Genomic DNA, 68300 nt, shown 5'->3' with positions numbered 1-68300 from the left:
TAAAAAGAAAAAAAAAAATGTCCTAAATGTCCATATTAAGTGAGAATGAGGAGGCAGGCTGTCAGCCGAGGGTCCCCTGAGGAGGTGGCATGGAGCAGAACCGCGCCCAGACCCGGAGGGGGAGACAGCAGGCAGGGGGGTCTCCCAGCTTTCTGGCCGTTTCGGAGGCTGCGGGGAGGTGGGGCGCGCAGGGCCCATCCTGGCCTGGGAGCCTCTGGAAGGGCCGAAATCACACGGCTGCTCAGATTTCCACAAGTTGTTTTATTTTTTTAAGCGTCCTGTTTTAAATTGCTTTGTTTTCCTTGGGTCATATGACCGCCCCCCACCCCCGCTGGCCCGGGGCGGGCGCGGCGCGGGTGTCGCAACCTCGGCCCAGTGTGCGGAGCAGCTGCCGGCCGCCGCCACGTGACCCGCCCCCGGGATAAATGGGCCGCGCGGCCCGGCAGCCGCGGCCACCGCCGCACGTCCCCGCGCCTCCGCAGACCCCGGGGCCCGCGCCGCGGCCGGCAGCACCCGCAGCACCCGCAGCACCCAGCGCCGGAGCCGGCAGCACCCAGCAGCGCCCAGCAGCCCCCGGCAGCCCCCGCAGCACCCAGCGCCGCAGCCGGCAGCACCCAGCAGCACCCAGCGCCGCAGCCGGCAGCACCCAGCAGCACCCAGCGCCGCAGCCAGCAGCACCCAGCGCCGGCCGGATGGAGCGCCCTCAGCCCGACAGGCAGGCACCGGGCGCGGGGCGCGGGGCGCGGGGCGCGGGGCGCGGGGTCCGGGCTCTCTCTCCCGGCTGGGCCGCCCCTGCCCGCCGCCGGGAAGCGCCATCGCCGAGTTCCTTCGGCTTCGGACTACGGGGGGGCCGGGTTTCGGTCTGGTCCGGTGGGGTCCTCAGAGGGATGAAGGTGATTTACCCGTCGGGCTCCCTGGCACAGGGTGGGTGCCCAGATGCAAGTGTCCCTATGGTAGCCAACTTTTTTTTTTGACTTTTGAACGTCGTTGGAGGTGCTCCCTGCTTCCCCCGGGATCCCTGGGGCCGCCGCGCTGGGGGGCAGCGGCGGGTGCTCCAGGAGAGCCCCCTGGCGGCCGCATCCTCCTCTCACTAGCGGCCCCGCACCTGAGCCGCGCGCCGCGGTGCGTCCTGCCCCCGCGCTACCGAGGAGGACTGCACAGTTCAGGGAGGCAGCGAGCCCAAGGCCCACCCCCACCCCCACCCCCCAGCAGGTGTCCAAGCTGGGATTTGAAACCACAGTCTGCCTGGCTCCTTCCCTTCCCCCGGGAGTGCAGCATGAACAGAACTGGGGGGGATGTCTCTGGAAGGGGTGCAGGAGAGAAGGGAGAAATGACAACTCTGTGGGAGGTGGATACGGACATATGGCAGAAATATTCCCAGAGACGGACTTTTTCCTGGAGTAAAACAGTTTTGCAGATTTTTTTTAACCCAGCCCCTTTTAGGATGGGCATAACGTTTTAAGGGATTCGTATCTGAAATGCCAACAGAATGGATGAATTAGATCTTGGGTCTAAAGCCAATCAACAGCAATTATGTCATAAAATATGAATGTTCACACTGCTACTTCTCCTTGGGCATTGCTAACAGCCGCCACCCCCCCCCCCCCATCACCACCAAACAATATCTGGTACCAGGATTTCCCATTTGGTTGTATGACTTGAAGCATCATAAGGCAGTTGGGAAGGTTGCCTGTGTATTAGATGGCAGGCTGGACTTGTTCCTGCAGAGAAGCCTGGTATCTCTCCGAGGCCTGCTGATAGGCAGGTGGCACCCTCAGAAGCTCAGTGTTGGGATGAACCCTGCTCAGAGCGACCCTTGCTCACCCTCCCTCTGTCCTCTCTGCAGCATGCCCCAGGATCTGTCAGAGGCCCTGAAGGAGGCCACCAAGGAGGTGCATACCCAGGCAGAGAATGCCGAGTTCATGAAGAACTTTCAGAAGGGCCAGGTGACCCGAAAAGGCTTTAAGGTATGTGGCCTGGCGGGATCAGCCCTGGTGGAGTGTATGAAAGGTGTGGGTGTGCCTGAGGCACTCAGGCCAGTGGTTTAAGTGGGGACTGGGACCAGGGATGCTGAGGGACCAGACAGGCATGTCCAGGGGAATCGTTTTTGCAGATGACTTTGAGGCTTAAAGAGGCGAGGTGACCTACTCAAGGTCACACAGCAAATTCACAGCTTGCTATGGAGGACTGAGGAGGGGCTGGGGCCCTAGAGCCATCCACTGAGCACCTACCTGTCCTGTGCTGGGCATTTTACACACTTCATTTCTAATCTGTGCCTCAGCTCTGGGTAAGGCCAATGAGGAAGGGCAGGCTCAGGGGGTGATGTAGCGACTGAGAGGTCACACAGCCAGTTACTAAGTGGGAGAGTCTGAAATCAAACCAAGGCTGCTCTTACAGAGCTTGTGCTCCTGACCTAATTCTGATGTGCTTCTGAAGGCAGAGGGTGGCACAGGTTCGAGCCCGAGTGCAGGTGTTTCCTCACAGTGAGATTGTGGGCATCTCACCTGTGAAGTGCCTTCAAGAGCAGAGTCTTAAGCACCTGCTCTGTGCGAGGCGTTGATCTTGCTATTTCCCAGCACGGCTGAGGAATTCATGCAAACAGAAGGCAGGCACTCGAACCAGGCAGGTGTCGGGTGTTCAGACAGCAGTGTGAGGAAAGGCTCGTTCGGGGTGAGCAGAGGGGGCTGGGTGGGGAGCACTATCCCCCTACTCCTGACACCCCTCCCTTCTGCACTCTGCACCCCCCCATTGACTTCCCACCAGAGAGATACTTCAGTGACACGTGTCCTGCCATCCTAGGGGGTTGGGCCTTTGGCTCCCTCGCTGGGTCTAGTCCTGGCTCCCCCTCCCTGTCCTCTTCCTCCCTCTCTCAAAAGGATGGCACATGCCACGCCCATTTTGTAGTACTGTGTCTGGGGGCAGTGGGAGCCAGGGAGGTGACTGCTGGAGTGTCCCATCCCCAGCCCCTGGAACTTTGGATCTTGCCTCTAAGCCACTGAGTTCAAAGTGGACACAGACGCATGAGAGAACCCAGTGCTCACATAGGTGATGCGATGGAAGTGGCATTTATCACCACAGCCTTGGAACCTAGGGCTAAATCCCAGGCTGAGCCTACTACTTTGCCCCTGTCACCCTGCTTGAGGGCAGCTCTCACATCAGCCCCCCTTAGGACATCATTATCCCCTCTGGCAGGGGAGGGGACCAAGGCTTGACTTGACAGTCACTCAGACCTCCAGTCACCCACAGAGGGCGAGCGGCTTACCTGAGGTCACATAGCCCAGGATGGCCCGAGCCGAGGTTAGAAGTGGGTCGGCACCCTCAATAGCCCAGGCTGTCTTGTATCAGGCTGCCTGGCTTTGTGCCCCTTTGAGAAGGGGGGCTGCTGGGAGCGTTTGCGGCTCAGAAATAACTGGAAAACCTCAACCAGGACATCTACACTTTGTCCTCCTTCAAACTCAAACTAGAGTTCCCAAGCCAAGGTGTGCTGGGCCGTCCTCCCCTGCCCAGCCCCCAGGGTGGTGGAGATCGCAGTGGGTCTCTGGAAAGGAGCCTCGGCCCACGGATAGTTATCCGGGGGTCAAAGTGCAGAGGCACTGTGAGGCTCCAGTGAACGCTTTCGTTCAGGCCCCCTTGCCCCAGAGCTGTGCTGGCTCCTAGCAACGCCTGGGCCCATATCCAGTTTCACTGCTTGCTGGCTGTGAGGTCTCCCAGTATCATACCCTCTCCAAGCTTTAGTTTTTCCCTCTCTGTAAAGTGGGGAGAGCAGCTCCTCTGGATCTTTATGAGGCCTGAGTTAGGGTTTTAGGTTCAGCAGGTGGAATAAAAGGGTTTTAGGTTCAGCAGGTGCACGATGGACTTTGACACTCCGGCTGTCTACAGTGCAGTGGGGATGGGGGGCGGTGAGCAGGGGGAGGATTGGGGGGATGAGCAGGAGGTGGGATCGGAGGGGGCGAGCAGGAGGTGGGGGGATCGGAGGGGGCGAGCTGGAGGTGGGAGCCCAGCTCCGGGAGGGCATGAGGGTTCCACCGGGGCGGCAGTGAAGGGGCGGGACCGGGTCCTGACACAAGGCTGCAGCCTGACCTGCTCACCCTGGTTTCAGCTGGTTATGGCTTCCCTGTACCACGTCTACGAGGCCCTGGAGGAGGAGATCGAGCACAACAGGGAGAACCCGGTCTACGCCCCCCTCTACTTCCCAGAAGAGCTGCACCGCAAGGCCGCCCTGGAGAGGGACATGGCCTTCTGGTACGGCCCCCGCTGGCACGAGGCCATCCCCTACACGCAGGCCACCCGCCGCTACGTGCAGCGCCTCCAGGAGGTGGGGCGCAGGGAGCCAGAGCTGCTGGTGGCCCACGCCTACACCCGCTACCTCGGTGACCTGTCGGGGGGCCAGGTCCTCAAGAAGATTGCTCAGAAGGCCCTGGACCTGCCCAGCTCCGGGGAGGGCGTCGACTTCTTCACCTTCCCCAACATCGCCAGTGCCACGAAGTTCAAGCAGCTGTATCGCTCCCGCATGAACTCTCTGGAGATGACGCCCGAGGTCAGGCAGAGGGTCATCGAAGAGGCCAAGACTGCCTTCCTGCTGAACATTCAGGTGAGGGGCTGCCAGCTGTGTCCCCCTGCCCCAGCCTCAGGCTGCTCTGTGGGTGGGTAGTTCTCTTCCACGGCGGGGAAGGCGCTGGGGTCGTGGGGGAGTGTGGGCCCACTTACAGCTGGGTGCTCTTACCTCAGGTTCCCCGTCTGTAAAACGGGGATATGATAGTACCTGCCTCTTAGCACTGTTGGGAGGGTCGGGTGACTTTATACCAGTCGAGTCCTGATGGCAGGAGCTGGCACAGGGCCGGCCCTGTCGTGTTAGCTGCGTTCTCTTGGGATGTGATGGGCACAGCTGTGGCCTTCTATGACAACACAGATGTTGTGTGTGTGTTTGTGTGTGGTCAGGTTGGCACTGCAGGGTCACTGTTTGACCAGGAAAGTGGGATGCAACTTTTCTTTTCTTTTCTTTTCTTTTCTTTTCTTTTCTTTTCTTTTCTTTTCTTTTCTTTCTCTTCTCTTCTCTTCTCTTCTTTTCTCTTCTTTTCTCTTCTTTCTCTTCCTTTCTCTTCCTTCCTTTCTTTCTTTCTTTCTTTCTTTCTTTCTTTCTTTCTTTCTTTCTTTCTTTCTTTCTTCTTTCTTTTTCTTTCCTTTCTTTTTTTTTTTTTTAATTTATTTATTCCTGAGACACACACAGAGAGAGAGGCAGAGACACAGGCAGAGGGAGAAGCAGGCTCCATGCGGGGAGCCCGATGTGGGACTCGATCCCGGGACTCCAGGATCACGCCCTGGGCTGAAGGCAGACACTCAACCACTGAGCCACCCAGGGGCCCCAGGAAGCAACTTTCTAGAAGCATTTCCTTAAAACCAGGGGGATAGTGGTTTTAAAGGATGAATGGGTGGAGCTCGGGGTGGGGTGAGGCTCCTTCTAACCGATGTTGTAGAATCCCATAGCTCCCCGATCCTCCCTGAGGTGCTGCAGGGACTGGGGTCCTGTCTCCTGCCCTCCTGGCTTCTTGTTCTCAGCCTGGGAGCCAGCACTTGTTTTGGAGCACCTTCCTGACCCTGCAGTCAGTGGCAGACAAAACCTGGTCAAGCCTCTGAGAAAATCTGTGCCTTTCAGAGAGGTTCTGAAAGAACGGGGGCTTTGGAGGCCAGCACCCCGCTGGAAGGCTGGCTCTTGCTGCCTGAGCTCTGGTTAGCCTGCAGGAGCTGCAGGTGCAAAGCCTGGCCAGGGAACCCCATGAAGCACCCTTCCTGGGGCTGCCTGGCACAGGGGACAGCTGGGGGAAGGCAGCAGGCTGCGGGACACAAGCCCTGGGACACGGGAGAAGGGCACGAAGAGCCCCGGTGGACCCTCAAGGCAGGAAGCGGGTTACCGGGCAAGGATGTGGTGGGGAGCAGGCAGGAGAGGCCAACGCACCTGTCACATTCTCCCTCCAAAGCTGAGGGAAGGCAATGGGACTGCTCATGAGTTTTCTTACAATTTCGTGAGGTCCTAAATATTTCCTAGCACAACCTAGAAGCCCACCTGTGCCTGGGGCCTAGCACCGTCTCTTTCTAGCTCAAGCTTGTGTGTCTTCTGTCTCTTAGCTGTTTGAGGAGCTGCAGGAGCTGCTGAGCAAGGACACTGAGGACCAGAGCCCCTCGCAGGCCTCAGGGCTACGACAACGGGTTGGCAGCAGAGCACAAGGTGAGCCCCCCGCCCTCTGATGGGCTCCGTGGGAGGGGCTTGCGGCCCAGCTGTCTGCCCCCAGTACCTCCTGGCTATCCTGTCTTCTGGGTGTTTTAAATGAGCAGTCGGGCACTGGCCCAGGGGCCTGAGGCCCTCCTTCCGAGGGTGGCTCTCCCCACCTGTCTTCCCCGTCTCTAAAATTAAGGGTGGTCAGCAAGTTCTGGTTCACTGGTGAGAAGCACAGACATGCACATAAAGAACCCTCAGAAGGCATGGGCAGGGCCTCTTGTGGGTGTGTGGAGTCCAACGTGGGACTTGAACTCATGACCCTGAGATCCTGATCTAAGCTGAGATCAAGAGTTGGACGCTCAACTGATTGAGCTCCCCAGGCACCCAGGGGCAAAGCCTCTTAATGTAGGCTCCTTTGAGGGCCCTTTCATGGTTCCGAAGCAGAGCACCCTCTGCCCCGATGTGGGACAGGGTGTCTGGGATCAGTTCTAGCTGCCACTGTGCCATGGGACATGGGGAAGACGGAACCCCAGGCCTTACTGCATGCTAGACCTTCCCTCAGGTGCCCCAGAGAGGGACATGGGTAGAGAGAACATCTGGAATACTTCTAGAAAGACCAAAGTGCTCCATGAAATGTACCCTCACCAAGCCTGACACATGTGTGGGTAGGATTGTGGCTTTTGGGGGTGGAGGGGAGTGAGTGAACAGAGAGGTGAAGCCCTGCCACCTGCCAGGCAGGTTACCAGAGGCCTTTGCTCCTAGAACCACCTTGCCCCACCTGCCTGTGGCCTTCCCACCTGTGCAGGACCATGCGGAGCCCTCCGTCAGGAGCATGGGAATGAGGCCAGTCCCGATGGGACGGGTTGGCTCCCTGGTAGGGGAGGGGTCCTTATCCTCATGCCGCAGTTCTCAGAGCGGGGTCCCAAGTACCCCTGGAGGATGTGTTCCCACAGTGTGGGCTGGCTGAAATGGAAAAGCAGACAGCCTGCAGGAGGAGGAAGCTCCCCGTCTTTGAGGGGATCAGAGCAGTGGCCAGAGGGCTCCCTGTCCGCTGTCGCAGAATCTTGGCATGGAGCAGGAACTGTACAGGAGCCTGCTGAGGCCCTTTTGCTGTGACATCCCATACCGCCACCTCTGTCCAGCTGTGGGTGACAATGCTCCTCCTTTCTCTTTCAGACTCGACTCCCGCGGAGACTCCCAGAGGGAAGCCCCAGCTCAACCTTCCGTCCCAGGCACCGCTCCTCCGATGGGTCCTTACACTCAGCTTTTTGGTGGCAACGGTGGCTGTGGGACTTTATGTCATGTGAATGCACGGGCACTGGCTCCTTAGGCTGTGAACTCTGTTCAATGGAGGACCTTGTTTCTGGAGAGGGACTATCTCTTGGCTTCCTTACTTTAGGCACAGGGGGCTGTCTGTGCCCCCCACCCCCGCCCTGACCCTGCATCCCTCTCTTTGGAAAGGGAGAGTCTGTGGCATCTTCCCCAACCAAAAGCACATCCAGTTCAATGACATGAACTTCTGAAGTGGGATGAGGGGTCCTGCCTGGCCCCTCAGCACCCCCAGTTCCTGCAGTAGAGCCCAGAAGACATGGCCAGAAGTGGTGGCTGTCTTGAACCTCCAAATGCCCTGGGTGTGTGGTCTCCTTGACATACTATGACCACTTTCTCCGTGGGCCATGGCGATTTTTATATCAAAAAAGATGTTGTGTCTTGTGTTTGTCTTGTTTTTGTCGGAGCTGTGTTTTGTTCCTGGCTCCACCTGAACTGTGGTATTTTGTTTGTTCTGTTTTTATAGCACAGTTAGGGTGAGTTTTGGGGGTGGGTGGGATGGGAGGTGTTTAACAACACTGTGGCCTTCGTCTCTAACTTTTGTGTGAAATAATAAACTACAGTGCCTGATAGAAACTTGAAGTGTTTTTCCTGGGCTCTGTTAGCCTTGGGGAGCTAACTCTTGCCCGTTCGTTTCTTGAGTGCCTGGTGGGGAGAAGGGGTGATGGTGCGGGTAGAAGGGGCCAGTTTCAGATGTTGGTCTCTGCTCTGAGAATGTGGGTGGTGAGCTTTAGGCAGCTGGTATGTGAATCTTTGTGTTGACCTTTGATGTAAGACTCAGCTTTACTGAGGATGCCGTGGCCCCGTTAGGCCGAGATGAGCAGATTCGGGGACCAAATGTTATCTAGTGGATACAGTGAATGTTTGGGACAGGGAGATCCCTGGGTTCCCATCCCTGCCACTCGCTTCGTAGCTCTGCCTTTGAGATTCGTTATTAACCCGTCTGGGTTCCATTCTGTCACCTGTAACATGAATACAGTGAGATCTATGTCACCTGTCTGTCTTGAGCAGCACAGGAGATGCAGGTAGAAGGCCAACATCCTATCACATGAGCGCCTGTTACAAAATGAGAGTGATCAGGGGTTTGCGATTTTTGCTAAGTGATCTTTGTGCTGTGAGCACGCGGGTCACTTCCTGTGTCCCTTCATGTGATCCTCGCGGCAAACCCGTGGGGGTGCTATCACTCCGGGGGGGCTGGAAGGATTTAAACCAGGTCTGTCCAGTTCTAAAACCCACGTTTTTTTCCAAGTCATGAAAGCCATTGAAATATTAATAGTGCAGCTTCCCAATATGGGGAAGTGAAAACCCCTCCCTGAAGGTGCAGTTGGGAAAGCAGGGGACAAGGTGTTCCCTTGACACCTCTGGTATGTGAGGACTGGGAGTCAGGAGAGCTGTGTACCCACGCCTGGCTTTGTCACAAAGTCTGGAACCCTTGGAAAAGTCACTTGTCTTTTGTTCCCTGGCAAAATGAAAATAACACCCCTCCCTCCCACAGCTGGTAGAGGGCCCGGCAGCTCGACGTCAGCGTGTGGACAGTGGCGTCAGGATCATGGGGGTGGGGTGGGGATCTTGGGCCCCACCCAAGGAGGTTCTGCCCCTGGAATCCTGTTTGTGAAAAGCTCCCTGAGATTCCAAAGTGCAACCAACCAGGCCCAGGAGCCACACTTTAATGAGATTATATTTGCCAAGAGCAGGCATTCAAATAGCAGCTGTAGCCCTTCCCACCCAAGGCCTGCTTTCCGGTTTTTGGGGAACATGACATCCATATTCATTATTTGTAGTGATAAAGGAAAGGAGGCAGGGGAGAAACAGAAACAAACCATCTTGGTTCTATTGACAAGAAAATGGCGGAATAATCTGTATTCTATCTACGGAGGAGTTGGGCACCTAGATGGCCAGTAAGAAGCAACTCTTGATCTCCAGGTCTTGAGTTCAAGTCCCACTTTGGGAGTAGAGATTACCTAACAAAAAATAAACTTAAAAAAAATAAGAATGAATTAAATCTGTTCTGTTCTCCAAGGGGCTTTCATGTAGTATTAATGAGAAAAGCAAATTTGAGGGTCACCTGGGTGGCTCAGTGGTTCAGCATCTGCCTTTGGTTTAGGTCATGATCCTGGGGTCTTGGGACTGAGTCCCTTATCAGGCTCCCCATGGGGAGCTTGCCTCTCTCTCTCTCCCATGAATAAATAAGATCCTTAAAAATAAATAACAAAAAATGAACCTGAAACTTTTTTAAAGGTTTATTTATTCATGAGACACAGAGAGAGGCAGAGACACAGGCAGCAGGAGAAGCAGGGTCCCTGTGGGGAGCCCGATGCGGACTTGATCCCGGGACCCCGGGAACATGACCTGAGACGAGGCAGACGCTCAACCGCTGAGCCACCCAGGTGCCCCCAATCTTGCCATTTTTCAAGCTAGGTTGGGCACCTGGTTGTGAATTTCTGCAAATATTAAGCATTGCCAAAGAATGAAAAGTCGTTTACAATGAAAACAAACAAAAAAATCATCCTCTGGGTCTAAAAAAACATCCTTGGGTCCCTTCATCAGCCAACTTTGGGCCCAGAGATTTACTCTGGATTTCTCTCCAACCTCAGTTCAGGAGGGAGCATGCCAGGGAGGGCTCGGCGCAGGGGGCAGGGGGTGCCGGGGAGGGCTCGGGGCGGCTCGGGGAGGGGGTGCCGGGGAGGGGGCTGCCGGGGAGGGGGGTATGGGGGGGGCTCGGGGAGGGGGTGCCGGGGCGGCTCGGGGAGGGGGTGCCGGGGAGGGGGCTGCCGGGGAGGGGGGTATGGGGGGGGCTCGGGGAGGGGGTGCCGGGGCGGCTCGGGGAGGGGGTGCCGGGGAGGGCTCGGGGAGGGGCGGCGGGCTCCCCCCGGGACCCACGGCTTCTGAACCCCCAAGTGGTCCTGCTCCGGGCTCGGCCTTGTGGGAAGGCTCGAGGGGGTACAGGCGAGGCCCCCGCGCACCGCCCGGGCCCGGAGGCCGCCCCTCCGCCATCTTTGCGTCCCGCTCCGCCGCCGCCGCTTCCCCCCGGCTCAGAAGTTTCGCGCCAAATTGTCAGCCCGGCAAGATGGAGCCCGGAGGAGGCCGGGGACATGACGTCACGAGCCGCCAGCCAATCGGATTCGGAGGCCGGTCCGGGAGGCGGAGCTCGCGGGCGCAGAGCGGCCCAATCGCAGGCTGCGGGCCCCCGGGGAGCCAATCAGGGTGCAGCGGCCGCGGCGCCCGGCCGCGGCGCCTGGTTTTTCCCGCGAAAGGCGGCGGCGGGCGCGGAGGTGCTGGTGTGCTGGGTCCGGGGCGTGCGGGGTCGAGGTGAGACTCGGGGCCGGGGCGTGCGGGGGAGGCGAGGTGAGACCCGGGGCCGGGGTGCGGGGGGCCGGGGTGCGGGGGGGCGAGGTGAGACCCGGGGCCGGGGTGCGGGGGGGGCCGGGGCGTGCGGGGGGGCGAGGTGAGCCGGCGGCCCGGGTGCGGGGGGTCGAGGTGAGACCCGGGGCCGGGGTGCGTGGGGCCGGGGTGCGGGGGGTCGAGGTGAGACCCGGGGCCGGGGTGTGGGGGGCCGGGGTGCGGGGGGGCGAGGTGAGCCGGCGGCCCGGGTGCGGGGGTCGAGGTGAGACCCGGGGCCGGGGTGCGTGGGGCCGGGGTGCGGGGGGTCGAGGTGAGACCCGGGGCCGGGGTGTGGGGGGCCGGGGTGCGGGGGGGCGAGGTGAGCCGGCGGCCCGGGTGCGGGGGTCGAGGTGAGACCCGGGGCCGGGGTGCGTGGGGCCGGGGTGCGGGGGGTCGAGGTGAGACCCGGGGCCGGGGTGTGGGGGGCCGGGGTGCGGGGGGGCGAGGTGAGCCGGCGGCCCGGGTGCGGGGGTCGAGGTGAGACCCGGGGCCGGGGTGCGTGGGGCCGGGGTGCGGGGGGCCGAGGTGAGACCCGGGGCCGGGGTGCGTGGGGCCGGGGTGCGGGGGGTCGAGGTGAGACCCGGGGCCGGGGTGCGTGGGGCCGGGGTGCGGGGGGCCGAGGTGAGACCCGGGGCCGGGGTGTGGGGGGCCGGGGTGCGGGGGGGCGAGGTGAGCCGGCGGCCCGGGTGCGGGGGTCGAGGTGAGACCCGGGGCCGGGGTGCGTGGGGCCGGGGTGCGGGGGGCCGAGGTGAGACCCGGGCCGGGGTGCGTGGGGCCGGGGTGCGGGGGGTCGAGGTGAGACCCGGGGCCGGGGTGTGGGGGGCCGGGGTGCGGGGGGGCGAGGTGAGCCGGCGGCCCGGGTGCGGGGGTCGAGGTGAGACCCGGGGCCGGGGTGCGTGGGGCCGGGGTGCGGGGGGGCGAGGTGAGACCCGGGGCCGGGGTGCGGGGGGCCGGGGTGCGGTGGGGCGAGGTGAGACCCGGGGCCGGGGTGCGGGGGGCCGGGGTGCGGTGGGGCGAGGTGAGACCCGGGGCCGGGGTGCCTGGGGCCGGGGTGCGGGGGGGTCGAGGTGAGACCCGGGGCCGGGGTGCGGGGGGCCGGGGTGCGGGGGTCGAGGTGAGACCCGGGGCCGGGGTGCGGGGGGCCGGGGTGCGGGGGGGCGAGGTGAGACCCGGGGCCGGGGTGTGGGGGGCCGGGGTGCGGGGGGGCGAGGTGAGACCCGGGGCCGGGGTGTGTGGGGCCGGGGTGCGGGGGGGCGAGGTGAGACCCGGGGCCGGGGTACGGGGTGGGGGGTGGGGCCGGGCGTGCGCAGGCGTCCGCGCAGGAGGGCGCGGCGGGGTGGGCAGGGTGTCCTGGGCGGGCGGCGGTCCCCCGCCCCTTCCCTCCCCTTCCCTCCGAGCCGAGGCCGCCGCCGCTTACGGCCTGCTCCAGCTGGTCGTCCCCGTGCCAGGCGCAGTCATGTCCGGCTTCGACGACCCCGGCATCTTCTACAGCGACAGCTTCGGGGGAGACCCCGCGGCCGACGAGGGGCAGGCGCGCAAATCGCAGCTGCAGAGGCGCTTCAAGGAGTTCCTGCGGCAGTACCGAGTGGGCACCGACCGCACCGGCTTCACCTTCAAATACAGGTGCGGCCCGGGGAGGCGGGGAGCTGGAGACCCCCCCGCGGCGGAGCAGGCGCCGCTGTGGCCACGCGTGTGCACTCTGAGCCCGTTAGCGCCCCAGTGCACGGATGGGGACAGGGCCCCGGAGAGGTGAAGGAGCCTGTGGATTTGGGTCCCAGCAGAGCTTCATCCCGGCCACTCCCGGGCCGCATTTGGTTATGTACTTTTGATGAATAGCCCCCGGGGCCCCTAACCATCAGCTAGAACTTCCTTGGGCCCTTTGGTTCTTTATCTAGGACTGGTTGCTGTTCACTTCTTGTTTTTCTGTGTCATGTCTCTGATGCCTGGTAAACTCAAGCCCTCTATGGGTGCAAAAGGTGAAGGTGGTGGTCAGGATTTAATTTCACTTAGGCATTCCTTCCAGTCTGGCCGCCTCTGTTGATCAGCACTTGCTGTCTGCCAGGCACTAAGGTACTGTTCCAGGTGCTGGGCTACCCACTGAATCTGCTCTTCGTCATTATATAACCGTTGGCAAGCCCAGCCTCTCACCTTAGCACCTTGAAATGCAGAGGAGTTGAATCTGTGGGTCCAGACATGGGCGTGAAATTATTAGTTGAGTGACTTCCAGGTAACAGTCTCCGTGTCATCAGTAAATGAGTGTCAGCAGTTCTGCCTCCATTTATTCATGTATCAGCTGACATTGACCATGTGTGTGCCAGGCATTGTGCTAGGCACTAAGATACGAAGAGGTCCTGTTGCTTGTTCTTTAGAAGGTTGTACATCAGTGGTCAGTGAAGCTCCTAAGTCAGTGAGGTCAAGGTGTGGAGGCCAAGAGATAAATTACAAAGTGACAGTTGCCTCCAAGGCAGAATAGCAAAGGGGAGTTATGGAGGGCCTCCAGAGGAGCCCACCTTTGGCCCCCAGCTGAGAAGAGTTTCAGATATGGAGGGCCTTCTCTACAGAAGGAGTTGCCTGCCTGGGCGGAGAGTTATGGGTGGTCTGTTATAGTAAAGTGCTTTCTAGGTCAGAGTTGGCTGTTGCATGTGGCTCTGGGACATAAGGTCGAAGGGGTTAAGGTCTGAGATGAGGCTGAAGAGAGGGCTCTGCATAGCGTAGGTCAGTGTCCCTAAGTGCATTTTGGGACGGTAGTCCCATGGGATGGATGCTCTGTAGAAGTCCATCTGGTGGTTGACAAGGTAGTCTCTACCATCTCGTCTCCAGGTTTGAGCTTTGTGGTTTGGTAGCCTCTGACAGAAAGTAAAAGGCTCCAGGGGGTCCTGCAGGGAGAAAAAAACAAAACATCCCAAAGTGACCTGTGCACACAGCCCTGTCTGAGTGTTGAAATATCCTTTAGCCGTCTTGGGGAGTGTTTAACCAGAACTGTTTTTTGAGGATGCCTCTGTGAGAAACAGGGATCCTCCGCAGGGTTATATCACAGAACCACCTAGAAGTTGATGTGTGTTCTGGAAGAGGAGTAGGAGCAACGATGGTGATGATGTGGGCACAGTGAGGGTGCAGGTGCACCTCAGCCAGTGTTGATGTCCTCTTCTCTGCACCCCGCCCTGCCTCCACCTTGCCACCTGCCCACTCCAGGGATGAGCTCAAGCGCCATTACAACCTGGGGGAGTACTGGGTCGAAGTGGAGATGGAGGACCTGGCTAGCTTCGACGAGGACCTGGCTGACTACTTGTACAAGCAGCCGGCCGAGCACTTGCAGCTGGTGAGTGGGACCCTGTCCCTCCCTGAATCCCCCAGGGCTGGCCCTGCTCTGGTCACTAACAGGTGTCGCCTTCCTCTTCTCCAGCTAGAGGAAGCTGCGAAGGAGGTGGCTGATGAGGTGACCCGGCCCCGGCCCACAGGGGAGGAGGTGCTCCAGGACATTCAGGTCATGCTCAAGTCGGACGCCAGTCCGTCCAGCATTCGTAGCCTCAAGGTGGGTCCACTTAGAGGCTGGGGGGAGGGTGACAGTGGCTGCTGCACGGAGCATAGGAGCTTCAGACACAGACAGACCTGAGTGCTAGCTGTGTGACCCTGAGCAGCTCACCAGACCTCTCTGAGCCTCTTTCTTCCTCTGTAAAATTAACTCATTGGACAAATGTTTACCGAGCTCTTCTGTGGGCAGGGGATTGAGTTGGGTTCTGGAGAAACAATGTTAAACAACAAACTCCTGTTCCTGTGGACTTTATACCCCCCACCCTGAGGGGTGTGCGGGGGGACCCTGAGTAAACCAGAGTATCACCCATGATGGTTGTAGATGATCGTAAGCGCAGTGGAGGAAGTCAGCGGGTGCAGAGAAGGCTTCCTTGGTGGAGAACCACCTGAGCAAAGGCCAAGCAGGGGGGCAGACAGCTGGGAGAGCACTCCAGGGAGGTGGCGGCACAGCTCCTGCAGAGCCTGAGTGCAAGGAGGGCATGCTATGTTCAAGGCCATGTTGAAGGACAAGCCAGCGTGGCTAGAGAACGATTGGGAGGCAAGCAGGGTGGGCAGAGCCGGTCTGTCATCCAGGTGTTTGTTCTAACCGACAAATACTGAAGGCTGCTTCGCTTAGGTGCTGGGCTAGACCCTCACTATAGACAGATGGGACTGGCTTCTCATGGGGCTTATGGTGGGAGAGACAGGTAAGGGACATGGCGATGGCTTCAGGAGCCGGGTACAGTCATGAAAGAACGAAAAGAACGAGGTAAACATGACAGTGGCTGAGGGAGGTGGATGGTGGTCAGAAGGAGGCCTCTGAGGAAGTGATGTTGGAGGGAGTCTGAGTGATGCATCGTCAGAGGTGTGACAGCCTCAGGAAGAGCCTTCCAGGCTTAAGGAGAAGCAGGTGCAAAGGCATTGAGGTAGGATGGTGTCATGCTTCAAGGAACAAGAAGCAGCCGGGGTGGCCGGACCCCAGTATGGGTGAGGGTTGGAGGAAGGGCAGGGGGAAGGGGAGGGAAGAGGCCAGAGGGCCAGGGCTTTTCTAGCCAAGGGAAGGAGCTTGGATCCTCTATGAAGCACAGTAGAAAGACAGTGTATGTTTAAGTCGAATGGACCAGTTCCGTTTGCAAATGATTTCTCGGACTGTCGTGTGGAAAATTTATAAAATAGGCAGGAGAGCAGCGAGCAGGAAGTGATGATGGTCAGGATGGTGGTAGTTGTCATAGGGCTGTTGCTAGAATCTAGGGCAGCACGTGCCTGTGCTCAGCTTTCTCTGCAGTAGGCCCCAGGGTCACCCGGTTAGCTAATGGCACCTCCTCATCATGCGCTGCACCCCCAGGGCCATGCTCTGGTCTTTGCTTGTGTCCCCACATCATGCAGCTCTCTCGGGGCCCATGTCAAGCTGTCTTTGGCTCACACGGTGGCAGGTCTGTTCCAGAAGCAGGGTGGTGGATCCTGGAGCTTGTCAGCTTTACCTCTGCCTTCCCAGCACTGAGGAGGGGTTCCGTGACTCTGGAATCAAGCTCCATGTCACGTTCGCCTCTCTGTGGAAGTGGCATCCGTTGGACCTGTTTTATGGGGGGAGCTGTATGGTTAGAGAGGCAAGGTTCAGCTCCCCTGGGGACACACTTCTTATTTTGGAGGACACAGCGTGCTTCAAGGAACAAGGCTATACCTGGCCTGCTTCAGGTGGTGGATTTTCTGTGATGGGGAGGAGCCCTCCCTAGAAGGATCATTTGTCAGGGTGGCTTGGAGGGGTTGAAACCCATCCTTTCCAGCTCAGGATTCTGGGGTGCCAGGACACCCGCAGCTTTGTAGCTTGTTTCTGAAAAACATGTGCCCCCCCCCCTTTTTTTTTAAAGATTTTATTTATTCCTGAGAGAGAGAGAGAGGCAGAGACACAGGCAGAGGGAGAAGCAGGCCCCATGCATGGAGCCTGACTTGGGACTCAATCCCGGGTCTCCAGGATCATGCCCTGGGCTAACGGCAGTGCCAAAACACTGAGCCACCCGGGCTGCCCCAACACATGCTCTTCTGATTGAACCAGCTGGATGCCCTAGGAAGAGATTTTTATCACATCATATCCGCTATCTGTGTCTCCCTTTAACCAACCACCTCGGTGGCTCTGTGCAGTCGGACATGATGTCACACCTGGTGAAGATCCCTGGCATCATCATCTCAGCGTCTGGGGTCCGTGCCAAGGCCACCCGCATCTCTATCCAGTGCCGGAGCTGTCGCAACACGCTTAGTAACATTGCCATGCGCCCGGGCCTGGAGGGCTATGCCCTGCCCAGGAAGTGCAACACGTGAGTGGGCCTTGCCGGGCCCAGTGACTGTTGGGAGTGACGTCTAGAGGGAGATTGGGGGGGAGGACTGGCCTGCAGCACGGGGCGTGCCCTGCGGGGGTGGCACAGGCCTGGGCACCAGGGCTGCTAACCAGGTGTAGTATCCTTCGTTGGTGAGTTCTGTTCGCATCAGGATGCCCACACAACCTTGTGGGGACCCCAGGGTTGGGAGGGAGAAGCAGTCCAGGGGACAGTTCATCTGGGGTCTTCTAAAGCAAACTGGTTTGCCAGGGCAGCCTCCAGGCTGTTCTCCACCCCGCAGCTGGTGCCTACCCTGCGGGTGACCCAGTCATTTCTATGTCACCCAAAGTTAGGTGTGGTCCTGGCCCACACGACCCTCCAGGACCCACTCCCAGGTCCTTCTGGCCTCTGGTTGTCCTTCCTCTCTCTAGGTCCAGCCTCATTTCATCCCTCCTCTGGGATTGCTGAGCATACTTCTGGCACAGGGCCTTTGAACGTGCTATTTCCTCTGCCCCAAACATTTCCCTCTGCCCTCCACAGTCCTCATTTTTCACTTCTGTCTGCTTTCTCTTATGTCATCTCCCAGAGGTTCCTCCCCAGGCCTCCCATCTTACACGTGGTGCACGCATACCTGGTCACTCTAACCCACCTGCCCGACAGCATGGGGCACCACTGTCATTCTGTCCTGCAGCCATTTGGCGGCTGGCTTTTTCAGTCTCCCCAACTGAAATTTTCACTGCCATGTCCCCTGGCCCATTGAACAGTGTCTGGTGCGTAGTGGGTGCTTTGCTGTAACAGTGCTAGAGTGATTGAACCGTGACTTCATTACATGGGGGTAAGAAGAGGCCTAGACCCTGAGAATGGTCTCCACGTGCCCAGACCTTCACCAGGAGTTCCTGGGATTGGAGTGGGGGTTTCATGAGGTCATTGGTGAGCTACCTGTGGGGACACCGAGCCTCACGGGGATTGAGAGTGGTTTGTCTGCGTCCTTTAAGTTATTGGAGGAGCCAGGCCTGGTCTGTGGTCCCCCCCCCTCCTTTGAAGGGCCTTGTCCAGCAACTCCTGGAATCCTAAACTTGCCATTGGCTGGATCTTGTCCCCCAACTCCAGTGATCCTCTCTCCTTCACCCTACAGGGATCAGGCTGGGCGCCCCAAGTGCCCCCTGGACCCCTATTTCATCATGCCTGACAAGTGCAAGTGTGTGGACTTCCAGACGCTCAAGCTCCAGGAGCTGCCTGACGCGGTGCCTCATGGCGAGATGCCTAGACACATGCAGCTCTACTGTGACAGGTGAGGTGGGGTGGGGTGGGCATCCCTGGGGGCAGGTGGCCCTGGCTGTGGCTGGTGAGTGGTGGGAGGAGAGGATGGCTTGTTCTGGACACTTGTTCACAGGGACACTGGTGCTTCCCATCTGTTTCCATCTCTTCCCATTCTCCTGGAATCTGCGGGGGCCCGGAGCCCCACCATGCACACAAGGGCCTGGAACTCTAAAGGACTGGCTGGCTTCTAGAGCTTTGAGCCTGGGCTCTTCTGGGAGGGTCCCTGCAGCTCAGAGAGCCCCTGCCCCGCCTGTGTCCCAGGCTCTCTGATAGTATTCTTCCTCGGGTTCGGCCGAAGGAGGATGGTGCTAGGGTGCTTGGCTAGCATTTGGTCCCCTCAGGGCCACCTGGGAGGGAGGCTTGTAGCTGTGGGGGTTGTTCCTCACCTGGGCTTGCACACCTGGACATATGTGCTGGTGTTGCGGTGCCGTGTGTTTCCCTGGGGAGTGGATCCATAGGCTTCCTTAGCTTCATCAGTGACAGCTGTGTGTGTAGAAGTCAGACGGGTGAGTTACGTGAGCTGGATGGAGAAGGCTCGGTTTCCTCATCAGTAAAGTGGGCTCAACGACAGTCCTTAATCTCTAGTGAGGCTGCTGGGAGATGTTAATTGGAAAATGAGCCTATTTTGTATAGGCCCTTGATACAAGTTAAGTATTTGGTGCTTGTTAGGTTATTCTCCACACAGTTTGTAGTCCAGACTTAAGAAGTGGTACGTGGGAAGGGTGCCCCAGAGTCCTCTCAGAATTATGACAAGATGCCCACGGACAGTCCTCTGTGGGATGGGACTATTTCTGGCACGTGGAAAGAACACTTTTGGGTCTGTGTCCTCTCTTGAGCAGGTCCGATCTCTTTATCACTGTTCCCCACTCCCCCCAAGCTCAGAGAGGTGCGGTGACTTTGTTGAGGCCACACAGCTTCTAAGTGGCAAGAGTGCAGCTACGTGCCCCAGGGTCCCCTCCGTGCTGCACTGCGGTTCTGACTGGAGGGACTTGGAGACTTCTGTTTCAGCATCTTAGTTTTGAAAAGACGACCTGGAAGTCCAGAGGCAGGATGAGTTGACTGAGCTCATGGAGCCCCGAAGAGGCAGAAATGGGGGGTGGTGGTGACCCTTGCAGAGAAGCTGGAGGGCCTGCGGAGGAAGGCTTCCCAAGGTGGCTGAGGGGAGCCCTGCGACGAGTCCGCAGCAGCTAAGATGGGGAAGGGGCTTCTGAAGACTGGGTGGGCTAGTGCTGAGCCTGCCCTGTGGCCCCAACTGGCGGAACGAATGAGCCCTTGAGGGCAGGGAAGGGTCAAGGCCACCACAGCGACCAAGGGCGGTGCGCAGCCTTGGTCTTCAGTGTCCTACCTGGGCCATGCGTGCTTGGCGTGGGGGCCCCGAGGGATGGAGAGGCCTGGGGCCAGCCCGGGAGGTGAGGGTGACAGGGTGGGTGATGGTCAGGGACTCGCTGTGCCCACCAGGCTCTCATCTTTGTTTCCCCTCCCCCTGTCTCCTCAGGTACCTGTGTGACAAGGTTGTCCCTGGGAACAGGGTCACCATCATGGGCATCTACTCCATCAAGAAATTTGGCCTGACCACCAGCAAGGGCCGCGATAGGGTGGGTGTGGGCATCCGGAGCTCCTACATCCGTGTCCTGGGCATCCAGGTGGACACAGATGGCTCCGGTGAGTGGGGCCTGGGCCCTGCCTGTGCCAGCCCCCGTGCCCAGCCCCCCTGCTGTCTCTCCCCTGGGTTATTGTTGGGCCTCCCTGTCTCCCTCTGCCCACCCTTCCCAGTGGTACCTGGGGGCCTCCAGGGTCCGGCCCTCCAGGTCCTCAGACCAGCCTTCCTCTCCCTTCCTGGACCCCGAGAACCAGCTCAGGCTTGTGCTGGCCAGGCTCTGGGGCCTGACCTGCAGGGGGCCCTGACCATGCTGGCCGGGTGTCCTCACACAGCACCCACATGCCCTCCCTCTCCGGCCCACCCACTCAGGCCGCAGCTTTGCCGGGGCCGTGACCCCCCAGGAAGAGGAGGAGTTCCGGCGCCTGGCCGCCCTCCCCAATGTCTACGAGGTCATCTCCAAGAGCATCGCTCCGTCCATCTTTGGGGGCACAGACATGAAGAAGGCCATCGCCTGCTTGCTGTTTGGGGGTTCCCGAAAGAGGTGGGGGTTCAGTACTGCCAGGTCTGGGGAGCTTGGCCCATGGAGGGAGCTGCTGAAGCTCAAGACTTGAATGTTCTCACTTTCCCAGGACCCTCAGCCTTGCCTGCTATTCCCAGCCCCTTCTCCAGCATCCAGCCTTGCTGTCAGCCCGCTAATGGCCAGTCCATACTCTCCTACCCAGAGGGATCCCGTGACCTGGGCTAGGGGTGGCCTGGGGGAAGGGGCCAGCAGATGCAGTGGGGAGAGCTCTGGGCTTGGAGTCTGGAGACAAGAGGTTAAATCTCTGCTTTGCTGCTTATTTCCTGTGTGACCTTGGGTGAGAGATACCACCTCTCTGGGCCCAAGTTTCCTTGGCAACAGGGAAGGAAAGGACATAGCACTTGTAGGACAGTGTGTGTCCTTTTGAAACTAGAAAGCAGTGGAGCTAGGACGATAACGATACTAGCAGCCTCCACATACGGGGTCCTCACTGTGCACTGGCCTTCTTGCAAGTGCTTTCGTGTGTGCGACACCCAGCCAGTCCTCATGGTGACCCTCAGAGGAAGGGATGTTTGATCAGACACTGTGTGCCCTGGCCCTGAGTGTCCTGTCTTTGGCCGACCCTGCCCTGGAGACCAACTGTTTCCTCCAACGTTACTACGGGTGAGGCAGGGGACATGGTGGCCGGCCGCTGTGCAGGAGGGTCTTAGCCCAGAGCCTCTGCCTGCCCGATGCTCTGAGGCTTGTGGCACAGGCTGTGGGGCCGACTGCCAGCTCGCCCTATGACTGGCCTGAGTCTCATCCTTGCCCACCTGCCTGTCTTCCCCCAGGCTCCCCGACGGACTCACCCGCCGAGGAGACATCAATCTGCTGATGCTGGGGGACCCTGGGACGGCCAAGTCCCAGCTGCTGAAGTTTGTGGAGAAGTGCTCTCCCATCGGGGTGAGTGCCTGGGCCTTGCTGTTTTGCTTGGCTGCCCCTGTGGGAAGGCAGGCTGCGGGCAGGGCCGCGGGGTCCCTGGCCCTTCTGGGGGCTGGCCCCCCACAGTCTCTTCCTTATTCTTGTTGGTCATGGTCGGGACAGAACAGAGTGAAGGAAGGGGGCCATCGGGCATGGGTGGGTCTGGGGTGGCGGGTGGAGTGTGGCCTAAGAGGCTTTGGGTCTCAGCCTGGCCAGGAGCTAGCTGGCTGTGGACCCTGAGCAAGTTTATCGTGTAGATGTGCTGGCCTCATGCTCCGCTCACTGCATGGTGGGCACTGTGGTGCCTTTTAAGGAGGAAACGGTACAGAATAGGTCACTCTTGCCCGGGATCCCACAGCTAGTAAGTGCGAGCACAGGGATGTGACCCCAGTTGTATGGTAGGCGGGGTCCTCTGTGTTGTGGTCAGTGGGTCTGGGGGCTCAGAGTGGGGCGAAGCTGACCCAGGGGAACAGGGCTGCGCCGGTGGGAGGTATGGCCCGCGGGTCGGTCAGAGAGGAGAGATGCCCGGTGTGGACTCTGGTGGTTGTCTGATGAAAACACACGAGCTCTACTGTGCACCATGGGGTGGTTTTCAGTGTCTGGTGGCCACGTTGAAAGACTAAAAGGAGTAGAGGAAATAAATCTTCATATTCTAATTCAGTGTATCTGAAGTGTTAACTCTTTTAGTGTGCAGTGTAATATAAATACCATTGCATGCTTTACGTTCTTTTTTTAAGCACTAAGTTCAAAACCATGTGTCTTTTACACCATAAGCTCACCTCACTTTGGACAGTGGCAGTGTGGGGCATGTGGGTCTGCACAAAGAGGAAGGGCCTGGGGAGGGAGAGCCTTTTCCTTAGGGGTTGGGAGTCCCCATCCCAGCCCTAAGGCCACCTGGAAGTAGGTTGTTCCTCTCCTGTGGGCCTCCATGGGCTCACCTATGAGCCGGGCCCCTGAGCGCTACATCGTAGGGCTGTGGTGGGGCTCAGATGACCATGGATGTGGATTCCCCCTTGGTCAGAACCTAGTGGCCAGACTGGTGCCAGGGCTGCCTTCCACCCGAGGGAGCAGCACAGGTTCTGTTCAGGGCTCTGCAGCCAGCTTTGGTGCGTGACACTGGGCGAGTCACTTCAGTTTGGGCCCTTAACTCTCTGGGGTGAGGGCCTGGAGCTGGAGCTGGGTTGAGTCCTGATACCTCCCTCCCCTCGCCCAGGTGTACACATCTGGGAAAGGCAGCAGTGCAGCCGGCCTGACAGCCTCAGTGATGAGGGACCCCTCGTCCCGGAACTTCATCATGGAAGGTGGTGCCATGGTCCTGGCTGATGGTGGAGTTGTCTGTATTGACGAGTTTGACAAGGTGGGTCTGATGGTGAGGTGGCGGCTGAAAGGTGGGTAGCACCTCATAGTTGTGGGGCTGGGCTTGTGGCCTCCTGTGCTCAGACAGCAGCAACCACCTCTGACTTGGAGACCAGCACTGGGTCTCTGGGCCTGTTACTAGAGGGAAGTAGTTGAACCTCTCTGAGCCTCAGTTTTTTTTTTTTTTTTATTATTCATAGAGACACAGCTAGAGAGAGAGGCAGAGACACAGGCAGAGGGAGAAGCAGGCTCCATGCAGGGAGCCCGATGTGGGACTCGATCCTGGGACTCGAGGATCACGCCCTGGGCTGCAGGTGGTGCTAAACCGCTGCGCCACCGGGGCTGCCCTGAGCCTCAGTTCCACATCTCGAGAGTAGGGATAGGAGAGCCAGGCCCACACAGCTTATTGTCAGCAGGATGAGAGGACACCTAGCTCCTGCCATGGGCCTGGTGTAGAGTCGGGTCTTGGGACTGGTAGCTGCATGGTGTTTTGCTGCCCTGGTCACCTGCCCCCTCGCCTGGGTGCCACAGACATTTCTGCCCCACACAGATGCGGGAAGACGACCGAGTGGCAATCCACGAGGCCATGGAGCAGCAGACCATCTCTATAGCCAAGGTGCGTGGCTGCCATGCAGCCTGGCCCAGCCACGGGGAGGGTGCTGGCCGGGGCCAGGGGTGGGGGTAGGTGCTCGGGCCCCAGCCTTGGGCTGCTCTATGCACCCAGGGCTGGGGCTTGTTGGCCTGTGTCCGCTGGCGGCAGCAGTTGGCCTAACATCCGTTGGCCTGGTGTCTGTCCACCTGGCGTGCTGTAGTGAGCGCATGTTTGCACGGAGGGCTATGTCCCTGGCTCCTCATGTCTGTCCTCTGCTTCCCTCCCTCCCCCTCTCAGGCCGGGATCACCACCACCCTCAACTCCCGCTGCTCTGTCCTGGCTGCCGCCAACTCGGTGTTCGGTCGTTGGGATGAGACGAAGGGGGAGGACAACATTGACTTTATGCCCACCATCTTGTCCCGCTTTGACATGATCTTCATCGTCAAGGATGAACACAATGAGGAGAGGGATGTGGTGAGTCCTGAGCGGGCTGGGACCATGGTTCTGAGGGCAGGTAAACAAGGGCCTTGGCGCTAAGTCCTGCACATCAGACCTGCCTGTTAACAGGCAGCTGGGGGCAATGGCTGCAGAGAATGCTGGGCCAGGGGTCCAGAGTCCTGCTCCTGGGGGTGCTGTGCTTGCACTTGGGTAAATGATTCCCTCCCTGGGGCCCAGCCCCTTGCATCCAAAACAAGGGAACTGGACTCTGCAAGTAACAGAACCCCAGCTCTGGCCAGAACGTTTCTGGAAGGGACAGAGTGGCTTATGTAGGGAGCGAGGCTAGGGGTGTGAGGCCCACCCGGCTCTGGGCTCAGTATCTGAGCTCTGTCTCTGCCTCCCTTGCCAGAGTCTTAGTCTCAGCCAGCTGCTCTCCTCGTCGTGGCAGATAAGGCCCTGGCAGCTCTGGGATTTTGTCTAATCAGCTCACAGCTCGCAAGGAAAGAGGGGCCTCCTCCTTTCTGTGGGTTCTGGCCCATCCAGCTCCTCCCTCCCTGCCTGCTCAACTTGTGTGGGGATGCTGGTGTGGGGATGCTGGCTCAGGAGGGCCCATGGGCTGACCCAGTGTCCCCTCGGCTCCCCCTAGATGCTGGCCAAACACGTCATCACTCTGCACGTGAGTGCGCTGACCCAGACCCAGGCTGTGGAGGGTGAGGTGGACCTGACCAAGCTGAAGAAGTTCATTGCCTACTGCCGAGCGTGAGTCCTGGACGCAGGCCCTGCGGGAGTCTCCCGGGGTGGGAGGGGACCTTGAAGCCTGGGCCTGCTTCTCACATAGGATGCCTGACATGAGGCCCTTTTTGGGGTTTGGGCTTTGCTCCTATCTGACCTTGTACAGGTCATGCGGTGGCTCCTGGCCTCAGTTTCCCCGTTGCTAAAATGAGAAGGTAGGAATTAGAAGGTCTTGAAACCCCACCAGGACTCTTACATGCAGGGAGGCAGCGCAGTGGGGACCCTGTGGACGTGGGCTCTGGGTGACGTCTGCCCCACTGTGTGACCTTGGGCAAGTTGGTTGGCCCCTGAGCCTCTCTTTCCCTGGATTGGTGTGACCTAGGGTTCTTGTGAGGATTGCACAGATGATTGAGTGCTCGGTGCAGCCTTGCACTGAGGAAACATTCAGGAAATGGCAGCTGCAACTTCTATTCTCGTTCTTCTCACAAATTGCCAGTAATAGTGATCCCGCATATAGTCAGTGTTCAGTGCCAGGTGGTCCTCTGAGTGAGTGACGTGTGAATGAGCTTAACCCTGTCCCAAAGCCTTTGTGAGTGCTGTAGTAAGCCGTCGTACAGGTGGGACTGAGGCGGAGAAGCAGAGGGAAAGAGGTTAAGTGACTCATCCAAGGTCGTTAGTGGAAGGTAGCAGAGCCAGGATTTGAACCCAGGCACTGTGCTGGGAAGCTGCACCTCTGCCTCTCTTGTCTCTTGTTGGAGATAAAACCTGAGGGTGGGGGTCTTAGAGGGCCCCTCTTGCAGGAGATGAGGCGCTATAGTCAGGTGGGTCCCTAAGTACCCGCCCCCCCCAGCTGCAGTGATGAGCCCAGCAGCTCCTGCTCCAGCAGTCCTTGTCACAATTCCTTTTTTTTTAATTTATTATTTTTTTAAGATTTTATTTATTCATGAGACACACACACACACAGAGGCAGAGACACAGGCAGAGGGAGAAGCAGGCTCCATGCAGGGAGCCCGATGTGGGACTTGATCCCGAGACTCCAGGATCACACCTTGGGCTGAAGGCAGGCGCTAAACCCCTGAGCCACCTGGGGATCTCCTTTCGTCACAATTCCTTTTGGCCACATCCTCGGGGGCTTGGCCCTGGGTGTGAGTCACCCCACCTTGATGCCAGGTCCTGGGTGGCTGTGGGGAATGGACTCCCTTCTCCTGGCCTGGTTTCTTATCCTCAGGAGGAGGGTGGGATTAGGTGATCTGAGCATTGTCCTGAATCTGTGATGTCATTTGGCTGGGGATACAGTGGGTGTCCCAAGGTTCCTTCCTGGACCAATGGCAGCTGCTCCCCCATCCTGCAGGAAGTGTGGCCCCCGGCTATCGGCAGAGGCTGCAGAGAAACTGAAGAACCGGTATATCATCATGCGGAGCGGGGCCCGGCAGCATGAGAGGGACAGCGACCGCCGCTCCAACATTCCCATCACTGTGCGGTGAGTAGGGGCCAGGGGACTGGACCCAGGTGGGCAGGACGGGCCTCAGTTTACACAGCAGGATGTGCCCAGCAAGCCTGAGGCCAAGGGCCCCTATTACCACTGCAGGCCCATAATAAGGGCTGCTGGTCAGGTCAGCTTGGGGGAGCATCAGCAGTGGCCTCCCTGATGATATGTATTTCTTGGCTTGTTTTAAGTTTGAGGAAACGTGGAATCTGTTTTTTCTGAATTTTGTCTGGCTTCCCTCATTGCAGGAAAGCCTGGGGGTGAGGGAAGGGCCTGGTCATGGGAGTTCAAGACCTGGGTCTTAGACTTTGGCCCTCTCTGACTGAAGGGAAATTCCTTTCCTTCTCTGGACCTCAGTTTTCATAGTTCTTAACTTTTCATTCTTTGGAGTTTATACAGTAGGAGGTTGGGCCTACCTGGGCTGGATCCTGTCTCTAGTAGGATTAGTTAGAAATGGATTTAGCTGTAAGTAATGGAAAACTCAAAAAAAAAAAAAAAAAAAAGAAAGAAAGAAAAAACTCAAAAAAGTAAAGTCAATAAATTGAAAATTTACTTCTCACATAAAGATGTTTGAGGGTAAGTGGTACAGGGTTGGTGTGATGGCTCCTCAGTGTCATTAGCAACTTGGGCTCATCCTCATAGATGGCTGCTGGATCTCTAGCCATCACCTCTGCATTCCAGGCGACAGGAGAGGAAGGGGAAGAAGGGCCCATCTTTCCTTAAAGATGTTTCCTGAAATCCCCACAAAATGTTTGAACTGAGAACTTATTGGCTGAATCTTAGTCACATAGACACGTCTAGATGCAAGGGAAGCTGGGGAATGTCTTAGCTGGGTGCCACATGCCGGAGTCAAAATCGGGGTTCCGTCACCGAGGAGGAAAGGGCAGCAGTCTCCTCTGCGGCCTTCCTCCCTTGGGCGGGGTGAGGCCGTGAACTGAGTCCACCGGTGGTTCCCACAGGCAGCTGGAGGCCATTGTGCGCATCGCGGAGGCCCTCAGCAAGATGAAGCTGCAGCCCTTTGCCACAGAAGCGGATGTGGAGGAGGCTCTGCGGCTCTTCCAGGTGTCCACGCTGGATGCCGCCTTGTCCGGCACTCTGTCAGGTGAGCGGACCCCCTGGGACACGGGCTCGGCCGTGCTGAGGTCCCAGCTTGGTGCCCTGGGGGGGCCAGGCAGTGCCCCAGAGCCTGGGAGCCTGTGTTGCTTCTGTGCGTTGGCCCAGCATCTATGAACTACCTCCCTTGCGCTTGGCCCTTCCCCTCCATCTTCCTCCCTGATGAGAAGCCACAGCGTTCCCCCCCAGACCCTTGAACATGATCCTTTTGGCTCTGTTAATGATTAAGAACTGTGATTTTATCATTGTTGGGGATAGCACTCCTGCCCTAAGCTCATAACGATTTTGAGCGCTTCCAGAGCTCTTTTCCTTGTTCTGTGTCCAGCTGCCCCCAGAGACTGGATGGGCACACAGAAGACAGACAGGCACTCGGGGGCTGGGTCCGGGTGCCAAGGTGTGGTTCCCTAGCTGGACTGCAGATCTCTCCACCCATGGGCCTGTGTGGGTCAGACCCCTGTTGATCCTATTCTGGGTTCAGGCTCGGCCTTGAGCAGGCTCTCCTGGAGCTCGGCCTGTGGCAGGCTCTCCTGGAGCTCGGCCTTGAGTGGGCCCTCCTGGAGCTCAGCCTTGAGCGGGCCCTCCTGGAGCTCAGCCTTGAGCGGGCTCTCCTGGAGCTCGGCCTGTGGCAGGGTCTCCTGGAGCTCGGCCTTGAGCGGGCCCTCCTGGAGCTCGGCCTTGAGTGGGCCCTCCTGGAGCTCAGCCTTGAGCGGGCCCTCCTGGAGCTCAGCCTTGAGCGGGCCCTCCTGGAGCTCGGCCTGTGGCAGGCTCTCCTGGAGCTTGGCCTTGAGCGGGCTCTCCTGGAGCTTGGCCTGTGGTGGGCCCTCCTGGAGCTCGGCCTTGAGCGGGCCCTGCCAGAGCTCAGACTTGAGTGGGCCCTCCTGGAGCTCGGCCTTGAGCGGGCCCTCCTGGAGCTCGGCCTTGAGCGGGCCCTCCCGGAGCTCGGCCTGTGGCAGGCTCTCCTGGAGCTCGGCCTTGAGCGGGCTCTCCTGGAGCTTGGCCTGTGGTGGGCCCTCCTGGAGCTCGGCCTGTGGCGGGCCCTCCTGGAGCTCGGCCTTGAGCGGGCCCTGCCAGAGCTCAGACTTGAGTGGGCCCTCCTGGAGCTCGGCCTTGAGCGGGCCCTCCTGGAGCTCGGCCTTGAGCGGGCCCTCCCGGAGCTCGGCCTGTGGCAGGCTCTCCTGGAGCTCGGCCTTGAGCGGGCTCTCCTGGAGCTTGGCCTGTGGTGGGCCCTCCTGGAGCTCGGCCTGTGGCGGGCCCTCCTGGAGCTCGGCCTTGAGCGGGCCCTGCCAGAGCTCAGACTTGAGTGGGCCCTCCTGGAGCTCGGCCTTGAGCGGGCCCTCCTGGAGCTCGGCCTTGAGCGGGCCCTCCCGGAGCTCGGCCTGTGGCAGGCTCTCCTGGAGCTCGGCCTTGAGCGGGCTCTCCTGGAGCTTGGCCTGTGGTGGGCCCTCCTGGAGCTCGGCCTGTGGCGGGCCCTCCTGGAGCTCGGCCTTGAGCGGGCCCTGCCAGAGCTCAGACTTGAGTGGGCCCTCCTGGAGCTCGGCCTTGAGCGGGCCCTCCCAGAGCTCGGCCTGTGGCAGGCTCTCCTGGAGCTCGGCCTTGAGTGGGCCCTCCTGGAGCTCGGCCTGTGGCGGGCCCTCCTGGAGCTCAGCCTTGAGCGGGCTCTCCTGGAGCTCGGCCTTGAGCGGGCTCTCCTGGAGCTTGGCCTGTGGTGGGCCCTCCTGGAGCTCGGCCTGTGGCGGGCCCTCCTGGAGCTCGGCCTTGAGCGGGCCCTCCCGGAGCTCGGCCTGTGGCAGGCTCTCCTGGAATGGGCTCATTCCTTCACGTGTGGGTGTCGTGTTTGCCAGACACCATTCCAGGGGTCATGGTTTAAGAGTGAAGGGACCTCAAAGTCCCTACCCTGTGGGCCTCATTCTGAGTGAAGGGAGAGACAGCAGAGGCAGATGGCTCTGTAGAGAGTGAGGTGGGGGGGTTGTGGCAGGGAGTGGGGTGGGGGTTTGTGGCAGGCCAGGTGTGTTGGGAGGAGAAGATGCCTCCCCATGGAGGAGGGGGTGGTCAGGACGGCGTCTGTCTCTGAGGAGGTGATGTTATGGAGGCAGTAGTGCAACGTGAGGACATAAGGCCCTGGGGGGCGGGGGGCAGAGAACTCTCTGGGTAGATAGAGGGAAGACTCAATGCTGTGCCTCCACAGAGGGTGCAGGCTTGGCAGATTCCAGGACCGGAGTGGCTGGGACCTGGGGTGGTGAGAAGGGCCTGATCACCCCTACCCTCCCCCCTTGGGGATGGCTGCCTCTGCTCTCTGCTCTCGAGGGGATTTCTGTCTGGTGAGACATTGGTGAACAGAGGGCTGTCTGGAATGCTGATGCAGAGGGCACATGTGATTTGGGACAGTGACATTTGAGTTAGGCCTTGCAGCCTGTGTAGGAGTTTGCCGTGTAGACCCGTTTCAACCTGGAGCCTTGAAGTCCCTCTGAGGGGCTTTGCTGACCGTGCTGACTGTCTCCTCTGCTGAAACTCCACGGCATCTGTAGGCAGGCCATGCTCAGCAGGAGAGACTCACCCTGAACAGTAGTTGGAAGTCAGGAGCCTCCTGCTTGCCAGGGCACCTGAACAGCCGGATGGGGTCCCTGCATTACCAGCATACTCAGTCAGCTCGTGTCCCTCCTCAGAGCCCTCCACTGCCTGCTTCTCCCAGAATCACAGCAAAACCTGTTCCTGGCCCCTGGACTGGGCTTTGAACAAAGCCGGGTTTTTCCCTTCATACCTTTGCAGCTGCCATCCCCTCTGCCTGGAACATCCTTCAGCACAGGCGGGCCTTGTCTGCTGACTCGGGGCGCTCATGAGCCATCTGCTCAGGCCTACGCTGCTGTCCTCTGCGAGCTCCTCCCCTTCCTTGAGGTTTTTCTCCTTTTGAGTTTTTCTTCTGAGCCACCTTTGTCTCAGGGACCCTGTCTCCCCAGGCCTCCCACCATGGGCACACCGAGTTCCATGGGCACCCTGTTCCCACCCACCTGTCTCCCTTTGCCCATAGGGGTGGAGGGCTTTACCAGCCAGGAGGACCAGGAGCTTCTGAGCCGCATCGAGAAGCAGCTGAAGCGCCGCTTTGCCATCGGCTCCCAGGTGTCAGAGCACAGCATCATCCAGGACTTTACCAAGCAGGTGCGCCTTCCCCGGGGCCTGGTAGTGGGGCCTGGTAGTGGGGCTGGGGGTTTCCTGCCAGCTCCTGTAGCCTGGTCCTCATGCACCTGGCACCTGTGTCCTGTTGCTCAACAGACGGGCCTGGGATTAGGATGGGGCAGTGGTTCCTGTCGTTCGTCACCTAGGGACTGCTTCAGTCTGGGCTGGGGGGTGGTTTTCTGTCCCATTAGAGAAGAGGACAGGGGCTGGCGTTCTCATAGAGCTACACCCAGGCTCCCCCATCTGTCCTTTCCCCCACTGCCTGGCTTTTATGGGATGAGAGGGGCAGAGCCGGAGGGTGAGCCGTGCAGTTCTCGAAGGACAGTGCTCTGGACCCCAGAGAGGGGGTGGGGCCTTCCGGATGCCGTGGAGAGCTTGTGGTCATCAAAACCACAGGAACAATCCATCAGTTGCTGGTTTCAGCTCCTCTTCATGTGCATCATCCGGTTTCAGTCTTTACAGCAGTTTCGTGCAGTAGGTGGTCCCACGCCCCATGTAGGTGAGCAGACCGAGGCTTCCAGAGAGGTTTAGGGGTCAAGAGTTGGGTTCTAGAGTCCGTGGACTCAGTTGACAGTTCCAGCTCTGCCACTTAATTGCTGTGTGACTTTGAGTGGGTGACTTAGCCTCTGTGTGCCTCAGCTCCTCCCCTGTAACATGGGCATAACTGCAGTACAGCTGCGTGGGGACCAGGTGAGGTGACGTTCGCCCCATAGGTGCTCAGGACATGTGAGCTCTTCTTGGGAGCAAAGGAGACGGTTGTGAAGGCCTTTTATAAACCAGCAGGTTCTCCACAAGCAGGGAGGACATGAGGGCTCCCTTGGGGCTCCGCAGGGCCAGTGGGTGGGCCAGAGGCTGTTCTGGGGTTCCCTCGGGAGGCATGCTCCTGCATCCGGCCTTGTGTCCACAGAAATATCCGGAGCACGCCATCCACAAGGTCCTGCAGCTCATGCTGCGACGGGGCGAGATCCAGCATCGCATGCAGCGCAAGGTCCTCTACCGCCTCAAGTGAGCCCTGCTGCCCCGTGGACTTGCCCTTGCCTCCTCTGCGTCCCACCGCCCAAATGGCGCCAGCCTCTGCCTCCCCACCGCTGTCTTGGACATCCCACGCGCTATGCCCCTCCTGGGTGGAGGGGTCCCCACCTGCCCTGGTGGAAGGAGCACCCTGCCCGCCTCACTGCCTCTGGGTGTCTGCTTCTGGTGCAGCTCCAGGAAATGTGCTTTTAGAGTTTGTTGAAATAATAAAGCCGTGGTGTGTTTGTATGCCTGTGGGCTTCTGTGCCAGGGAGCTTGTTGCCACCCCCACGTTGCCTTCACAGCAAAGCAGGTGTGGGGGAAGGACAGGCCCTGGAGTCAGACAGAATGCGTTTCTGACCTGCATCGGCCACTCAGGCTCTTTCCCTTTCCTTCTCTGGGTTCCTGAACTAGTCAGTGGGGATGTGGCCAGTTCCTTGCTGGCGGTGGTGAGAATGCCACCAGAGCTAGCACGCATGCAAGCGCTCTGTAGAGTGCGGGAGGTCGGCCCGCCTCCACCCTTGCCCAGCAGCTTGGAGGGTGGGCACGAGCCGTGGTTTTGTCTCGGACTGGCTGGTTCACCAGTCTTCTCTGTGCCTCAGTTTCCTGAGCCATAAAGGATGACACACTTGCTTTGTAGGGGTGTGTTTAGGATAAGTGGAGCCAAGTAGTTGGGCAGACTGAGCCGTGTGGTGAGACTGATGGCATTTGGGATTTGGGGACATGGGTTCCCACCAGGCCTTAGAGCTGTGATGTGGCTAAGAAGCAGAGGTGCTGGAATTCTGTGGGCCTCTTTGCCCCTGGGGGGCTCCCCACAGCTGTGCGGCCTTGGCTGTGGCACTGGACTTCCCTGTGCCCGAGGATGTGCCTTCATTTATTTTGCCATTTCCTTTATTTATTTATTTTTTTGGATCCGGTTAACATCCATCATTACACAGTTCTTTTTCTTGTGACGGAAAATCTTAGGTCTCTATTAGCATTAGCTACTTTCAAATACTCAGTACAGTGTTAGCAACTGCAGTCACCGTGTGGGGTGTTGCATCCCATGACGTCCTTTGGAGCAGGTGTGCACCTTTGACACCTCACCCATTTCGGCCATTCCCCAGCCCCACCCCTGATACCACTTATCTATTGTCTGTGTCTGTTGAAGTGTTATTGTTTTTTTTTTTCAGGATTCCATATGTAAGTGAGATCATAGGGTATTTTCTCTCTGACTTCAGCTAGCATGGTGTCCTCCAGGTTTATTCACATTTTGAATGGCAGGATTTCCTTTTTTTTTTTTTTTTAATATTTTATTTATTTATTCATGAGAGACATAGGCAGAGGAAGAAGCAGGCTCCCTATGGGGAGCCGGATGTGGGACTCTATCCCAGGACTCCAGGATCATGACCTGAGCCAAAGGAAGACACTCAACCCGTGAGGCACCCAGGCGCCCCAGGATTTCCTTTTCTGTGACTGGGTAATATCCATGCATGTGCGTGCGTGTTCCTCATCTTTATCTACTTCCCTGTCATGGATGCCTCGGTGGTTTCCATACTCTGGCTGTTGTAAATGCCATTGCAATGAACCTGCTTGTGCCTGTTTCTTTTCAAATTAGTGTTTTCATTTTCTCTGTGTAATTACTGACATACCCAGGAGTGGAGTTGCCAGGTCCTGTGGCCCTTGTAGTGTTGGTTATTTGAGGTACCTCCACGCCGTCTCCCAGGGCAGCTGCACTCCCACCACCAGCTCCCTGGGCTTCCCTTCCCTCCATGCCCTTGCCGACACTTGTTCCTCTTGTTTTTGGCACAAGCCATTCTGATAGGTGGGAGGTGCTAGCTCATCATGGTTTCGATTTGCGTTTTTCCGCTCATGGGTGGTGGTGAGCATCTTCTCATGAGGCCTCCGGAGAACGGTCTCCTGCTCGTATTTTGATCACATCGCTGCTGTCTTGCGGTTGAGTTACAGGAGTTCACATGTTCTGGATACGAGCCCCTTGTTAGTGGGTGGTTTGCGGGTACTTTCTCCCCCAGTGCGCGGCGGTCTTTCATTTTGTTGACAGTTCCCTTCCCCGTGCAGAAGCTTTTTATTTTGAGGTTGTCTCTTCACTCGTTTGTTGTAGCTTTTGCCTTTGGTGGCAGAGCCAAGAAGTCATCGCCAAGACCCAGGTCAAGGAGCTTGCCCCTGTCTTCTCCTGGGGGTTTCATGTTTTGGGTCTTACGTTCATCTCTAATCCACCTTGAGTTTTTGTGTACAGTGTGAGGTAGCAGTCCACAGTTTCTTCTGCCTGTGGCCAGTTTTCAGCACCACCCACTGGAGGGGCTGTCCTGTCCCCAGTGTCTGTTTCCGTCTGCCAGGTCGTTAATTAATTGATCGTGTATATGTGGGTTTATTTCTGCCCCATTGATCTGTGCGCACCTGCATTTAGCACCACAGGTCGCGAGGCTTGAATCGTAGCAAGCTCTAGTAATAGTATAAGAGGAGATGAACAGTACTGGAGTTTTGTCAGTATTGTGCATAATATTGAAACATCAACGTGAGGGTAGGATTCATAAAATGAAAGAAGACTCCGTGAAATAAAATACTCGATGTTTCGGCTGCATTTAGAAATGCAGACTCTCAAGCAAAACATGAGTATTCAAAGGTATGAAACATTTTATTCTAGTAAATTATGAGAAGAGCAGGTGCTTAAAAATAACCACCACGTAAAAATGAAGGCAGCCGTGACCTTGGAGGAGATGGTGTGATCTTCCTCCACACTCGAGCAGGAAGCCCGGATGCATCAGCATGGTCATCGTTGTGACAAGAGTGTGTGCACTGCAATTTCCAGCTGCTCCAAGCTCTTTGACTCCCCGGTTCCAGGAAATGGAGCGACGAGAGGAGCTAAATCAGTCTTCCTCTGATGCACTCCTGCTCAAAGCCCTTTCTTCTTTGGTAATTTGGAGAACTTCTGAATGGCCCTTTGTCACCTTGTTTGGATGCCTGTCTTCCTGAGAACAGTGTGAGCACTTCCGGATCCACTACACCTTTCATCTTTTTATTTTTTATTTTTTTAAGATTTTATTTATTTGAGAGAGAGCACACATGAGTGGGGTCAGGGGCAGAGGGGGAAGCAGACTCCCAACCAAGCAGGGAGCCTGACGTGGGGCTTGGTCACAGGACTTGGGGATCATGACCTGAGCTGAAGGGAGACACTTAACCGACACCTTTCGTCTTGTGCAGGGAGAGACGAGCACGTCGGGGTATCGGCTGCACACCTCGGCTTTCTGTTCTCTGTCTGGGGGTGCTGGGAGGAGAGTGAGGTTTAGCCCTGCAGCCGGGGCTGTGTTTTCTGGAAGCGGAGAGGGATCTTTCTCCAGGGGGTATGTTCACCTGGGGTCTCGTCTGTGATGGTGCCTCACCCTCAGACACTGCAAAGTGGTACCCCTGTCCTCCCACATTTGTTGGCTGGGATGCACTTAACCCTCTGGCGGTAGTGGATGCGGGTGCTGTGGTTCGCTTCCATTTTACAGATGGGGAAACAGGCTCGGGGTGGCACGTGTCACAGTGCTTTGAGGGCAGGGTCAGGATTCAAACCCGGTTGTGCCCTGAACCCCCGTGCCACTCCGCCTCCTGCACTGTGTCCTCACTAGGTAGGCCAGATGCTTGGGCTGAGCAGGCTGCTGGGGTAGCGCCAGGTCTGGCCTGGAGGAGCTGCTGGTCCAGCAGGAGGACTGCCCGGGCGTAGTCAGTCTTCCGGGTACAGGGTGCTATGGGCAGGCAATGTGGACCCAGGGTGGGCACCAGCTTGTCTGTGGGTGGTGAGGGCGGGAGTGGGCTCCTGGGAGAGGCACGGAGCACAGGTGAGCACAGAGGGCCTCCTGCAGAGGGAGCAGCAGGGCCCGGCGCCACGAGAACGCCCGGACATCCGGGAGGCCCCTGCACCACCACGGAGGCTGCGAAGAGCAAGGAGGGAGACTGCCCGGCCTCCAATGTGGCAGTGGGAGGGGGTGCCCAGGCTGGGAGGCTGGGTGGGCGGCCTTAGTGGACTGGAGAAGGAGGATCCTGAGCCGGGTGGGGGTGCAGCTCCCACCTGCTCCAGCTGCCGCGGGGGTGGCCCTCCCTCCCCAGCCCACTGCAGGCTACCCTGCGGACACATCCTCTATGGGGCAGGCGCCTTCATCTCCCTGTTCGGCTTCCCTTTCCTCCATGGAAGGTGGTGCCTGTAGGTCCACCACCCCCGTCCCTGTCCCCCCAGGAGGGCTGGAGGGTTAGTTGAGGTAGAGGCCCGTCAGCCCCCCAGCCCCAGCACAGGGCCGCCCTGGGAAGGCCAGGCTTGTTCCCTTTGCCTTCTTGCTCTTCACCTTTCCTGCCGGGTGACCTCTGACGGGGGCCCAGCCCCCAGGTAACTGAAGTTCGCCCTCACCAGGCCTGCGCCTTGGCACCCCCAGATCAGAAGTCTGATGGCAACAATGGACTGAAAAACCCAATGTTATAAAGGAAGGTGTCATGAGGATGAGCCCACTTGGGGTTTTTATTCTTTACGGCCCACGCCTGAAGTGGGTTATTTCAGAGAAGTACTTGTGGGTAGCAGCCTAAAACGTGTGTAAGAAACAAAACCACCAAAAACACTAAATTTAAAAAATGCAGAAGACAAGCATTCCACATGTCAGCTCATGAAAGAAGTTTTTATGTCTCTGGGTGTCGTAACCAATTTTTCATAGATGTTTGAACACGAATATAAAAGTTGTGTATTTCACGGTGACTGACATGAACGGAAGCTTCAAGTCTGGATGAGCAAAAGTAGGCCTGTTTTCCAGCAGTCTGGTAAGGCCAGGGGTTACATTGCAATGATTTCTAATCCCAATTTTTGGTCATGTGCCTCCTAGGGAGCCCTGGGGGCATGGGTGCTGCTGGGGTAGGCCCGGAGCCAACTGAACCCACCCCCCCACCCCCACCCCCAGAAAGCAGAGGAAAACCGAGGGGGCTGGAGTCTGTCAGGTGGCGGGAAGCCGGTGCAGGCAGCAGGCAGGCGGCCGATGGAGGGGGGAGTCCCCTCTGAAGTCCATTGGGAAGCTGTGCTGGCAGTGTCCCAGGAGCCCCTCCTCCTGCCCAGATGGGGCGGGTGATGCAAGGAATAAACGAGGTAATACGTGGCATCTTGGACAGTGCCCTCCACGGGGAAGAGGCTCGGCAAATGTTCACAGACTTCCGCGTGGGCACCTGTGCACGCTGGCTCCCGCTAGCAGATGCGTCCTTGGCGGGTGGGAAGCTCCCTGTCTCTAGGCGATCGAGGACCCTCCCCGGCCGTTCAGGGCTTCCCATGTGCCGGGCACTCCCCACCCGTTAATTATGCGCATCATTATGTCCAGCTTTGAATGGCTGAGCAGCGCTGCCACGTTCTGGTCCCAATTTACAGTCGAGAAATGGAGGGAGGCCCAGAGATTGGAAGGAGAAGACGCGTGCCAGTCACAGGTGCGGGTCCAGGTTACCGAGCCCGGGTGATCCGAGGCGGAGACGCTACTAGAGCCTCCGGGAGAGCCTGGCTCCTCTCGTGCCACTGCTGCTCCGCGGACGGAGCCCCTCAGCCGTGGGGTGTCCGCCCAGCTGACCTGCCTCATTCCGGAGCCGGACTTCCAAGGTCCGCGCATGACAGCTGAGTGACCTACCCCTCCCTCTGAATCCCGGTTTCCTCGTCTGTACAATGGGAAGGGCGTTTCTGGGGTCCACGGTCTGCCCTGTGCCCCGGAGCCCCCTCGGTCCTGGGCAAACCAGGCCGGCTGGTCACCCTACAAAGAGGGGAAATACAAACCCGTGTCAGGGGCTTGTGGTCAGAGGGGGAGGACACGGGTGGAAAGCCCTCAGCTCGGGACCCATCACTGGACCTGCACCCGGGAGGTGGGAGGTGCGGCTACTGACCCTTTAGGATGAACCCGAGTCTGAATCCCAAGGCCCCCCCTTCCTGACTGTGTGCCCTGGGTTCAGCTTATCCTCCTGGGTGTCCAGTTCCCCGGGTTTCAAAAGGGGTGAAGAATCATGAGGTGAAGAATCATGCAGACAGAATGAAGTGCGGGGATGCCGGGGTGAAATAATGCAGGTGGAGCAGGTCGTTCGGAGTGGACACCTGGGGCTAACAACGGGGTCGCTGAGGTTTTGGGGGACCTGCACGTGTGCCAGGGGCTGTGTGCCAGGGCCCCAAAGCAGCCTGTGGGCCTCTTACCTTGTCCTGAGCCTTGGTTCTTTTTTTTAACCTCCAGCAGTCGGGGGATTTTATTTTTTTAAAGATTTTATTTATTTATTCATGAGCCCCACAGAAAGAGAGGGAGAAGCAGGCTCCCTGTGGGGATCCCGATGCGGGACTCGACCCCAGGACCCCGGGATCACGCCCTGAGCCAAAGGCAGACGCTCAACCACTGAGCCACCCAGGGGTCCCTATCTGGAGATTTCTAAAATAAAAACGAGCCGCTGTTCTTCCGACGTGTGAGGAGAGTGCCCACGAGGAGGCGCCAGAGCGCCGGGCACGGTGAGCACCCCCACCCCCCCCCCCCCACCCCCCCCCGCCCCCAGGACCTCCCGCCCCGGCCCTGGGCATCTGGAAACTACCTGGCTCACACTCAGCCCGGAGCGCCCAGCAGGCTCTGGGGGGGCAGCACTCGCTTGGGTGAGACGAGGGCGCGGGGGGGGGGGGGGGGGGGGGCCTGACGCGGGTATCCATCGCTCTGATCACAGACAGAGAAACTGAGGCACGCCGGAGCGAAGTCACACAGCAACCGGGAAAGCCTGGATGCAAACTCGGACATCTGACCCCGGATCTTTGCCCGCAGCCTCTGAGAATCACAGAATCTTAGTGCGAGAAGGATCTTACAAACCCAGAGGCTTAAAGGGCTGGCCTCGGGGACTTTGATTTGCAAAATATACTGTTTTAATAAAATATTATTATTCTTGTTTGCACTTAGGTTGGGAAACAAAAGGATCGGTCCCCCTTTCCCTTCCTGGGACGCAGCCACAGTCAGTGTGTGGTTTCCCCCAGATACAGACTCATCAAATATTAGAAAAAATGGGATTTCTGGGAGCCCTGGCTGCTTCTGGCCCCTGCTCTCGGGCTCCTGCTGGTATCACTGTTGCAGCCAGCCTGAGTTTGGGCATCTTTTGGCTCCTGGGGCATCCCCCAGCTTCAAGCCCACCCGTTCCTTCCGAGGGGTTTGGTGGCTCTTAAGAGGATGTCCCCTGCAGTCCAAGGAGGCCGGGCCTGTGTCTCCTCTGGGCGCGCCCTCCCGTGGGGGCCCTCAGCCCAGAAAGGTCCCTCTGCTGTTGGTGGGATCTGTGTTGGTTGGCCCCCCTGGAGGGGAGACCGGAAGTACCCACTCATGGGGTGGGTGTGGGGTGTGCAGGGGGCTCCCCATGGGGGCTCGTGGGTCCACCAAGGGTTAAGGGCCACCCTCTCTCCACCTGGCAGGCAGGGGGTGAGGGCCAGCCTTCCTCAGCTGGGAGATCTCCTCTTTCGGAGGCCTTTCCTGCTCTCTGCGGCCAGGTCAGGGGCCCTCCGCGCGCCCCTCTCCTCGGTGGGAGCTCTGAGCTCGCTGCGCTGTATGTACCTTCTGTTGACCTGTATCCCCGTCAGCAGGTGCTTGCTCCAGGAGGACAAGGCTCTGCCGAATTGCTTTCTCAGTCCTCAGCACAGAGCAGACACTCCGTAAGTGCCCTTCGTCTGCATCCACAGTTCCTCCTTCTGAGCCCCCCGGAGATGACACATCCCTGCCCCTTGACTTAGCCACGTGCCATCTCTGGCCAGTGACATAGGAGCCAAAGTGACGTGTCAGTTCTGGGTGGAAGCCCCGTGGGGCTGTCGCCCAATTTTCCCGACTCCTTTCATACTGTGCTGTGCGGCTGGGGAAATCGCAGGTGGGTTCCTCCGTGGGGACATTGGGGAGCAGAGCCCTGCCCACCCCAACGGCGTTATGTTGCATGAGTGTGAGAGAAACCTTTGCTGTTTTAAGCCACTGAGATTCAGAGGTTGCTTGTTACCCAGCTGAATCTTTCCTATCCTGACTGCTACAGATCAGGAAAACAGAGGACGAGGGCAGGGTTTTTGTTCTTCCTACCTCCCTGGGGGAGGTGTGATAATGGAGAGAGATGGAGGTGACAGGGAGCTGGTTATCGGGCCCCTCACATGCTCTCAGGCTTGATGTCTGCTGATGTCGGCTTTCCTGACCCAGTGCCTTCTCCTGAAAGTATGATATTCTCTCAGTCCCCCGGGGCACGGAGACGTTAATAGGTCCTCAGTGTTGGGTTGGGCTGAGGGTCCAACGCCTTAGTGTCTGCCGAGTTCCTGGGTGAGTCCTTAGCACATGGTAGGTGCTACGTGTTTCCATTATTTTTAGTGATTTCTTTAGTTCATTCAACTACATTTCCTGGGCATCTGTGGTGTTTCCTAGACACCGGGATACGGAGCACAAAGCTCGTTTCTTCCTGCCTCGGGGCAGAAAGGCCCAGAAAAGAATGTCTAGACCTCGTGTGAGGACACTGGTGCTGTGGCACCTTCCAAGGGGAGGGGCTCCACGGGGCCTGGCCTTGGGGGCACCGGGTGGCCTTGTGCCTTGAGTTGGAGCCAAGGGGGGGTGCGGCTGGGGTGGGGTGCCAGCCATCAGTTATGTAAGCCCCCGGCCTGTGAGCCAGATGCAGCTTTGACAGCCCCATTCACAGCCCCTGCCAGGAACCTGCTCCTCAGCAGCAGAGCTGGGGTGGGGAGGGGGTGGAGGGGCCCAGAGAGCAGCTGCTCTGAGTCTGGAATCATCTTTCTCCACCTTCCTTGGGGAGGAAGACAATAAGCCAGCCTCCAGGGCCAACAGCTGGCGACAGGTGAATGGCTTACGGCCACTGTCTGGCCCCTGGCTCCAGCCATCAGCTCAGTCTCATCCTCAAGCCTGGTCCGGCCTGGCCTCCTTGGCTGTGTGTGGGGAGGGGTTGGGGGCTGGGGGCTGGAGGCTGGGGGCTGGGCTGCAGGAGCACGGAGGTGGCAGGTTAGGAGGGAGACCAGGGAATCAGCTGCTGGGTGGTGGGGGAGGGGTGGAGAGGGAGGAGAAGAGCTGCTGGGGGCAGGTGCCTCAGGGCAGGGTGGTGGAGCCGCAGGCCTAGTCCTTAGGTTGCCTCATCCAAACAGGATCCCCTTTGCGTGGAGGAGAACTTGACCTTTGGAGCCCAAGGGGACCTTGACTATATCAGACCACCATTCTGTGTGACAGCTGGAGACGCTCGGGCTCAGGCTCAGAGAGGCGTGCGACTTGCTCACAGACACACAGCCAGTTAGGGGCTTGCCCAGGGCCAGGAGGAACCCAGACCGCTTTGCTCTTAGTTCAGTGCTCCTGCAAGCTCCTTCATGCTGCCTTTTGGGGCCTTGGGCCTCCTGTTTTACTGGTAAAGCCTGACCTAAGGGGTGGCCATGCTCCTGCCATTGCTAAGGTGTGGAACCCTCACTCCTCCATCCTCTCCCCCTTCGGGGTCTGGCCTCATCAGGGAAGGGACAGTGGCCAAGGGCAGCTTCATTGCAGCCTCTCCCTCTGCAGAACCCAGGGCTGGGAGCTTTGGGTGCAAAGGAGCTGGGGGAAAGCTGTCCCTACTGGCCTAGCCCAACCCTCTTCCCACATCCAGGGGGCGCGAGGGCAGCCACTCAGAGGGCATGAAGGACCCCACCTCCTGGGGGAGAGTCTCTCGCGTCATCCTCTCCCCCTGTGCGGGCTGATTTCCTGACTTGAATCTAGTACATAGAATAGAACCAAAGTGATGGGCTGTCCCTTCTGAGATTTGGTGGCTTGTGTCTTGGGTGCTTGTCTCTGCTCCCTTGTACTTGCTGGAAAGCTGGCTGCCATGTGGGGAGCTGCTGGCCTCTGGCCAACGGCCAGCCAGGACCTGCAGGTGACCAACAGTCATGAGAGGGAGCTTGGGAGGGAGCCCTGTGCCAGAGAATGCCTGGAACCCAGGTAATGGATGTTTGTTGTTTAAAGCCACTGAGTTTTGGGGAAATATGCTCTCCAGCCGCAGATAATTCCATCCACCACCACCACCTCCTGGAGCCATCCCCTCATGGCTCCCCCTGCCCCCTCCCCCTGCTCCCCTGAGACCCATGGAGGAGTTGCCAGGGCTCCCTCCTAGGATTCCACAATTTATTGCCTGAAGGCCTGACCCTGGGGAAGGCGTTTCACCCTCTCCGGGTTCATTTTCCTCTTGGTTAAAGCCCCTTTCCCAGGTGCACAGGCCTGTCTCACTATTCTCTCACCTTGACCTTCATAACTGCTCGGAGAGGTATCTGGGGGCAGGTCTCCATGTCCCCGGTGAAAGCAGAATGGATGCAGGGCAGCGTGGGACGTGTGACAGCATCGTCGGGGGCGACAGTGATGAGAGCGAGGGTCAGGCTGCGCGGCACGGGCCTCACTGGCCACACAGCCACGTAGCGTGTCTCCTGTGCCACGGAGGCTGGAGAGCCCAAGGGCTCAGCTGGCCATCCGCCGGCCACATGCATCCCGCCCCGAAGAGCCTGCGTGAGGCGAGATTCGGAACTGAGTTTCATGGGGAGAGGCGGGGCCCAGGGCACCCATGTCGCCTGTGTGGATGGGAGCAGAGCAGACAGGGCTCTGGAGCTGGCAGCTGAGCGGTGCCTGATTGCCCAGCTTCTGACGGAGGAGGCCAGGGCCCTGGCAGTTGCTCCCTGGACACCCAGCTGCTTAGTGTTGTTTTTTTTTTTTTTTTTTTTTTTAAGATTTTGTTTTTTATTTACTCATGAGAGATACAGAGAGAGAGAGAGAGAGAGAGAGAGGGGCAGAGAAGCAGGCTCCATGCAGGGAGCCCGATGTGGGATTCGATCCCAGGACTCCAGGATCACGCCGTGGGCTGCAGGCTGCGCTAAACCGCTGCGCCACCAGGGCTGCCCGCTTAGTATGTTTTTTAAAAAAACAACAAACTTCTTTTTTTAGATTTGGAATAAATTCTTCGTCAGTCATTGAAACCAGACCGATGATACACCTTCCTCAGAGCAAAGTCACAGGGGGGTCTCCGCTCAGCGTTCTCCCCTCCCCACGGAGAAGGCAACGGCTCCTCCCTGCCTGTGGCTGTCCCTTGGTCCAGGGAGTGCTCTGCTGGGCTCTGCTGGGTCAGTCCTTGCAGCTGCCGGGAGACGGGCAGGGAAGGGCCACTGTGGTCAGGGCACAGGGCCCGTCTCTAGAAGAGGGGCTGGGAAAGTCTGGAGCCCAGGGATCAGTGGCCCCCATGTCTGACACTGCCCCGGGCAGGAAGCACTGTTGGCAAATCCCCAAAGAGACGGGCATCACTGAGCCCTGAGGGCGGGAGATTGTCACAGGCGTCCCAGAGTCCCTGCTCACAGGCCATCACGCCTGTCCCCTGACCCCACCACCATGGAGGATGCAGGACTGCCCCCTATCCACCCCTGACAGGGCTTTGGGTGGGGAGGGGGACACAGAGGCTCAGAAGGGATCAGGTGCCTGGGAGGCTGGGAGACAGGGTGGTGGGGGTGGGCAGGGGGCTTCGGATCCAGGCCTCTCTCCAGAGTCCCAACCTCGGGGGACCCAGAGCCGCAGACCTGGCTGTGACTGTGGCCAGGCGTCTGTCTTGGCCCCGGTGGTGGGCCTCCCCGGACAGCTGTTGCGAATGTGCCCCTGGGCCTGGCCGCAGCAGGCCCCTCTGGGGATGGTGACGGCCGGCGGCCGGCGAGGTGACCATGCAGGACTGCTGGATTCTGCTTCTGCGATAACTTTCCTGTTGTCATGGTGACTAGACTCCTGCTGAGTGGGGGGCTTTCGGCTAGAACTTGGTCCAGCAGCAGCAGCTGTAGCCCAGACCCTCTGGATCTGTGAGCCTGTCCCTGACACCCTGGCCCCGGCTGTCGCCTGCCGGCCTCGCCCCACCCCCCAGACTCCACCTCTCTGGCCTAGCCTGCAGGCTGAGGTCTGGGGTCTCCTGGAGGCCGGGGAGGGGCTTGTGTTTCGCCTTGGCTTCCCGAAACAGGAGGAAACCATCCTACATGGGCCTGACGTCGACGGGGCCCCCTGTGCTGGCAAACCCCAACACCAGCTCCACCACCTCGGCTCCCAGAGGGCCCTGGGGTCCTCCAGCCTGGCTCCTGCTCTCTTCCTCCACCTCATGTGGCTCCTCGGCTCTGGTGAGGGATCCAGCACCTTCCTCCATGTCTGCAAACCTGTCTCCCATGCGGGGTGCTGGAGTGTATGGAATAGTGGGGGGAGGGCCATGGTGGGGGAGGGTTTGCATGGACCTCTGTCCCCTGACAGGTGTCGCACCCTGTCCCGGGAAGCACCCGCTCTTTCCCCGATGCCTGCAGGATCCCTTCTGTCCGTGTCGCAGAGCCCCTCTGCTCTCCCAGCCCCGATGGGCTGTGCCCTCCACCCACCCCTGTCTGCCCCCCAACCCTGCGGGGCAGGAGCACAGACCCGTCTGGGTTCCATCACGTCCCCCCCTTCCTGCAATGTCCACAAACCAAAGAGGAGATCCGGGGAAGCGCCCTGGGGACTGCGGGGTGCAGGGAAGACATGTCTCTGCGACTTAGCAGCCTCAGCGCGGGCCAGCTGGAGACGGTCCTTCCCTCCACCACCTGATGGGAGGTGCCTCCCCCCAAGAATCAGCATTGAGCCACGTGTCCTTTTGAGGAGGCACAGAGGTGGTCAGCCTGGACTGGTTGGGAGTGTCCTGGACACGGGACAGCCCTCAATTCCCCGATTCCCTGAGAGCCGAGGAACAAGTTCTGAGTGATTGTGTCACCTGACACTTGTTCATGCAGGTCAATTCCTGGAGGACGCTGGGCCATCCCGCTCCCTCCCACAAAGTCTCTGTGGCTGGGCTGTGACCGGGGCCATATGTCTACGTAATGGAGAGCACAGCCGAGACCATTTTTCTGCCCAGATGTCTTCCTTGGGTCATGTGACCCTGCCTGGCCGATCAGAAAGCCTCATCCCCTGGCAGAGAAATTGGCCCATGGTGTGCACGTGACCCAGGCAGAGCCAATCAGAGTCTTCACTAATATTTGCTACATGGATACCAAAGACAGAGGGTCTCTTGCTTTCTACTGGCTGTGGGATGGTGTGAATGGGGTAGGGTGGCCAGGGGCCATTGCCATGTGGAGACAGAGCCTCCCAGAAAGTAGAGCCAACGTACTGAGGAAGCAAGAACTTCTGAAAGAGTAGGTGATGAGCCTTGAGGATGTTTGGGTTCCGGGATCCAGCTGGGCCTAAAGGCAGCCCCACTTCAGAATTTTCAGTACGTCAGCAAATAAATTCCCTTCAGCTGGTGTGGGTTGCCTTTAATATTATAATTGAAAGGATCTTGATCTGGAAGAGAGGATAGAAGATAAAGAGGGAGCTCACAGGAAAGGCCAGGGGTCGGAGGGTGTCCCAACTGGGACCACAGAGACCTTTCAGTCCCTCACCCCCAAATCTGGCCTATTGTGAGGTCACCTGGGCAGCCTGTTAAAGTCGATGCTAGTTCTGTAGGTTGGGGACCTGGGAACCTGCATTTCTACCAGCTCCCCGGGAATTCTGGTATTCCCAGGTGGGCTGACCTAGTCTTGCGCCCTCAGTCATTAGGGAAACTGAGGCCCAGAGGGAGTGGCACACAGCAAGTTAGGGGTAAGTCCCCCTCTGTTCTTTCCCTCTTTCCTGTTCCTGCTCCTAGAGTGAGGGTGAGGAGTGGAAGGTTTGGGACCGTCCACCCAGGGGCCCAGGCTCACACCGTGGTCTCACACCCCCGCCTCTCAGAGGCCGAGAGAGCACAGAAATGACCGTGCTGTTAACCCTGGAGCGGCTGCCTGCCGGACGTCCGTCCATCCATCCATCCATCCATCCATCCCCGTCCATCCATCCATCCGTCCATCCATCCATCTGTCCATCTATCCATCTGTCCATTCACTAAGTATTAAGCACTATGTGTGCTTGGGACAAACTAGTGAATGTAGCCTATGTAGGTTATTTTTGTATTCCCTCCCTCCCCCCTCCCTTCCCCCTTTCCCGGTCTCTCCTCCCCTTCCTCCTCCTCCTCTCCCTCCCTCCTCTCCCCTTCCTCCTCCTCATCTCCCCTCCCCCTCCTCCCTCTCCTCCCTCCCCCTCCCTCCCTCTGTCCCACCTTCCTTGACTCTCCATCCCCTCCCCCTTTAGGGGAAGAATGCTAGACTGGTATTGGAGGTCTCATGTTCATGGTCAGTCCCTGCCTCTCCATAGCTCCGTGAACTGGGCACTTAATTCCCCTTAACCTCTCGACACCCCACCTTTCTCATTTTGAGAAGTGAGGATGACAGGACTTTACAGGATTGTTGGAGCCATACAGCCAAATTGTGGGAGTGGGCCAAGAGGGCACGTTGGTGGCACGGTCCTTCCTTATGCCTCGACTGCAGAGCACCGTGAAATGTTAAAATGAAAAGGAAGGAAGAAAAAAGAAGGCACCTAGAGTCCCACCTATCCTCGCGGGTTGCCCACTGTCAATTCTCCACATTTCCCTCCAGCCCTGACTCCACGAAGACGTCATTCTCATGCAGTTGTCATCACCCTGGGGATGCAGCCTGGGGTCCTGGCACTTCCCCTAACACCCAGGTGCAGTACTTAGATGCTCAGGATCTTTGATGTTAGTGAGAAAAGTCATGAGAAAGGGAGATTTGGCTTAGAGACAGAAGCCTGAGTGAGATAAACAGGCCCTTCTGGGGCTGAGAGAAGCATGCAGAGGGCCCTGTGGGGAGTCACAGTGGAAATGGTGGTGGACCAGCCATGTGCCCTCTGTGGACCTCAGCTCCCCCATCTGTGAACTGGGAGCATTGAGCTAGCTGATCCCCGAGACCCGTTGAAGATCTGAGTTTTTGGGAGTCTGTGACCCATCACCTGACTGGACTATTTTTTGGCACGTGAGGTCCCATGAAGGGAAAGACCAGAGGAAGCGTGGACCCTGCCCTTGGCGACCTTTTGGTCCAGTTGAAGGCCCAAAGCCAGGCCACAAAACCCGGTTCGAGAACTATCCTCAAGAATTATACAGAAAGAAAAGTATAGAATTTCCATCACAGCAACGCAAACAACTACACCAGGACTTGGTCTCGTCCCAGGCGGCAGGAGCAGGACTCATGCTTCCAGAGGCTCCGAGGAAGGCGAGAGCTGCTCTGGAGCCAGGCGCCCAGCGAGCCCTGGGGACGTGGTGTCTGAGGGAGCCCTGCCCAGGAATGAGCTGGGGAAGGGGCTGTGCAGAAGGGTCTGGAAACCTCGCTGGGGGACGGGACTGTTTGTCAGGAGGCAGGAAAGACTGGGGGACTCATCCCTGCCTTCAGTTATCCACAGTGCATGTGGCGATGGGCTGGATGTGTGCTGGTGGCCCAGGGGGCAGGGCGGGCGCAGTGGGAGCGGGGAGGACGCCCCGCAGCCCTCACCCTGGTTTGAGACCTGTGACAGCACAGGCTCCCACCTGCCGGCTGCTTACCATGAACCCACAGGCCCTGTGCCAAGTGAGCTCCATGCCTATCAACCCTGCCGAGCAGGTGCTGCCATAGTCCTCATTTGACAGACGGGGACATTGAGGCACAGACAGGGTAAGGCACGTGTCAGGAAGTGGAGGGGGTGGGATTTGAACTCAGGTGGTGGGCATCCTGGCAGAGGTGGAGTGGGATGGAAGAGAGCAGGGCAGGGGCTGGGGAAGATGGCTCCCGAGGCCCCTGTGGCTTTAGAGGCTCATCAGGGAGGGCTCTCTGGAAGAGGCGGCCTTGAAGTGAAATTGAAGTCTGGGAATGATCACTGGAGAGGAGTGGCAAGGAGCTGGGGCCAGGGAAGTGGTAGGTGCACAGGTGCACAGGCGCGCAGGTGGGACTGTGGCACGGGTGTGGAGGCGGGCAGCGGCCTGTGGGCATGGCCGGGACTGCCCAAAGCAGACCCAGAGCCCCACACCGGGCCCCTTGCTTGTGTCTGGAGGGCCCCTCTGCTTGGCCAGCCAGCGGCATCCTGACTAGCGTCCTCCCTCGGTCCTTCCCGCCTCCCCACTCCCGTCCAGTCCCTCGGCAATCCGATTCAACCCAGACCTGATGGAGCTGCTCCCTGTGCAGAGCCCCCATGGCTCCCCACTGCCCGAGCATAAAGTCCGAGCTCTACCCCTTTGCTGAAGCTTCCAGGCCTTTCCAGGCCACCTGCCACCACACACCACCCAGGTGCCAGTGGACAACCCTCCCCCCCCTCAGCACATCCTGTGCTTTCGATGCCCCCGTGCTGGCCACTTCCCTCCAGCCTCCAGAACATCCCTCACCCTTCATTGCTTGCTCCTGGTCCCAGGAGAGGGTGTGCGGGTTCCCTGCGGCTGCTGGAACCGAGGACCCCAAGTTTTGCGGCAGGAAATGACACACATTCGTCATCTTACGGCTCCGGAGGTAAGAAGTTCAAAGTTGGTCGGTCTCACTGGGCTAAAGTCAAGGTGTCAGCAGGCCTGGGTCCTCGGGGAAGATCTGGGGGAGGACCTGCTTCCTGCCTTTCCCAGCTTCCAGCGCCTGCATTCCTGGGCCACCCCGGCCTCCACCTGCAGCACCCTCGGGCCTCCTCCTGAGGGTAATGGCCTGTCCCGCACCGGCAGGGCCCCTGGTGCCACGTGAAGTGCCGGTACCGGGGAGGCAGATGCGGACACCTTTGGGGAGCATCACCCTGCCCTCTGCAGACACATCCAGCATCAGCGGGGTTGGGGGGGGGCTCCCTATCCTCTGCTTTCCTGCTGGGCTTGACAGTGTGCAGGGCTCCTGGGGATGGCAAGAGGGGAGCAAGCTGGGGTGCATGTTCTTGCTCTCTCCCCACCCCCAGGGGAGCTGCTAGTGGGTTCCCTGCTCCAGAGGCCACAGCACCACCCCCTCACCACAGGGTTGCATGGCTAGTGGGTTCCCTACTCCAGAGGCCACAGCACCCCCCCCCCCAACCCTACCCCGAGAGCTGCATTCTCCTCTGGCCAGTCGTGCAGGCCTTTACTCTCAGGCCCAGGCCCGGATCGGCCTCATCCCTGCACCTTCTCAAGTCGCCCTGGTTAAAGTCCCTCCTGTTCCCCTGGTGGCTCAGGCAGGGCTGGCGTGAGGCTGCAGCCAGTGAGCTGGCTGCAGATTTGAGGAGGTGCTCACCCTAAGGGCCGAGCCAGCGGGGCCCGCTGTACCCCTGCCACCCTTCCCACCTAGCTGGTGGCTTTTTCCCTTGCTGGTCCTGCGGCTACCAGCCCAACGACAGCCAAGAGGGGCTGCTCACGCCAGGTGGCCCAGCCCTTGCTGCTTCCGGGTCAGACAGTGAGCTCAAGAGCAGCCAGTGCTTTCTTTGGGCCCATGTCCCTGGAGCCCTGCCAGGCCCCCCTGGGAGAGCACAGGGCCATAGACATAAAGGTGGGGGGTCATAACACCCTGGCTTGAGTCCCTCTGTCCTGCTGTTGCTAGGCCAGCAGCGAAGGATGGATGCGCACTAGTATCAGTGCTGTGCTCACGGCTTGGACTCAGGAATGTTGGCTGGATGGAATAGAACCAGGAGGCAGGAGGAGGGGAGAGAAGGGAAGAGAGAGGGAGACAGAGAGGGAAAGGGAGGGGAGAGAGAGGGAGAGAAGGAGGGGGGGGAACGAAGGGGAGGGAGAAAGAGATGGGGAGGAGAAGGCTGGGGAGGGGTTGTGGTGGGAGAGGGGAAGGGTCCCCACTCCCAGGCTGGGAGGGAAGGCTGCCGGTGCAGGGGGGAGGCCGAGGGAGAGCAGAGGGCACCAGCTAAGGTCTGTCTGACTCAAGCGAGAACTGCTCCATCACGAGGTGCCACCTGCCAGCCAGCTGCTCTCAGAATAGCTGTCCCCGCTGGGCCGCGCCGGGGGAGGGCGGGTGGGCTGGGAGCCCTGTCTGGACCTGAGCTGGGGCCCTCGGCTTCTGTGGTCTCCCACCTGGTGAGAAGCCTCTGCGACCTGTGCCTTGAGGGGCTGTGGCGGGGGCCCGGGGGGTCCCTCCCACGGGTCTGTGTGTGTGTGTGTGTGTGCGTGTCCGGTGGCCTGGGGTCGGGGCTGGAGGGCGTGCTGGCCACAGGCGGGAGTGGCCGGACTAATAATCATTAGAGTGGTCGTCGTCCACATCAGAAAAAGTGAGGCAGACAGACAAGTTGCCCACGCACGTCCATCCCTCTTCTTCCTTTCGCAAGGACCGAAGTACGTTTGGGGCAGGCCAGTGGACGCACCCACTCCCAGACTCCCTTGCAGCTAGACTGACCGGGACTCCCGCGTCTGGCCGCTGACCTGTAAGTGCGGTCAGTGAGGAGGGCCCTGAGACGCTGCTTGTGCTCCGGTGGCGTCCCCACCTCCCGAGCCTCCTCCCCTCCTGCTGCAGATGGGCCTTAGGTGGCCGAGAAGACCAGGCCGGAGAGCACAGGCCGTTGGGAGGAGCTTCGACACTCGCCCCGCACCGTCTGGGTTTGCGTCCCAGCTGTGCCATTGCCCAGCTGCCTGACCTCCCTGGCCTCAGTCTTCTCACCTGTGAAATGGGAAGGAGGGATAGTGACCAGCATTGAGACCCTGCTGAGTCTCGCAGGCCTGGTGCACCTACCGTGTAATACTGAGGTAGATGCATTTGACTATAGTTTTTTTTTTTTTTTTTAAAGATTTTATTTATTTATTCATGAGAGACACACAGAGAGACAGAGACACAGGCAGAGGGAGAAGCAGGATCCCTGTGGGGAGCCCGATGTGGGACTCGATCCCAGGACCTCGGGATCATGCCCTGAGCCAAAGGCAGACACTCATCCACTGAGCCACCCAGGCGTCCCAGCCACATTCTTTCTGAGAGTCTTTCTGCATGTGAGGTTCACTCTAAGGAGTCTGGCTCCCTCCATGGAGACAAGTCCCTGGGGCATGGGGCACTGACCTCCCTGGTGAGTCCCCAGGCCCTCATGACATCAGCCTGGTCCATGCCTCCAACTCCTGGACCCGATGACCCCTGCATCTCTCGGGCGGGGATGCAGAGCAAGCAAGGGTGGCCGTGGGACAGGGCCCCATCCCACTCTGTCCTTCCAGGTGTGTGTGCCGGGAAGTTGGCAAGCCTCCCTTCGTCCTGTCCTGCGAGGCCGCTGTGGGGATTAGACGTGTGGGAAAGTGCTTGTAAACTGCCAAAGCAGACAGCTGGGAGGGTTCCCATCCACACCTCCTCCCACCAGCTTGGGGGTTCCCAACCCAGAGCAGCTCCGGGGGCCTCCTGCACGGAGACTCCCTCCTCCTGGGTTTGCTCTGCTGGCCTCTCACCTGTGCCCCGCATTCTGCCACTAAGGAGTTCTCTCCCTGCCTCGTCTCTAACCCTGGCCAAAGGGTGTGGGTGGTCCCTGCATGGGTCATTAACTCTGGGATGAGCCATCTTCTCGGGGTGGGGCAGACAAGGGTGAGGAGCCCGGGAAAGTGCAGCCGTAGGGTCTGGTGAAGCTCCCCAGCTCCTGCCTTCCCCCCAACCCCCCTGGGTGCGGGGAGGGGGCCTCGGGGGCCTGGCATGTGTGCCCAACATGCAATCCAGGGCATGACCTGGCGGCTTGAATTAAATGACCAAAAGTTGCCACACACTCCCTGGCCTCCGGGGTGATGAGCCCTCCCTCCACCCACACACGCTGGGAGGGAATTTCTCCATCCTCTCCTCTTGCCTGGGTGTCTCCAGGGCCCCTGATGTGGCTCTGAAATGTGAGACTGAGGCGCAAGGGTGTGGTGGGGGGGTCAGCGTCGGGACCCCAGGGCTGGGCTGCTTCCACTGGCAGCTGCTGCTCACTGGCTGCGTGACCTGGAAAGGTTATGACCCTCTCTGTGCCTCGGTTTCTTCCTGAAAATGAGGGTGATCACAGTACCCACGTGGTGGTTTGAGGATTGGACGAGGTGGGGGGTGGGGAGAGCCTGGCCTGCAGGACGGGCTGAATGGGCCTCAGCTTTGCGGTCACTCATCCCAAGCCTGTCGCTCCCCTGTTCCTCCTGGAGTCCTGGCCACTGTGTGTCCTCCTGGACCATAGCCAGAGCTTCCTCAGTGCATCTTCTGCAAATGCCTCCCCACTGAGTCTGTTTCCTCCTGCGGCCACCAGCCTACCAGCCGTCTTCCCTGCTCACGCCTGTTCCCCGCTTACAGCCCGACAGACACGATGCGACCCTTTAAGACACTGTGTCCATTCATTCACTGGCTCTGTGGATGCTTGACATTCTCTGATTCGTCAGACCCTGTGCGGGACACTATGGTGGCCGGGGAGGGCTGGCCTCATGCAGCCTGCGGTCCAGTGTGCCGGGACCATGGCGGCTACACAGGGAGATACATGAGAGCCCCTTAGGTTCTGCACATCAGTCCCTGAGTGTCACCATCATGCCACCTAACAGACAACCCCCAACGTAGCAGCTTAAACAACAATCATTCGCTCTCCCTCACGAGTCTGCAGATGGGCTGGGCACCAGTGGATCGGGCTGGCCGTAGCAGGGCTGGGCTCCAGGGCCGCTGTCCTGGAACGTCCTGGGACCTGTGTGTCCCATGGGGATGGCGGGGGGCCGGGGCGCAGAGGGAAAGCTGTTGTGCTTCTGGAGGCTCAGAACCGGGATACTCTCACTCCTGCCCACATCCCATTGGCCGTGGTCAAGTCCACTGTCACTGTGCTGGGAAAATACACCCAGCCTCTCATGGGACACCCTGCAAAGCCACGGGATGACAGGTGTGCGTGCAGGCTGAGTGGACAGCTGGGAGCAGCAAAGCCACTGCCACCCGCCCTGCAGGACACACAGGGTGTGGCGCGAATAATCGCCCAGTGTCCCCTCCTGGGGGCTGCTCAGGGTCAGTCTCTCTGCCCAGCTCACACTCACACATAGATCCGAAGGAGGAGGAGAGTCAGGGAAGAGCTTTCTAGGCAGAGGGAACAGCAAGCATTAAAAACTCAGAAGTGGAACAGAATCTCTGTGTCGTTGGAATAGACCAGAGGCCGGTGGGACAGGCGCGGTGTGCGCTCTCCGTCTGCTCCTCAGCACAAGGCCTAGGCTCCCCTGAGCAGCCCCCCAGGCCTCCACACTCTGGTCCACGCTGAGCCCCCAGCCCCACCCCGGCCCTCTGCCCGAGCCGCATGGGAATCCAGTGTCCCCTGCGCCCAGGCTCCTCCTGCATCTGAGCCCACGATGGCCCAACACGCAGGTGCGTCATGTGATGCCCGGTGGAGTCAAAGACGGTGGAGGAAGACAAACCAGCTGGTGAGGTAGGGGCAGGCTGAAGGAATGGTGATTCCCCAGTCTTTTTTTAAAAGGCTTTATTTATTTATTTATTTATTTATTTATTTATTTATTTATTTATTTGAGAGAGAGAAACAGAAGGGGAGAGAGGGCACGAGGAGACAAGGGGCACAGGGAGAGGGACAAGCAGACTCTGAGCACAGAGCCCGATGCAGGACTTGATCCCACGACCCTGAGATCTCACCTGAGCCAAAATCAAGAGTTGGACCCTTAATCCACTAGGCCACCCAGTCACCCCAGGAGTTTTTATTTCCATAATTTATTATTTAGGTAAGTTGCCTGGGGGGCTGTCGGTTAAGTGTCCGAATCTATCATTTTTAAAAAAATATTTTATTTATTTATTCATTAGAGACACACACACACACACACACACACGCAGGCAGACACAGGCAGAGGGGGAAGCAGGCTCCACACAGGGAGCCTGATGCAGGACTCGATCCCGGATCCCAGGATCACAACCTGAGCCAAAGGCAGACGCTCAACCGCCGAGCCACCCAGGCGTCCCCGAAGCTAATTATTTTAAGTAAAGGTGGTGCCTATTTCAGATAAGATGGTCAGAGGAAGCCTCTCCATGCAGGGGATGTTAAAGCAAAGTCCTGCACGGAGTGTGAGCAGCCATCAGGGGGAAGAATGTTCTGGGTGGGAGGGACAGCAGGGCTTTCTGCTGGTTCCCCTCACGTCCCCTTTCTGGGCGGCGACTTCGCAGTGGACTGCGGGGGACAGACTCTGGCCCCAGGTCTGGGTGTTTGGGCGGAGGGGGCTGGGGAGGAGCACGGGGGAGCCATGTGATGTCAGGTGAGCTGCCTAACCTCGCTTAGCTCCGCACGTTCTGCATCAGCGCGCAGGATAATGGAATCCGCCTCCTAGGACAGTGTGAGGATTTTCTGAGGGGTTTGGGGAGGAACGCAGCCCACGGGTGAATTCTGCATCAATTTGCTTACTCTCTGGGTGACCTCACTCCACCTCTCTGGGCCTCAATTTCCTCATTGGCCAAACAAGGGGAAAGAACCCGGACTCCTGGGGTTGCCGGGATCCAGTGAGTGGTGCAGAAGCCCTGGCAGGGTCCCTCCTGGAATGTCACCTGTTTCCCTCCCCCTTCGCTCCCCCACTTTCTTCGTGGAGCAACCTTAGGGGAGGAGGCAGGTGAGGGTCTTCCCAGCTTGGCCCAGCCCCAGTTTCTGCACTGTTTCCCCCGCTTCCCCTCGGGAGCACCCTCTCCCCCCTGGAGAAGCAGCCCAGAGCTGCCCACCCGCTCCTCAGGGGCAGGAGGCCTGTCTCAGGGCATTGCTTCGGGAACTTGGGCTGTTTGCTGCTCCCAGGATCTTCTGAAGCAGGTTCAAGTCTGATGTTCTCACAGATTAATGAGGAGAGTCAGGAATCTAAATGAAAAGCCGTGTCTGACTCTAGAGCCAGTGCTCTTTGTGTCCTGCTTTCCCATGTGAGCTGAGTGTTTGTGTGTGTGTGTGTGTGTGTGTGCATATGTGTGTGTGGAGGGTCCTGGCCATCCCTCCATCCACCAGCCCACAGCAAACAAAAGAGCCAGAAAACAGAACAGAGGCTCGAGTGGTAGAGTGTGTAGGTGAGTGAATGAATGAATGACTTTCTGGCAGGTGAAGGAGGGAATGAATGAGTGTATTTGTGGGTGCCCATCCTCCTCTCTTTCTGGAACCCCCTTCCCTCACCATGTTCTACCCCAGACATATTCCCCTCACCTCCCTCATCGCCTTGGACCCCTCCTGTGCCCACCGGGCTGCCATCCTCGTGGGATGGGGACACAGGTCCTGCCCCCATCCACAGCCCACCTGCATCCTCGGGGTGCTTTAAGGGGGTTGCCTTGGCAACCGTAAGTTTCCAGCTGAAGCAAAAAGTTCCAACCACGGTTTGCTGCAATGGAGAATGACATGGGGAGGACCAGTGGAGAACGTTGCCATGGCAACCGAATATTTCAGTCAAACTTCCTCGTGGGTCTCAGCGTGGGGAGATTACTCTCCGCGAGTCAGACTCGGCCCCCTCGCCAGGCGGTGCTGCCGACACCAAGCCGCCCCCTCACCGGACAGAGGCGGCCCAGCCTGACAGAAGGGCCCATTGTTCCAGGCTCATCTAGTGTCGCCAGGCTTCTGGGACGCGTGCTAAGCCCCAGGTGGCTGCACGCAGGGCAATCCCCAGGAGGACACCTTTTGTGCCCTCCTTCATCTCCGTGTTGGGTTGCACTTTTGGTCACTGTGTCACTGTGCACCCCCGCCCACCCTTTGGTTAACTAGTCTGTCCTTTGTCCCTCTGCAGAAGCCAGGGGGGCTCTGGGCGCTGGTGAAAGGGATTCCCGAGGCCTGGCTTTGTGGGCAGCCAGTTGCTGAGTGGGATGAAAGAATGAGCGCCTCTCTCCAGGGAGAAGGAGCCAGGCCGGGTAAAGGGAATCAGGCCCTTTGGCTTCCTCGGGGGCTGTCTGAGCCCCCTCGGAGGGTGAGGGGGGCCCCCTTACAGGGCCTGGTCCCGCAGGGCAATTAGACAGGCCTGGCTGAGACGGGGGTCTGCCCTCTGTCCCCACCCTTGCCCCAGTGCCCGCTCCCACCCTTGCATAAGGACCCTTGGGGCTCACATCACATTGGGCCCCCTCTGACTCAGGGACCCCACCACGGCGCCCCTGGCTCTGCCCCGCTCCCTGCTCTCCCATCGCCCTCAGCTCAATCCCCGACACCTTTGCACCTGGTGAGCCCCTGCCCCAACCACCCGGCCTGGGCCTGGACCGCGCCCGGCTTGTGCCAGAAGTGGGAAGGAAGCATCTGGAAGCCTAGAAGCCTGGCTCCTACTTGGCTTTTCAGGGGGCGCTTCGTCCCGTGTGTGTGTGTGTGTTTGTGTTAAAGAGTAACTCTCACCCACCCTCTGGGGCCCTGGTGCCGGCACGGCCAGCTCTGGTGCAAATAGAACGTTTTAAATAGTCCTGCCACTTGTAGAATTCCTTCCCCTCGGCAAATATTTATGTGATTTCTTGTCTCCGTTTTGCTGCCCTCTGCCACCGCCCCTGCCTCTGTCCGTTGCGCCCGGGGGCCCGGGGTGCTCCCCTCGCTCCAGGGTGGGCCTTCCTACCCCTCTACCCCTCTACCTCTAGAGGGGTAAATACGCTCTGAGGGCGTCCTGGGGAAGGTTGCTAACCCTCCTCCTTCAAACTAGCAGATGGCCCTGAAGGGACCCCCGCCCCGCTCCTTGCCACCCTGGCCTAGAGCAGGCTGTGGGGCAGGGGCCGAGGACCCTGTGAGGCGCCTCGCCCGTCCACTCAGTCCACATGTGGACCTGAAGGCATTGGTGTTATGGTTCCATCGGAGCTCAGAGAAGTTGACCAACTTGCCCAGAGCGGCACAGCCAGACCCGATAGAGAGGTGACCTGAACTCGGGTCTGCTGGTCACACCTGAATGGATGTACAACCAGGCTGACGCAGACGATGGGGAGACGCTGGACAGACAGCAGCTGCCCTGCAGGACAGAGCCTGGGGGACTGTGCACAACTGACGAGTAGGTGTGGGTGCCTAAGGAGACCCCCGTCAGAGGCTCTGGGTTCTCCCATCAGCGTGGCAGGCGGCCCACCCCTCTCGTGTTCCGCAGGGGAGCGGTAGGCACCGTCTCCTGATGGCAACTCATTCCAGGGGTTCGGATGTGGGAGGGAGATGACAGCGCCAAGGCCGTGTGGCAGGTCTGGGGAGCGGGGCTGGGTGATGCCCCTCGACCCGGGGTCTGGTCCCCTAGGGGAGTTTGTCCAGCGGCAGCCACGAGGCCTCGGCCCGGGTAGCAGGGGCCGGGGAGGCCCCGGAGCTCTTACAGGTAACAAAGTGTGCCACGCCCACTGTTTCCATGTGACCCAGATCTGACTGTAGATGCGCCAGAGAAACGGAGTCCTTGGACCAATCCAAACATGAAAGGGGGCTTCAGATACTCCTTAGGGGGCATGGAAAAGTGGAGTCAGGAGGCCAGAGACTGAGCTCCTTGTCTTGTCCTGTGACTTCGGGGCAGCGAGCACATCCCTTCCTGGCACTCTGTTTCCCCGTATGAACAGGGGGGTGAAAATCATGTAACCCACGGGTCACTGGGTCCCACGTGGTCCAGTCTCGCCTCGGTGACACACGCAGAGACTAGCCCCAGGGCATAATAAAAGGAAGTTTAAATCTTTACTTTGGCCTTTACTCAAAGTGGGAAGGAGGATTGGGGTCAAGGAGGAGTTTATTCCTTATTAATAGCAAAATTTAGAAGTCCCCTCACCCCCGTATTCTGCACACAGACTGCTGCTTCTCCCCCCTACACACGTACACCGCTCCCGTCCAAACTCGCCCAGACTCCAAGCCCAGACCACCCATCAGCGTCTCTCCGCTTGGATTTTAACATGTTGATCCAAAGGAGTTTCTCCTTATATTTCTTCTCACACCAGGGAGGGCGAGGAGGCTTGCTGACTTGTCCCTGCTCTTGGTCACAAGTCATGATGCTGGGGCCAACATCTATGGCACGTGTGTGCAACACCGTGCAAATCTAACTCACAACCACTTAGAGGGGGCGGGATGGTGTCGGCTCCCATTGCCTGGCTGAGGCCTCTAAGGCCCTAGCAAGTTAGCTCGCCCAGGACCTCACAACTAGTGGCTTAAGAGGGCCAAGTTTCAAGCTCGGGCCCTCTGACTTCAGAGCCCACACTTGTAAGCATCCTGCCGTGCTGGGGTCTGCCTCCCGCAGGGTGTGGACCACAGAGTCCGGAGGGCCCGCGAAAGCGTGTCAGGGCTGGGACAGCGCTGGGCACGGGGAGCTCCGTGAAACTGGACTCACCAACTGACAAACCCACTAGCTAAAGTACTTTATAAAATACGCAGTGCTCTTTCAGTGGTATCTTTGAAATGCCAAACTTTCCCATGCAATAGTTTTGTCCCTAAAGCAGAGGGCGCCCATGGGCAAGGCGTGGGCTCTGATCTGATGGGGAAAGCCTGGGTGCCTGCGTCTCCGTCTGCAAAGGGGTCCCGTAGATGCTGAGCCCGGCTGCGCGCCCCTGCAGAGGCCCCCACCCGGCAATCTGCAGGTGGCATCCACGTCAGAAGGGCCCTCCCTGGCTCTGGGAGCATCCAGGGGAGTCTCATGCGGAGTCCTGGAAAGGGCTCTTTCAAGCTATGTGATTTTAGGACAAATTCCCCAGCCTTCCTGAGCTGGAATTTTGGCTTCTGGATGTTAATGCCACCTTGCAGAGTCGTTGCAAGGCTGTGAGCTCCTGACACAAAATAATAAAACTGGCCTGGGCCATGGTGAGCATCCGAGTGACAGGCTTTCTCAGGCTCCGCACTCCTGGCATGTGAGGTGGGTTAAGTCTCTGTCCTGGGGCTTGTCCCGAGCACTGCAGGGTGGTACCCAGCAGCGTCCCAGGCCTCTACCCACTAGGTACGTCCAGCACTTTCCAGTTCTGACAGCCAAAAATGTCTCCAGACCTTGGTAAATGTCCCTTGGGAACAAAGATCAACCCTGCTTGAGAACCACTGGAATAACCACAGCGATTTTTTCTTAATTTGAAGATCTAATTGGCTTTACTAAGCGGTTCATGGGCTGGGCAGCCTCCCAGCTAGGAGAGGCGAGCTCCTGGAAGAACCGTAGCTATTGTGACCAATGGTAAAAATGATTCAAAAAGGGCCGTGATGAAGACAGGCCCCCTCCCCGGGATGCTGCTAACAACTGGTGTTAGAGGCGGGCCCGACTTCTCACGTGATTAGGAACACGTGGGATGCAGGTGGCGGTCGGAATGTTTAGTCTGGAGAAGATGAAACATGGGAAGAGGACGATGATCAGTCTTGAAACGTGATCATGCCGCCTCCCAGGTGGTGAGAGGCACGTGTCGCAGCCTGTGCCCAGCATCCCTCGCCCCCCACTGCAAGCCCATGAGGCTGGCTCCTGCTACTTTTGTGGATGAGGACATTTAAAAAAAAAGGTTTTATTTATTTATTTGACAGTGAGAGAGAGAGAGAGAGAGAGAGAGAGAGAGAACAAGCAGGGGGAGCTGCAGAGGGAGAGGGAGAAGCAGGCTCCTGGCTGAGCAGGGAGCCCGATGATGTGGGGACCCCCCTGAATCATGACCTGAGCCCACAGAGCCAGCCAGGCATCCCCGTGGGGCAGGACGTAGAGGCTAAGAAGATTCAGGTGGCTCACCGAAGGGCCCAGGAACCAGGTGATTTCGGCCCCTGGTATGGTTTTCTCCTCCTGGGTGCTACTTTCCTGTGGCAGCTGTAACACATCAACGATACACGTTTATTAGTGTGCGATTTTGCGGGTCAGAGTCTCCTGCGGAGGTCGTGGGGCAGGCTCTGGGGACAGTCTGTTGTTTTGCCCTTTGCAGCCCCCCGCCTTCCTTGACCCCCGACCCCTCCCGTCTGCAGCCAGTAGTGCAGTCATGACCTTCCTGGGCTCCCTCTTCCTGTGAGTTTGCTGCCCTCACCCCCAGATAATCCAGGTTAGTCTCCTTATTTTAAGGTCAGCTGATGAGCAACCCTAACTCCCACTTGTCATGGAGCATCGTCTATTTGCTGGTTCCAGGGGTTAGGACTTCCCTGGGAGCCCTCGTCTGGCCCGCTGCACAGGAAGTCAGAGGGCCAGGAAACTACTGCGGGTGCTCTGAGCCATTGAGGAGGCTTCTCGAAGCGGGGGGGGGGGGGGGACTGGCAAATGAGCCCACAGGGAGCTGTAGGTCCTGAGGGAGGAGGGAGGGACCAGAGAGTATAGGCGGGAAGAGCCAGGTGCTTGAGAGGCATTTTGTGCCTGGCTGGGGGATTTCTGAGTCGATTCTTTGAAGTAACCGGGAGCTATGGCAGGTTCTTGAGCAAGGTTAGACCAGAAACACAAATGCAAGATTTTGGGGGGAGAAGCACCTCCTCAGATGGGTCAGGGATGGAGCAAAGTGGAGGGAGGTGGGGTCAGGTCTCTGAGGTGAAGGGGCGGGAGACCAAGAAGCCAAGAGGGGTTAGAAGAGGGGGCAACCAGGGGCCACGGCGGCTTTGCTCTGTGAAGGGACAGTCCAGCTCCTTCCTAGCTGTGTGCACGGGGCAAGCTGAGCTTCACATTTCCAAACCTCAGGTTCCTTCTGGAAATGGAGACAGCGGGCGCAAGAGTCCCTCGGGCGGGGGCTTTGGGTATAGTCCTGCCTCCCTGCGGAATGATGGGCCCCGTGCTCACGCGGCATGGGTGTCTTCAGGTGCTCTGACGTCTGAACTCTGCTCCCTGCACCCAGAGTGTCCCTGAGCATGGGTGCTGGGTGGAGGTGCCAGATGCTGGAGGGTGCATGGGACAGGTCACAGAAGATGCAGGTGACAGCGCCCCCTCGGACCCCCGTGGGGGGTGGCTCTGTACCGTCACCCCCAAGGTCCCTCATTCATTGTCTGGGTGGCCCTTGCCCTCAGCGGGGCTGCTTCCTGATCTGACACCTAAAGTTTAGAGACCTTTAATCCCAGGGGTCAACCAATTCTCTGACCTGGATTAGAGTAAGGTTCTGGCAGTTGCAAGAATCCTACAGGAGGTTAGGGGTGGGGAGAAGGAGGGGAGATAGAGGAGGAGAGGGAAGGAGGAGGGGGAGGAGGGGGAAGGAGGAGGGGGAGGAGGAAGAGGGAAGGGAGGACAGGAAGGCCGAGATAGGTCCTCCCGTGATCGTGATGTGTACCCCTTGTGGATGTGTTAAGGGTCCTGGCCAGGCCTTTGTATTTTGAAGGCAGTGTGACTGCTCCTTTGCTGTCCCAGATGACAAAGGGAGGTTGTCCCAGAAGGTGGTCGCCCTGACGATCTTGTTGGAAGGCCTGGGCCATGGAGGGCCGGCGCAGGATTGTTCGGTAGGGGCGTGGGCTGTGTCAGGAGCTTCATGTCTCCAGGGTTAAGGGGAGGCCCCGAGTCCAGGACAGGCGGGGGCGGCACGGGGGCTGCGGTTCCCTTCAGGCCTTGGGCAGTACCGTGGGTGAGGGGCTGGGGAGGGGGCAGCTGGGGCGGGGGCCATCCAGGCCAGAGCTGGTCCTCGTGTGGCTGCACCTGGCGGCCGGGATGCAAGGAGTCAGTGGAGGGACCCGCTGCCCCCTACAAGGCCACTGTGGTCGTCTGCGGGGGCGCTGTAATGACGCGCCACACACGGGGCGGCTACACATCAGAGATGCCCTGGCTCCTCTCATGGGGACACCAGTCCTATTAGACTAGGGTCTCCCCTAAAGACTTCATTAGAAGTAACCTGAATTACCTCTAGGATCCTCAAATAGAGTCACATTCCGAGGGGCTGGGGTTAGGACTTCAACACATGAATTCTGGGGGGGACACAATTCAGCCCACGGTAGTGAGAGTGGAGCGGAGTGGCTGGAGCCACCTCCGTTTCCCAGGGAACCTGGCAACCTTGTTCTTGTTCTTTATCATTTTCTCTTCGGATAGGTGATAACGTGGGCACATGGAACAGAACCCATCGGGCTCAGAGCTATGCAGAGGTGTGTTCTCCGCCTTCGCACACCACCCCCTTGGGCCCTGCGGGCTCCTGGCCACCAGGCTGCCCTTCCCCAAATCACTGCCCACTGAGACCAGTTCCTGGGGCCTCTGTCAGAGTCCCTAAGTCATACGCGGCACTTAGATCCGAGCTGCTTGGCTTCGGCTGTGTGCCAGGGTCTCCTGGGGACCCCACATCAAGAAGACCAGTCTTTGGGGGCAGGCCCAGCCCTGGTCCAGGTGCTCCCGCTGACTCCTGAGCAGGCACGGCGGAGACACGGCTCTGCCTGCACCTGACTCTGTGGGCACCTTGTAGTCCAATCTGGGACCAGAAGAGGGAGGGAGGGGGGATGGTGGCCCTGCCTGGGTACCGGACCCTCTCACGCACACCTACTTCCTTTTTGAGACATCCTTGCCAGATGGCATCCTTGTCACCCCTGTTTTACGGATAAGGAAGGTGACACTCAGAGGGGCCAGCCAGCCCTCCAAGGCCCTCCTGCCGGGGATGGGGGAGCAGATCGTGGCTGGAGGGGGGGTCCTGCGCCGAAGTCTTCCCTCCCAGGACAGAGCTGACTAAAGGCTAATAACAGCCGCCGCTGGGATGCGGAGTGTAGGGAGACCGCTGGCCGATGGAGAGGAAGGGTGCTGGGACTCAGGGACCTAATTGCCCTAATGCCTTTCCTTTGACCAAGTTCTTCCCTCCCCCTCCAGCTTTGGTTTTGCCGCCCCCGCCATCCCCTATTTCTCCTCCACCCGAGGAACAGCTCTCAGGCTGCCCTCTCCCAACCCATCACCCTCTGCCCCCAGCTCTCTCACTTTTTATCCTCTGTCAGGTCTTGTTCCTTAGTCTGCCCTGTCCTTGCCTGGGGAGCTCAGAGACTAACTCACTGATCTTAAGGATCAAGGGTCCTGAGGGGACCACAAGCTCTGAACCCTGAGCAGCAGGTGAGGAGGAGACAAGCGGTCTCCCTGAGCCCCAGCCTTTACTAGGCATCATTTGTCCCATACCTATACACTCATCCATCCACCCATCCACCCATCCACCCACATATTCACCCATCCATCCACCCACCCACAGGCCCATTCAACCACCCATCCACCTATCCATGCACCCATCCATCCATCCAAGTGGATCTACTCATCCACTTGTCCATTCATGCATCCATCCGTTCATCCATCCTCACTTGCCCTGTAGATACAGCCACTAACAAGAGAAACAGATCCTCTCCTCATCCAGCTGGAAGACGGCCATTCATAATCACACTAAACCAAATGCTGCAGGACAACGCTGCTCTGGAGAAGGTGGCCTTTTGTAATAATGCTCCCCGTCAAGGAGAAGATGGGCTACTGTAGCGCAGTACGGTACCAGGGATGGAGCGGCCAGGCTGGCTGTCTTAGGGGGAAACCGCCCTGGGAGTGACACAGATGCTGACCATGCTGCCCCCTCCCCCAGCCGCAGGGTCTGATGTCTCCAAGCCCTCCCCTCCCCGGCCCAGCCAGGAGCAGGAGAAATGGACGGAAAGACAAGGCACGAAGGAGGAGCTCCAAGAAGGATGCGGGGTGGTCATCACAGGAGGCGAGACCTAGGGTCTAGCCCTGAGGTCCTGCCTTTTTGACGGGGACGAGTTGACAAGACAAGAACAGGGCACCCTCCGTCTGGGGGAGGATCCATCCCTGGGGCCTACGGGGCATGCGAGCATTCCTTGGGATTCTGCAGGGGTCGGACCACGTTGTTTTGGCCCGAACCTTCTCTCCTTTCGCAGTCGGGACCTGGGCAACCCTGCTGGAGAGTGGGCCTATGCCAGGCCCTGCTGCGTGAGCGAGTTCATGCGTTAGAGGCTCACGGCCGCCTGCGAGGGCGGTGCTACCATCGTCCCCTGAACTCGGGAGGCCTGGGCGCAGAGGGGCCACGGGACAGTGTTGTCCAGAGGCGGCTGCAGGGCACCTGCCCCAGGGCTGCGCCGGGGACCGCCCCTCCCAGCCCGCCGGGCTCTCCGCGGAAGGTGCCCGGGCCAGGGTGCGTCCGCAGGGACGGTGACGGTGACGGCTCAGAGCACACTCTCCAGGGGCAGGGCGAGGCAGCGGCTGCCGGTCGTCCTCAGGGGGAAGAGAGAATGATGCCAGGTAGGGTGGGGGTGCTGAGTGTGTGTGAGGGGGTGCCGGGGACGGGGTGGGGGTGCCGAGGGTTTGGGGGGTGCTCCTTGGGGCCAATCTCCCGTGATCGAGCTCCAGTCTACTTATGTGCTTATGTTCATGTACACAACTTGTAGTCAGGTTTCGTGGGCTGTAATCTGCCTATAGGCCAGGCTTTGTAGGGCACAGGCCTGGCGAGTTTTGACAAGTGCCCCCCGTTGTGTCACCACCACAACCCCGACGTGGAACATCACCCCCAGATTCCATCATCTCACCCTGCCAGCGTCTCCGCGAGTTGAACGTAAGAAGTGGGCTGCCCACCCTTGGCTGTGGGCGGACAGAGGGGTCCGCGTGGCCCTGAGCTGTGGCCCAGGTCCGGCTGTGCCATCTGCCCCTCTGGCTGCGAGCGCTGGGTGAGGAGGAACTTCAGGCTGAGGACAGGCTGTGCAGGGAGGGAATCGAACATTCCAGGCCCCTGGAGCAGCCTGAGGCTGACCCTCCCACTGCCTGGGGGTGTGGGACCAGTGGCTGGACTGGCACCAACAGGTTCCTGGGCCTGGTCTTGCTGCCCCTTGAACATGGTCTTCGGGCATCTAGGGATACTCTGAGGGTTTGGACATGGCCTTGGGGTGCCCATGAATGCCATTTGTTAACGAAGGAGGTAATGAGGAGGTAGCTCTGGTCACTTTGTGCTTTGTTTTTGTTTTTGTTTTAAGATTTTATTTATTTATTAATGAGAGACACAGCGAGAGGCAGAGACACAAGCAGAGGGAGAAGCAGCCTCCCTACAGGGAACCTGATGTGGGACTAGATCCCAGGACCCCGGGATCACACCCTGAGCCAAAGGCAGATGCTCAACCACTGAGCCACTCAGGCGCAACCCCCTCTTTTTAAAAGATTTTATTTATCTGACAGAGAGAGAGAGAGAGAGAGAGCACAAGCAGGGGGGTGGCCGGCAGAGGTAGAGGGAGAAGCAGACTCCCCACTGAGCAGGGAGCCCGATGCGGGCTCTATCCCAGGACCCCAGGATCGTGACCTAAGCTGAAGGCAGATGCTTAGCCAACTGAGCCCCAGAGGCCCCTCACTCTGTGCTTTGAAGAGCCCTACCAGGCAGGCCTGACTGTGGTCGAGGGGCCTGAATGAATGCTGCTTGAGCTGTGTCTTTGCATTGGATACTTCAGGGTCACGGCATTTGGTGATTTGGCTCTGCATGCCACAAGCATGTGCTGGACGCTCGAGCCAGAACTCCCTGGGTTCAAATCCTCACTTTACCACTGACAGGCTCTGTGGCATCGGGAAAATTGTTTAACCTCTCTGGGCTTCGGTTCTCTCCTCTGTAAACAAGGGCTCAGTCTTTTCGTACTCCCTTCCCTCCCTCCTCCCAGATCACGTTCTAGATGCTGAGATGGAAAATATTTGGATTGGAATGTTGGTTCCACATCTATTATTTACGTGATATTGGGCAAGTCCCCAGACTATGCTGTACCTCCATGGATTAAAAAAAAAAAAAAGCCAGTTTCATCTGACACCCAATGATTATTACAAGATATATCTTGATTTCAAAGCTGTCACAATGTGAAAATATGGTGTATCTCAGAATCGCTAAACTTTGCTATCCTGAGTGTTCGCTTTGTAGCCTGTGTTTTGTCGCCTCATGGCCTCAGAATAGCTGCCAAGCATCACGTCCTCACATCATTATCGCCATAAGGAAGGGTGAAAGGGGCCAGCCAGCAGTGGCTGGGTGGGGGGTGGGGAGGACACAAGATCTCTTCTAGAAGTTGCTCAGCAGACCTGCTCCTACATGCTGTCAGCCAGATGTGGGTAGTGTGGCTACTGCTACTGCAAAGCAAGCTTGGAAAGGGTCTGACAAAGGGAAACGGAAGACTCATGGGTGGCCTCGAACAATCCTTTTCGGCCCCTGTTTTGGGCATTGTGATGCTCCATCTTGCAGGGGAGTTCTGTTAGCAAGGCTTTGGTCATGTGTTGGGTGGGGAAATCCCAGACTTGGCCACGGACAGCGCCTTAAATCTCAGCCAACACCACTTCCCACCCAGCCCTCTGATTGATTTTTTTTTCTTGCATCCTTGGTAGATGGTCATCCAGCCTCAACTCAGACCCCTCTAACATGGGACCCCACTTCACGAGCCGGCTCCCAGCCTGTCCAGCCGCTGAACTGTTGAAATGCTCTTGCTTAAACTGAGCCAAATGGGCCTCCTCCAATCAGTCGTGGCTTTGCCCCTCGGGGTGCAAACCAAGCCTGGTTGGTTTCCTCTTCCTGGTGAGTGAGTGCCTCCGGTTTTGGAGACAGAGCTCACCCTCTCCACTGCCCCCACCCCCGTCCCCAGGCACTTTCAGGACCCCCAACCCTATCAGTTTCTATTTCAGATCCTTCCTGACATTATTCTTGGAGGCATTGGTCTTTAGTCCTGGAACTTCCAGTTAAACAAATCATCTCAGCCATTCTGTCTTGAGAGTTCACGTTTGCCGGGCATCGTCCTTGATCCTGGGAGATAGCAGTGAGCAGGAGAGCCCTTCCTCTGTCTGAGCCCACTGAAGAGCCACTTCACATGGACCCTCCTCCAGGAAGACTTCCCTGATTTCTGGTTAGGTGTGGGTCCCTCCTCTAGGCTCCCATAGCCCCCCCACCCCCAGCCCCTCTGCCATGACACTCAGCATACTCCTGAGCTTCCTCTGTCTCCCACCCTGGACCTTGAGCCCCGAGAGGGCAGGGATTGTGTGCTGGGCACGGTGGTGATGGCCATCTCAGAGTCGGTATTGGTGCTGGATGCGTGGCTGTTTCCTCCCTGAATGAGCAGTTACAGAGCTGGTTCTCAGAACCAGAGGAAGGGGGCCTCTTGCCATTTCTGGGGGTGAGGACAGCGCTTGCGGCACGAGCCTCTGGTTACGATGGCCTCCATGCTCTCCAGCCTTATGTCTCCCTCAAGCTCCCCGTCTCAGAGTTGAGAACAGCTGACTTCAGACTGACTTGGAATCTTGGCTCAACCACTTACTGACCCACCTACTGATTTGGGCCAGTGACTCAACCTCTCTGAGCCTCAATTTCCTTATTTATAAAATGAAAATATTAACAGCTTCCTCATTGGGTTATTGTGCGGGTGAAGGACTTAATACCTGCCAAGAACCTGGCACACAGCACAGGGCAAGGGTGTCGCGAACGTCCAGTTCTTGTTTCCCACTGAACGGGACTACACCAGCCTTCGCCTCTGCTTTGGGTTGTCGGACAGCGAGGGGGATGGGGCGCGGGGGTGTCAGGCAGCTTGGAAGTGGCTTTGAAGAAAGTTGGGCTGGGCATTCCCATGCAGCAGGTCTCAGGGGATGGGGAGAAATCTGGGAAGTGGCCTGCATGGGGACCCAGGACAACCATCCCAGACCGCAAAGCTTGGTTTCCCAGGCCAGCTGGGTGAGTTCTGATTGATTAGCATCTCCCCCTGCCCTCAAACCACACACAACACAAGATGAAGCTGATGGCCAGAGAGGTCAAGTGACTTGTCCAAGGTCACACAGCAGCTAGTCCCAGATCTCTAGATCCATGACCCAGTTTTTTTTTTTTTCTTTTATCTTTTTTTCCTCCTCCTTGCCCAAGAATGTCTCCCTAATGGTCTCTCCTTGGGGATGGTCAGGCCCTGAGTCGCTTATTTATTTCCCAGTGAAACAGAGCTCCTACCTCTGGCCAATTCCCTAAGCTGCATTGGAGGAATCTGGGAGAGGGTAAGGAGGCCTGGAGGGGACAGACACTCCAGAGAAGGGATGTGCTTTCTTTGTGCCATGTCCCCTCTCTCCGTGCCCCTGCTCATGCAGGTCCCTCCAAGTTGCCGGGCGGGGTGGTGGCTCCTGCACATGGTCTCAGGAGTGCAGCTGCTGAGCTGCTGGAAGAGAGGCCATGGAGGGCAAGCACGTCATTGTCACTAAGCCATGTGGGGAGGAGCCACCACCATGCGGGCTGCCGTGTTCAATGCCATGAAGCAACATGATGACTGTGCCCATCTAACAGCAGACGAATGAAGCTGTTGGCTAGGTAAGCTGCCCACCACCACCCAGCCAGCTGGGCTGAGGACGAAGCTTGGCTCAGCACCTGCTGCCCACTGATAACGACCGGCACTCCCAGTTCCAAGCAGGTGCCAGACACACCTGCAAGCACTTAGTATGCCCTAACTTGTTTCCTTGGCACAACCACCCTAGGAGGTAGGGACTGCTGTCATCCCCATCTCCCCGATGGAATACTGAGGCAGAGGGAACTCCTGGTTCTTGCCTAAGGTCATGTAGATAAGTGGCGCCTTCTTGGTCGGGCTGCTGTCCCTCTAGTGCCATGAGCATCCCTTGGTGGTGGTGATGCTGAGGCTGACGGTGGGCTGGCAGGTGCAGAAGGGAGACCAAGCTGTCAGCATTGGGTCACAGGCAAGGGCTGGGCAAGGTGTGAGTCCTGGGGCGGGACGGAGCCTCACCCCCCACCTCAGAACACGAGGCGACATTTACTCCTCACTTGGTCCCTCCTGGGGCTCGAGAAAAAGTAAAGATATGGGGTTGGGAGGGAAGCAGAAGAATCTTCCTTCCTACCTGCAAAAGCCCAGACCTAGACTTCCTTCTCTGTGATGTTTTCAAGACGCCAGGGTGATGGGGGGCAAGGCAGAAGGCGGTTGGCTCCCCTGACAGCCGCCACCCCACCTGCAGACCAGCTCTGCCCAGGGGCGCCCGCATAGCGGGAGGGGGCGTGCAGCGTGGAACCTGGTCTCCAGCGGCTGTCCCCTCCCTGGCTGGGGCCGGAGCCCGCCGTGGGGAGGAGTGTGGGCTCTGGGGTCTGACTGTGTCCATTTCAGTCCCAGCTCTGGCCCGTGGGCAGGCGGACTGTGTGGAGAGGAGGACCCGGGGATCGAGAAGGGGGAGTTGGAGCCGCCTGGGGAAGGACGGAGGGAGGAGGGAGGGGGGAAGGAGGGAGGGCTGCGGGAAGCAGGGCCGGTGGCGCGGGAGGAGTCTTGGAAGCCTGCGCCAAGGCCAGGGTGTCTGATCTTGTCCTGGGGTGAGGGGGGGTGGAGGAGCCCTGCCAGGTTCTATGCAGAGGAGAGGCTGGTCGGTTGCATCTAATCCCCACAGACTCTGCCATGTGACTTTGGGCAAGTGCCCCTCCTTCTCTCCATCAAATAAGGCAAAAATAAAATAAGACGAAAACAGAGAGACAAACCATGAGAAACTCTTAACTCTGGGAAACAAACTGAGGGCCGCTGGAGGGGAGGGGACAGGGGGGTACGGGGTAACTGGGGGACGGGCATGAAGGAGGGCACGGGATGGGATGAGCACTGGGCGTTGAATGCCACTGATGAATCACTAAATTCTACCCTTCAGATGAATAATACAAGATACGTTAACTAATTTGAATTTATATTTTTAAAGATAGTATTTATTTATTTGAGAGAGAGAGAGAGAGCGCGAGCTCAGGCAGGGC

The 68300-nt window shown here is 58.6% G+C and overlaps 2 protein-coding genes across 2 annotated transcripts; both read left to right on the top strand.

Annotated features, from left to right (window-relative positions):
• The first annotated feature begins 429 nt into the window (after positions 1-429).
• HMOX1 (heme oxygenase 1) lies at positions 430-8120 on the top strand. The gene is made up of 5 exons (XM_025461329.3): positions 430-715; positions 1847-1967; positions 4100-4591; positions 6124-6223; positions 7391-8120. Exons 1-5 carry the CDS (start codon positions 693-695, stop codon positions 7519-7521), a joined length of 867 nt encoding a protein of 288 aa, XP_025317114.1. The 5' UTR covers positions 430-692; the 3' UTR covers positions 7522-8120.
• Positions 8121-10737: 2617 nt separating this feature from the next.
• Positions 10738-31294, top strand: MCM5 (minichromosome maintenance complex component 5). The gene is made up of 17 exons (XM_025461308.3): positions 10738-10852; positions 12373-12547; positions 14117-14243; positions 14328-14456; positions 16574-16746; positions 17882-18037; positions 19562-19728; positions 20036-20207; positions 21017-21128; positions 22360-22503; positions 23053-23118; positions 23392-23568; positions 24179-24291; positions 25616-25744; positions 26710-26852; positions 29889-30016; positions 30942-31294. The coding sequence occupies exons 2-17, from the start codon at positions 12381-12383 to the stop codon at positions 31041-31043; spliced, it is 2205 nt and encodes a 734-aa protein (XP_025317093.1). The 5' UTR covers positions 10738-10852; positions 12373-12380; the 3' UTR covers positions 31044-31294.
• Positions 31295-68300: the final 37006 nt, after the last annotated feature.

Source organism: Canis lupus, chromosome 10, assembly GCF_003254725.2.
Source record: "Canis lupus dingo isolate Sandy chromosome 10, ASM325472v2, whole genome shotgun sequence".
In the NCBI taxonomy this organism is placed as follows: domain Eukaryota; kingdom Metazoa; phylum Chordata; class Mammalia; order Carnivora; family Canidae; genus Canis; species Canis lupus.
This window is presented reverse-complemented; position numbering and strand designations above follow the sequence as displayed.

Coding starts and splice junctions, on each gene's coding strand:
- HMOX1 (XM_025461329.3), top strand. CDS start 693: ATGGAGCGCCCTCAGCCCGACAG. Junction 1,968..4,099: donor TGACCCGAAAAGGCTTTAAG/GTATGTGGCCTG, acceptor CCCTGGTTTCAG/CTGGTTATGGCTTCCCTGTA. Junction 6,224..7,390: donor GGTTGGCAGCAGAGCACAAG/GTGAGCCCCCCG, acceptor TTTCTCTTTCAG/ACTCGACTCCCGCGGAGACT.
- MCM5 (XM_025461308.3), top strand. CDS start 12,381: ATGTCCGGCTTCGACGACCCCGGCATCTTCTACAGCGACAGCTTCGGG. Junction 21,129..22,359: donor AGAAGTGCTCTCCCATCGGG/GTGAGTGCCTGG, acceptor CCCCTCGCCCAG/GTGTACACATCTGGGAAAGG. Junction 22,504..23,052: donor GTATTGACGAGTTTGACAAG/GTGGGTCTGATG, acceptor TGCCCCACACAG/ATGCGGGAAGACGACCGAGT.